We start from the raw sequence: 72089 nt of genomic DNA, 5'->3' as shown, positions 1-72089 counted from the left end.
ACAATTTTGAAAAAGAAATATACAGGAGAATGAACCACTCTACCTAATTTCAAGACATATTATATACTCTAATAATCAAGACTGTGCGGTACTGGTGAAGGGGTAGGCACAGATGGGAAACAACAGAGAGTCTAGAATAGAATGGCAAAACACAGAGCTACACAAATATACCTGATTTTTTTTTAAATAAAAGTGCAAAAGCAATTCAGAAGAGGAAGCTAGCATTTTCAACAAATGACACTTAGCAACTGAACCTCCACAGGCAAAAAAAAAAAATCTCAGCCTAAGTTTCTTAAACTTAACTCAAAATGGATTAAAAAAAAAAAAAAAAAACGGGTAGGGGATGTAGCTCTGTGGCTCAATAGCACAATTTCCTAGTTCAATCCTCAGCACTGCCAAAAAAAGTAAAACTATGAAACTTTAAAAAAAACATTTTTTGGATCTAGAGTAGCAAAGGGTCCTTAAGGTTTGTTGATGCCTAAAAGCATGAGCCACTCAAGGCAAAACTGTCAAGCCAGACTTCATTAAAATGAACTACTTTTCTCCTGCTAAAGACCTTATTAGGAGACTGAAAAGATAAGCTACAGACTAGAAGAAAATACCAGCACATCACAACTTAACAAAGGACTGGTATCGGAAACACAAGAAGTTTTTAAAACTCAACAGTAAAAAACCAAACCCTCCAACTAGAAAATGAACAAAAGACACAAAGAAATATTTCACCAAAGAGAATACACAGATGGCAAACAAATGGATGAAAAAATGTTTAACATCATTAGCCATCAGGGAAATGCAAATTAAAACCACTCTAAGATTTCATCATCACTCCAGTCAGAATGGCAGCTATTATGAAGACAAACAACAATAAGTGTTGGCGAGGATGTGGGAAAAAAGGTAAATTCATACACTGCTGGTGGGACTGCAAATTGGTGCAGCCAATATGGAAAGCAGTATGGAGATTTCTTGGAAAACTGGGAATGCAACCACCATTTGACCCAGCTATCCTTCTCCTCGGTCTATACCCAAAGGACTTAAAAAAGAGCATACTACAGGGACACAGCCACATCAATGTTTATAGCAGCACAATTCACAATAGCTAAACTGTGGAACCAACCTAGATGCCCTTCAATAGATGAATGGATTAAAAAAATGTGACATATATACACAATGTAATATTACTCAGCAATAAAAGAGAATAAAATCATGGCATTTGCAGGTAAATGGATGGAGTTAGAGAAGATAATGCTAAGTGAAGTTAGCCAATCCCCCCAAACCAAATGCCTAATGTTTTCTCTGACATAAGGAGGCTGATTCATAGTGGGATAGAGGTGGGAGCATGGGAGGAACAGACGAACTCTAGATAGGGCAGAGGGTGGGAGGGGGCAATGGGGTTAGAAATGATGGTGGAATGTGATGGTCATTATTATCCAAAGTACATGTATGAAGACATGAATTGATGTGAATATACTTTGTATACAACCAGAGATATGAAAAATTGTGCTCTATATGTGTAATAAGAATTGTAATGCATTCTGATGTCATATATAAATAAAAACACATTTCAATGATGCATGTTCTACACCTGTGAGAATGGGTGAAATAAAACATGAACTCCACTAAATGCTGGTAACGGAGGAGACTGGAACAACTCACACATTCTGGGTGATAACACAATGTGGTACAGTCATTCCAGAAAACAGTTTCGCTGTTTCTTAAGCAAAATATGCCACTACTACATGACCTCAAAATTGTACTGCTAGGCATTTATCTTAGAGCAGGAAAAGCTTGGATACAGCAGTTTTGGTTTTAAAAGCCCAAAACTAGAATGAAGCCAGGTGTATTCAGTATGTGAATGGTTAAACAAGTTATCCATGCCACAGAAGACTATTCCGCAATAAAAAGACTCAAAACTACTGGTACATGCAACCACCTAGCTCAGTCTCCAGAGAACTACTCAGAGTGAAAACAGCCATTCCCTAAAGGTTACACACTGTCTAATTCCACTCACACAACATCCTTGAAGTAATGAAACTATGGAAATATGATTTATATTAGTGGTTCCAGGGATTAAGGAAAGGGTAGGAGCAGGATGATAGATAGATGAGGCCAGTAAAAGGGCACATAAGTAGTGATGAAATGTTCTGTCTTGACCATCAGGGGTGATACATGTGCTATAGTCCTGTAACATGTCACCACCAGGAGACTGGGGCAGAGGGTAACCAGGAACTCTCTATACTTTTAACTGTACAATCTACACAATTACCCATAAAGAAAAGAGTATTTTTTAAGGTACTACATTAAAGAAAAGTAAATTTGACCTCAAACAATACATACAAATTGAATACTTCTTTATTAATGCAATACAAAAATGCTAGAATCTTTTATCTAAAAATGCAAAATAGGGGGAAGAACTTACAGTTTTTATTTCTTTGGGTGGTGAATTATTTCCAACACTTAATGGTGACACCGAGTTTCCTGAGGAGGAAAAACACGATTCCTAATAAAAGCCAAATATTATCTTTTATTTCTGATAATGTAAAATAGAATAATTAGGTGATATTCAAATAATAGGGCAACTGCATAATGGCCTTATAGTTACACCATAAATAAGCAACATCCCAATTTTCCTAATGGAAAAAGGAGTTGTCTCAAATTTTCTTGCCTATTCCTCTTGTCACTGTAGATTTCCCCCTATTCAGTAAGGCAGCCATTCTCAAACTTTTTGAACTCAGAACCCTTTTACCCTCATAAAAATTACTGACAACCCCAAAGAACTTTTGTTTACATGGCTTATGTCTATTAATACATACTATATTAAAAATTAAAACTAAATTTTGAAATACTCATTTAAAAATAAATGTATTACATGGTAACTTAATTTGTTTAAAAAAACTTTTCAGAACAGAAAAACGTTCTTCATCTCTCTTTAATGTTTGGCTTACAGAACACTGATGGATTCATGTATATGCTTTGGCATTCAGTCTATCATGAAATGCTGCTTTGCCAGTTATTTGAAGGGAATCTGGCCTCACATATAGAGGTAGTCGCAAGCAGGAAGAGCATTTAATGGCCTTCTCAAATAACTGTGAATGTTTTCCTTTAACATCACACCAAAGCTCAAGTGGTGGTCTAAGTGTCAGCTGTAACATGGAGTCTAAAACCACATCAGTGAACTTTTCATGCCACCACTAATTTAGCCTGCACTTTGCAGTCTTTACCGCTGGAAAATGCTGCCGAGTTATTCCCAGCTGTCAAATGTCAAAACATTCCATTACACAATATCAAAAATTGTGTGTTAATTGGGCATAGTGGCACACACCTGAAATTCCACCTGCCAGGGAGGACTGGGAGTTTGAGCCCAGCAACAAAGTGACACTGTCCCCCTCCCGGCAAAATGTGTAAATATCACCATGCATCTCACCAGAAATCTTTAAAGTACAGAGAAGCTCTTAAATCAGAGTAGCAGACACAAAAATCCTGAAATCCTAATTTGTCTGGAAGTTAGAATTTTATCTCTTGACAATAGAATATCACCAGCTGTTGTCCTTGAAGTGACAAGTTCACTTTGTTAATTTTTGAGAAAATGCTTGACAAATATTTAAGTCCAAACAAAGTTTGTCCTTCAAGTAGAAAGGATGTTCAAAGGAAAAAAAAATCTCCTTTTCAGCTCACAGCTCAGTTACATGCATACTTTTTCATACTTTAGAAGCTACGAGTAATTCTTATTTCATTACACAAAATGCTAAAAATACCTGTACACAACGGTCGAGATTTAATAAAATTAATATATATATATATTTTTTAATTATTTAATAAAATAATTTTTTCTGCTCCATGAAGGATATTTTTTAGTGATGCTGGCATTTTTGTTTAACTGCAAGAACATGACAATGAAAAATTCAATGACCACTAGCCCAGGGTGGGGCTAGAGGTTATGTAGAGCAATTCACCCATTCTTGCTTTTGCACTGTCAGTGTAAAATCAGCTTAGCAAAATGTTTAAGCACCTTCAGGAAGATCGTTTTGACCTCCTGAGGAACCCTAGGGGCCAAGGGTCACGTTGGTTCGGAGAATTACATCAACATAATGTTAAAAACTCACATCTCACACTCAAAGAGGTTTCATTTCGCTATGGCCTACTCTCCTTCAAAAGCAGGTTTTCAGAATTAGGAGCAAAGGAATGATAAAACAAATCACGTGAAACCGGTTACTATTATTTGTCTGCTATTATCTGCATAAAAATTACATGCTATTTTAAAAGTATGGCCAATCTTTAAAACATCCATAAAAAAATTCCAATGTGCTTCCTTTCTACATTCCTAGTACAGTTCTCTGATTGTAGGGTGGGGGTGGTCCTCTGAAGCCATTTTCTCTTGAGTAATTTTTTCTGTGATTAATCAAGCCAAAGGTAGCCACTTGGTACTTGTCTCTTTGAAACTGACAATTACATGCAAACTCTACAGTCATTTGGCGGTCCTGTTCCTAGCCCGCTGGTGGAGCTAAGCCTACCTGTGGAAACTCAGAGAAACCAACCCATCATCGTGCAGCCCGTGGTTTTTACTCACCTGCCGGCAACGTCTTCCGGTCTCCTTTGGATCCAACTTCTCCATTGATGCCATTAGGGTCTGAAGATACTGAATTGTCTTCCTGACTCACTAAATACTGTTTGGTTTGCTCACAAAGCAAAAAATTGTTCTTTTTATTTCCATTCTCTGGGCTTTTCAACCTGAAATTAGGATGGTTATGATGTGCTCCAGGCCTTCTTAAGGAATCGTGTGGTGGAAGCTTGCTTTCATTTTTTTCAAAACTAAATGATTCAGTCATTTTACAAGTCGATGCTTCCAAATTATTTCTTGACTTCATATTAGGTGATAACTTAACATTCATAGAAGTCTAAGGAATGAAATAAATATATTTAAGAGGCAACTTTTAATTGCAAAAGTAGAACTGCAGGCCCAGATGATTTTTTCAAATATTTAACAGATAATTCCCATAAATAATTCAAAAGCAGATTTCACCTTTACATCGAAACCTACATGGTATAAGAATAGTTCCTTATGGATGAATACAAACTCCAAGTTTAACAGAATTCAATAACAGACCAAAAAAAGATCAACTCAAGACATTAAAAAGAGTAACCTCAGAGTTCCACACCATTCCTTACTTTTAAAAGCTTTTGGAATATGGGGAATGGAAAAGGTCTTTCATGCTTTTAGAGAAATATTTCCAATATAAAGCCTACACCTTACTGGTATAATACCATAGATACTCTTATTTAAATCTGGTCATTACCTACTTTTCTACCTTCTCAGAACCCCTCTACCGTCTCCTACATTACGCTGCACCAAGTCCTCAAATGAGCTGACTGCTACCTAGAATGCCCTTGCTCACTCACCTTCCTACCATCCTGGCCATCCATCACAACCTGTCTCAGCTGAACCCTGTTCCTTCTAGTTTTCCCAAGCACCCTGCTTTGATAATCTCCAGCTGAACTTTCATACATTGTAAACTGTACCCTTCTCTAAAAATGTTAGAAACATTGCAAAATTTCCATTTCATTTGTCACAAAGTGCCTCAGAGAAATGATGTTGGTGTGTCATTTTCCTATTACTCTTAAAGATGCCAAGTGTCCTGTCCAGGGGAAGCACCTAAAGTAGAAAAGCAACTCTTCTTTTTGAAGTAGTAATCAGTTTTTTCTTTAACTGTAGGCAAATTTTTGTCTATTCTCCTAAAACTTTTCAGATTAAAAAAAAAGTTACAGATGACTGAAACCAATGATTAATACCTCAAATGCTGTCTGACATGGTTTTGAACAAAAAATAAATGAGAAGGGAAATACTCCCTCTTGGTGTTCTAAAACTTCCACCTCATGTTTTATAAATTAGGTCTATCCCAACCCAAAGACAACACATAATAGTGAAATTTATGAAAGAAATACACAGGTGCATTCAAAGGTGGCCTAGATCCTGGAAGATTCTCAAAAGAAGGATTCAAGGTGGGCAGCTATGGTGGGAGATGCTGCAGCTGCCAGAAAAAGTACACCTATACTAAAAAACTTCCTACACCAAAGGAAAAGACTGAGAACCTCAATATTGGATACAATAAGAAAAGGAGCAATATGTCAAATTATAAAAGGAAAATAATCTCCAAAGGAAACTGGATGGTGGTGGGGATATGAAAGCTTAGGCAACTTAAGCTATACAAGAAATATAAAGATGTGCATTATAGAGTAAAAACCAGTAGAAATAGAAGGCATAAGTTTAAAAATCAAAGAAAAACATGTTTAATCAAACAGGAAAATAATTCAAGCATGGTAAATAGAAAATATCAAATAATATGACAGAACCATGTTCAAGAAATGCAAGTATCAAAGGGTTAGTTTCAATTAGAAGAGAAAAGAGGTTCAGGGAGGAAAACATCCAGCCAGACATTATAAACAAAAGGCGCACACAAATAGAAATCCTACAGCAAGGCTGAGAATAAAAGGATTAAAAATGTGTTATGCAAATAACCAAAATAAAAGTAGAATGTTAACATTAATAGCAGATAAAACAGAATTCAACATAGAAATCATTTAGACAATGAAAGATATTTTAGTAAAAGAAACACACTGAAGAAACAGAGTAGCCAGGAATCACTGAGTCATAATAATCTCGCTATGAGATGAATCAGGCAAAAACTGACTGGAAGCTGGGCATGGCGACTATAATCCCCCCTACTAGGGAGTCTGAGGCAGAAGGATTGCAAGTTTGAGGCCAGCCTGGGCAACCTGGTAAGATTCCCTAAAAAATAAAAATGAAAAGGGCTGGGGATATAGCTTAGGGGTAGAGAAGCCCCGGGTTCAACTCCCAGTACAATTAAAAAAGAGAAAACAGACTGAAGGAGAAACTCAATCCATAATGGTAAGGAAACACTTCCCTTATACAACTACTATTCAAACATAGAAAACAAACAATGATAATGAATATTTTAGTAACAAGATAAACTTGATCAAATAGGGACAAATACAACCAACAATATCCACCTTTCCAACACTGAGCAAATTCTGGGCGACAAAGATCACATGAACTCCCAAAATCCCAGTGTCATTCCAGCCATATCCACTCTTCACGTGAACACAAACCTGGATGAAAGGCTTTTGCTTTTGCTGCTATTTAAAAGTGGTAAAATATCACAAACAAAATGATAGCAAATATGACTATGTGAACAATTAAAAACTTAAAAAAAATAAATAGGCCAGGAAATAAGTAACACCACAGAGACAGTAAGTTTGATACTTTTTCAAAAGTATTGATAAGTTTTAAAAATCCAGATACTGCCCAGCATGGTGGCCCATGCCTGTAATTTCCCAGCTGCACCAAAGGCTGAGGCAGGAGGATCTCAAGTTCAAAGCCAGTCTCAGCAACTTCATGAGACCCTATCTCAAAATAAAAAACAAATAAAGGGGATATGGCTTAGTGTTTAAGCATCTCTGGGTTCAATTCCTGGTATAAGAAAAAAAATCCAGATACTGTAAGCAGCGACTAATCCAAATGCCATTGTCAGTCTCTGTCCTGCCAGCTACAGTTAGTGACAACATCGGTAGTCAAAGTTCTCAAGTGGAGTTTCTGAGGAAGCTCTAAGCACACACTCAGGAGAGGATAGCATAAAATGTGAAGAGCCCGAGTCCTCGGTAGCATCCAAATCACCATACTGTAGCCCACAAATAAGCCTACGGGTTTTCTGTTATTTGCAGCTCATCAGTATACATGCCAATAAAATAAATGCACCAAAAGCATGAATGTCATGAAAAAAGGATTATTAGTTGATGGACATAAGGGGGAAACATTCAACCTCATCTGTACATTTTTAAATATTTCAAATTGATGTAACTGTTATTTTCTGCATAGAATGGCTACAGTAATATTTAAACCATATAGTTGAGATAGAGGCGGCATCTTGCCCAGTGGAACCACTTCAGTACACCGCACAGTGCTCCTGAGACAGCCTTTCATAACTTGCCCTTATTTATTAAGGTTGCCAGTTAATCACAGACAGGTCAATCTTCTAAGTTATTTTAAGTTGATTTGAGTGGAGGAACCATGTCTTTAAAAATCAAAAATCTTTTTATTTCACCACAGCACCCAGCAAGGTACTTTGTACAATAAGGCATTCTAAAGCTATTTGTATGATAAAAATTATTTTATGGGTACTACAATTTTCACGACAACCTGGACAAGGAGAATGAAATTCACTGATGAAATGATACCCAGCAATGTTAAATGGAGAATTAGATACTATGAGGTTTACTGAAATTTAATGGCAGAACTTCATGCCTCACACTTCCAAATCTAAGTTCTGTAAATATACTTGACTTTACTCACTGTAAACTTGTAGCAGCAAGTAGAGGATTTAAACTTAAAAGTAGGTCCACCTATCATGGAATATGTGGGTTTGAAGGGTACCTCACTGCTTCACCACATTCAGGAATTTTCCAGGACAAGCACACAGTACATTTCAAGATCAGAAGCTTCATACTATATTTGGGCACAGCCAAGGGTACTATATTCCTTTTTTTTTTTTTAATAAAATGGTTCTCAACTTACTCTGCTGCCTCTGACCCAACTTTCAAACATCTGAGACAGCCATGAATTTTCCTTTCTCCTAGGTCCTTCACTTGCTCATACAACACCTCTTAGCTTCCTCAACATTCTAAACTTTCTCTAGTTAATCAGACACCCTCATACAGCTGACTCTCATAGTTGAGCACAAGACTGCAGATGTATCCCGACAGCAGGTAAACGGGTGGTAAGTCCTGACATCCCTGTCTTTGAACACTTTTACTTCCATTCATGCATTAGCATTTGGAACAAATAGCCAGGACTGCTTTGAATTCAAATATAACCCTCCATCACCTAAAAACTTTTGGATTTTTAAAATACATGTATTTATCATACCATTAAGTTGATTTTTTCTTTTTGATTACAGTTCTATGAATTTTAACACATAGATTTTTGTTTAACTACCACAACTGGGACTCATCAGGCTTTTAAGGTTGAGTTTACATTAAAAAACACCCATAAGACTTTGCATATATACCTATTTAGCTTAATCCAGAGTCAACCACCGGTTATGTTTTAATCTTGAAACCGTATTGCATAAACTGTGACTTCCGACCTCTCCTGGCAGATTCCTGACAGCGCCCAGGGCTCAAGTCAACCCTTATTGTTTCTTTTAATAATAAAAGTGTATGCAGAGATACTTAGATGTAATGGTTTTCCTTTTTAAAGTTTGCTTTTATCTTCCTGGTAATCCCAAACATTCAAGGAGAGCCATTCTACTCAAAGGAAGCATTGTCTTAAAATTACAAAGCTCAGTGGGTGTAGCAGATAAAGAGTTTTTAAGTCAGATCCGAGTCCCAGCGTCCTCATTTAACTTTGCTGTCTTGGACAACATCACTTCATTTGTCTACTATTCATTCAGAGACTGTAAAGTGAGGAGAGCAGTAGTAACTTCCTCATAAATCCAAATCACGAAGATTAAAGGATACTGTACCGAAACTTGCCCCTGCGGTGGGGTGGTTGCTGCTCAAGAACTTCCTCCTCACGCTGGGGTTGGGACAGAGCCTGCACAGGCTAAGCAAGCGTTCTACAACTAAGCTACAACCCCAGCCCTCTGCTCTTATATCCCACTCCCACAAACAATTATCCTCCCATGAGGAACGAGTTTGCATGTTTAAGATGAAAATCTGAAGATTAACGTCTATTTGTTCCTCAAAAACGAGTAACGGGAAGTTGAGTAACTTGTCACCTCCCCATCCTCACCCCACCGTCCCTGGTCCAGCACCTTACCCAGTTGACACCCATAGCTGTGCAAATTTGCATGCAGTACCGTGGTGTCTCATCTAGGGAACTAAAAGCACCTGCTCTAACTCCGGAGGTCCAAGAGAAAACGTTATTTATAGCAGGGGCCTCAGAAAAGCGATTGGCACACAGCAGGCGCTACAAACACCTGTTAGGCAAACGAGCGCCGGCTCACTCACATCTCAGTGAATGTGGTGGTGCAACTTCCTCTCCTACAGAAGGTGTTAGGGGGGAAGAGTTAAGTAATTAATGTTTGCACTCCAGCTTTGAATTTAAGCAATGAAATCACAAATTTCTTTTGTAGCGAAGGGGAATGTTTACATCGTGGGGATTCATGCCTGCAAGTACTATTTCCAAACCAGCAGCAGGGCCCCTGCCGGCTGGCAACCCAATTCCTGGGTCCTTCCAACCAGCACGGAACCCGCCCACACCCAAACCTCCTAGACCTGCCCTTCTCAGCCAGAGTTCCAAGGTCTCCTCTACCCTTCCATCCTCTTTCCACTTCCAGGCCTTGTACCCGCTCAACGCCCAACCTCAACGTCCAGCGCCCAACGTCCGGCCTCCAACGACTGGAAGCCCCGCGGTTCCAGCGCGGCGCCTGCGCAGTCCGCGCCCACGTGCGCCCGCCACGCCCCACGTGCGCCCTCCCTGGGCCAGGAAGCCGCGCTCTGGCCCTTGGGCGCATTCTGTGGTCTTGAGCTTCAGGGGGTGGTCTGGGGCTGCGGGTGCCGAAGTTCTTCTGCCCAAACGTGGCCAAGTTGTTGTTCTGGTTTGTTTGTGAAAACCATTCGGATCCCTTTGGCCACTTGAAAGTCTTTTGAGGGGCCACTTCTGCCTGGTCATGGAGAGTAAATTCACCTGTTGTGGGTGTTTGTGTCTAATTAAGGGCATGTGATTCTATCTGTTGGTGTTGCTCAAACATTTTTTATCTTTATTTTTTTGGTATAAAACTTTTATGACATATTCAAAGGAATGGTATACCCCCAGTGCACTCTTCACCTAATTTCAACATTATCAATTCATGATCAGTTTTGGCAACATCTGCATTCCAATCACTCTTCCTACAACGTTTTAATACAAAAACCAGACTTGTATTTTTAAAAAATATATTGTACTTTTTTTTTTTTTAGAAAATGTGGAGACGTGTAGTATAAATAAGAAAGTTCAGAGTTCCCCTTATTATTAAATTATTATTATACATTTCTTACACTTGCGGAATCAATCTTGATATATTGTTAACTAAAGTCAGTGGTCTATTCAGGTTTCCTTATGTTCTCCCCCTACCTAAGCTACTTGTGCCTTTTTGGAATCAGGATCTCAACCAGGATACTACATTAATTTAGTTATGTCTCCTTAGGCTCTCTTTGTCTGTGGCTGTTTCTCAAATTTTTCTTTGATGACCAGGAGTCAGGCTTTTTGCAGGATGCTGGCCCCACTGTTGATATCCTTCTCATGATAGAAATGGAGTCATGGATTATTGGAATAAAGTGCTATTTTCATTGATCATATCAATTGTATACCCTTCAAACATTATTTCTATCTTAGTATTACTTTTTTTTCCTGGAAATATGGATTGAACTCAGAGGCTCTTTATAACTGAGCTACATCCCCAGCTCTTTTTTTATTTTGAGGTGGGGTCTTGCTAAATTGCTGAGGCTGACCTCACAGTTTCAATCCTCCTGCCTCAGCCTCCCAAGTTACTGGGATTACAGACCTGTGCCACCAAGTCTGCCCTGAACATGAATTAGGACATTTGATGTTGGACTTGATTATCTTGCTGAGATATGTTAGATTTTTCTACTCTTCGGACCCACCACACACACACTAAATACTTATGAAGGAAGCCATTATGTGAAGCCCACATCTGAGTAGCATAACCAACATTCCCTAAGCCTATCTTGTACATTTTTTTGCCCCAAATTTGGAATCAGACCTTGTAACTTTTTCAGTCCAGGTACATTTTAGTGGGAAATGATATTTAGAGATCATAGTCTGCAGAGTAGGGGTATGCATAAGGTTGGTCATTGTGTTAGGCCTTTTCTGTGAGATTTTTAGTTTTCTTTTTCTTCAGGGATAGGGTTTGAAGCCAGGGCTTGGCACGTTAGGCAAGTGTTTCACCACTGAGGTATATACCCAGCCCCAAACTTCTTAATAAAAAAATAAAATGCATTGAGTTCATTCTCATATTTCAAAATATTCAAATATAAGCATAATTTTATTGTTTCATTTTATTTCGTATTTCTATTTCTTTTATAGTGAAAAACGTGGTTCCCAAAGACACATCATATATGCTTTATACTACTTATAAGTTCAGAAATAAATTTCAGGAATAACAAATGCCAATGTCATTACTGACAATAAGAGTACCGAAACAGCTTAGGTTCTTTGATCCCCCCCCCAGCACTAAAAGGTTTGCCTGATTTATTATTTTAAATTCAAATAATTTCTTCATCACAAACATGCTATCTGCAAAGTGTGTTTTAATACGATTCCTTTGAGGAGGGAGGTGCCATTTCTTGTTGAAAAGGACAGAAGTTAGGCATCGCGATAATTTTTCAGCTAGTATGAAAAAAAAGTTTAACAGAACGGTAGTAAGTTTGTCTTCACCAAATCCCTGTAGTAAGATTCGTCTGAATTAATTACATTCACTCATGAGTTTTGCTTAAGAGGTCCTAAACCAAAGAACACAGCTTCACTGGAGAGAGGAGGTTTGCAAACTTCCGCAGACTAAAACCATTCACTTTACTTGTGTGGACCTTGCTTGGCAACAATGTTCCATACCCTTTTTGTGGCCCTGAAGCATGCTGGGACTCCAAGCCTGGAAAAGCTACTTCCAGCCCTAGAGGCGTTTAGTCCTTTTCAGGAGCCGAACGCGCCAACATTTTATTATCAAACAATGGCAGTAGTTGCCACTCTGAAAATCCGAATTCTGGTGTTATGGAAACCTCCCGGAGGTCTCTCCCAGGGTCAAATTGTCAAATGGGCAGGTAGGCTGCTACTGTGGTCTCCGCCTACCCATGTGAGGTGCAAAGTTTGAGCGTCAGAGCCGGGAAACCACTATTTCGAATTCTTTTATTGTTTTATGCCTCTGACTCACACGAGCACAGGCCAAAGGAGGAGACATACTACCCAACTAAGCGCTTCCCACCAAAAGAAGCCACCCCGTTGTGCCGGGGAGGGGTGAGCGGTCGGACAGGTCTAAGGACTGGAGAGCCGGCTCGCGGGGTTGGCTGGGACGTGGACGCCCGGCGAGGCTCAAAGCCGGGTGTGACTTCCCGGGGTCGCCAGGCAGGAGGCGGCGCGGTGCCGGCCCCGCCCACTGCAGACAGGTTACCTCGCACCTCAAGGTGAGTGGCGTCATGCCGCCTGCGCCGTGCTGATTGGCTCCTTCGGGAAGCCCCGCCCCCTCAGCTGTACCCGGTCCGGCTTCAGTGTCGCCGCCATCTTTGTTGATGTGTCAGCTCCGCGGGGGTTTGGGGAAGCGGCTGTGGAGAGAGTGAGGGGTGGGCCGCGATCCCCGCCGCTGTCTCCCCCGCCCACTTCTAGTCCGGCGGATCCCGCCATGGAGAGGTTGGCCCCTGAGCCGGAGCTCCAGCGGCCTAGTTAGGGTGCGGCCTGAGGCTTGGAGAAGTGGGGTGAGTGCCGAGGGGCGTCCGGGACCGACTGGGGCGGCGCGGCGGGGCTGCCAACCTCCCGGACGGTCCGGCGGCCCCGGGGCGGGGGCAGGCCGGCTGCCCGCCTCCGGATCTGGCTTCTCTCCTGAGGGAGGACAGAGGCGAGCGGTGGGCGCCGGGATTCGGAGCCCCTTCTCCCCGCCGCCTCCCTTGGGGAGCGGGGGCCCGGGGCCCGGGGAGCGGGCGGCGGGGACGGGGCGGCGGGGCCTCGGGCTGTGCCTCGAGAGCTGTGCCTCGAGAGCTGCCGAATTTGGGCGGATTGCCTGGGCTGCAAGTGGAAAGAAACTGCGGCCGAGCTCCACCTGCTCGGAGATCTTTCACAGTCATTCACCCATCTCGCTGTTGGGCTCCAAGTTTTGCGTTTACTGTTGTGGCGACTTTTCACCCCTCTCCAAACACTTCCATGACTGTGATTTTAAGTTATTTAGAAATGATTCTTTGATATCTTTGAGAGATGCGGTTCTTTGTTTTTATGTTGCCCCCTATGTGGGGACTGAACTCAGGGGCGCGGCACCACTGAGCTACATCCCCGGCTATTTTATTTTATTTTATTTTTTGTTTTCTAATTTTAATTCACGGCTCGCTAAGTTTCCCAGGTTGGCTTCCAATTTGCGATCCTCTTGCCTCACCCTTCCCTGTAGCTGGGATGACAGGCGTCTTACACCGCACCGGGATTATGTTGCTTTTTAAACAAGGACATCAGGCATTTCTTAAACCTTACTTGCTTAGGAAGGAATTCCAAATTTATGTCTCCATCATACATGTAAAGTAGCAAAACAAAACAAAAAATCTCTTGCATATGTCTCCCAAATAGCAATACTGGGTAGCAGTGCCTTGCAGGTGTAGTTATTGCTCAGCCGTTTAACAATTTAGCAACTTCAGCAAATATTTATATTTTGATTTTGTCCAGACTTAAGAGGCCCGGATATATAGTCAGAACATCTGTATTAGAATCCTGCTTCTTTCTCTTAATAGTCTTGCAACCTGTGGGAATCAGAATAGTATAGGAAAAATATGCTGTACTGTGCTTGGTACCTGGCAATTTTCTCTGCATATGTATCATGTTCTTTTGATGCCCAGCTTTTTTATTTATTCCAAAACAATAAATAGGGTATTTTTTCTAAGGAAAATGTGCAGAAAATTAGTGGAACAATGTTTCAAGATGGGTACTAGTAGTCATTAAAAGAAAAATCAGTGTTTAGTATGTAGGTTGTGGGTGTGGCCTTCTCAACTATTAACTACACCCTCCTATTTGGCAGAGTGATCTTTCAGAAAAGATTAAGGTTCTAGAGTCATTGAGAATGAAACTGAAGTATCTTTGTGTATAAAGTACACTGTTCTGTGTGCATTACTTTTCAGTTCTTTCTGAAATGAAAAACAGATGATAAATAAGCCTCCTTCTTTTTTTCCTTTTTGGTCTTTTTGTGTTATTTTAAATTAAACATATTCAGATAAGATATTGGGTAGTTCATAAATCTTGCAGGGTAGTAGGGAAAATGATTATTGAGGAGTCCCCCAGAAGATGCATGGATTATGTTTAATTTGGGGGGCCTTATCTAATTCAAAGTAGTTGTGTATAAACTTAATTAAAGTTTCTTTAAATGACAGGGATTCCATAGAAAGTAATTGACATTTTAGAGTCTTATTTTTTGCTGAGAGGAGTGTCTAATGTGCAATACAGTCACCACTCTAACCTTTTAGTTCCCTGATCCATAAACCAAAGAGTTGTCTTTTGATACTATACAGTAACAATATAGCTAATGATAATTGTCTAGTATATTCATTTTAAAAACATGTTTATAGTTACACACTAACATTTCAAAACAGTGCAGTATACTCAACTTTTTAGGGAGGGGATGATAGGTTGTAGCATGAAAGCAGCCTTATTTAGAGATTTAGAAAACCATCTTTTCCTTCAAAGTACTATTAATAAATCTTCCCTAGTTTCCCAAGCCCTCAAACAGTGTCAATTAAAGTAAGAATCCTTAACCTGAAGTTTTTTTTTTCTTTTAGTAAAACTTAGGTTTCTCATTTGTTTCTTATCTCTACTTTTAAATACTAGAACCAGTTCTTGAATTTCTTATAAACATGTTACTGGGTTTACAATGTTGTGAATGTTATACTTACTAATCATTTTAGAGGCAGCAGTGGGATCATAAACAATTGATCCTTTAATCTTAAATTGTTTCAAATAATCCTTTGAATTTTATTAGCTACTGAGGTTTAAAATTTTTATTTTGGTTAGTAAATAAAGAGAAACATTGGGGGTAATTAGGTCCAGCACAGTATTGAATGGATCTATTTATTAACATTTTTCTGTTATTAAAACACACATGAGCTCATCGTCTACTGTGGGATTATGTACTAAGCGCAAATGAATAATTAGTTTTATAAACTATACCATACCAAATTAACCAAATCTAGACCAAAGGTGGATTCAAAATTTAAATATTAGCCCAAACTCTTTAACATAAAGCAGACTTACAACTTGCAGTTATTATTTTTTTAACTATTAGCTTTCCCTTTTGTCCTTTTAGTTTTTGGATTTGGAAGAGAAATTAATTGAAAAAACTTTTCATATTTTCTTAAACTAATTAAAGTGCAAGTAGTGATGTCAATACAAATAGCTGCAAATTAAGGTTTCTGTATTAATAAACTTTCTGTTTTAATATTAAAAAAAATTATTAGAGGTATCTAAAATTGCATGACTCTAATATACCAAACTGATAATTTAACATATATAACTTCTGTGATATATGATGTGGTCACTGACCCTTTTTTTCTGGAATCATGATGGGTCATACTTTTTCTTGTTATCTTGTCATAGGATTTGGTACTATTTGGGGTGTCTTATCTTAATCCCTTTTAAAAACATCTTTGTGTGTGTGTTTGTACATGAACATGCAGGTGATAATAACTCATATAGCATAAAAATTCACCCTGCCCCAAGTCTTGGGTACAAAGCTGAAAGACCTCCATGGCAATAAATGACTTTGGCTTCATAATACAAATTTTTAAACTGGTGAGCTAAAAGAAACTTTTAAATTTTACAACTGTGTTTATTTTTAAGAAAACCCAATGTATTCAATTTTACCCAAAAGCTTAATTAAGATCTTAATTATTCCACTTTAAAAACTGTATCTTTCTGGTTGTGTGTGGTAGTGCATACCTGTAATCCCTATGACTTGGGAGGCTGAGGTAAGAGGATTGCGAGTTCAAGACTAGCCTGGGCAACTTAGTGAGACCCTGTCTCAAAATAAAAAATAAAAGGGCTGGGGGCATAGCTCAGTGGTAGAGTGCATACCTAGCATGTACTATGAGGCAGAGGACTCAATGCCCAGTACAGAAAAAAAATTTTTTTCTTCCTTTTTGCATAACGCATCTAGAGTTCTTTGAAACAGCAACTCAGTTTTTATGTTTTAAGAGCAGAATTGGATCTGTGTAAATTCATCTTAAATAAAACGTAAGCATTAGACAGTTTAATTCTGGAAAACAAGGTATTCATGTTTCTTATGTTCACTTTTTTACTGTTATTTTTAAAAACTTTATCCAGGAAAGTATGTCTTTTCAAGTTAATATATGTGAAAATCAATTGTTTGATGGTGTGAGCAGATGATATTGAACTATGTGAATGCTTTTTTCATTGATTTTTGCTTCTGAATTTAATTGCCATTTCAGAATCTTGCTAAAACTGATAGAAAGGTAAGTTTTGTTTATACTTCTTTCAAATGTATTTGGGGGGAATATGTTAAAAGAAAGAAAGAAAGAAACCAAAACCCTCTTGCTATACTTAAACTTTTACTATAAAGAACAGTAAAGCTTATGTTGAAAGGAGTTATCTCAAGGCTCAGTTTGCTTATCTTAATGTATATTATTTAATGATATTATTTGGGGCTTGAATGGTACAATTTATACTTTCAAAGTTTGTAGTTTGTTATAAAGTATTTAGGTTGAACCAAGGTTCTTCTGGATTTAAAATAGCTATGAATTTATATATATGTGTATATTCTGATGGAACACTGGCAGACATTAAAATGTTGTAATGTTAAAAGCTGTATGGTCTGTAATGCTTTTGTGTTTTTTAGCAACAAAACACAAGAATAAAAGACAGCATAGTCTTTATGTATTGGTCCACTACATCTCACCTCAGGCATGCACCTTGAGGGATGAGGAATGTCTGTTTTATTCCCTATAGTGTTCCCAACACCTAGAACATGTAGATTCTCAATATGTTTTTAACAAATGGATTAAATATCTACTCTGGAAATTATTTTCAACTTGGTACCTTTGTATGAGGCACATTTATTTGATAACCTGTTAACCAAACATCTATAGATTGGATGAATTTGTATTTGCAGTTTCTTGAGTAAGCTTAAGTTTTTATTGTTTATAATACTAATTAGTGGAAAAAACAGGAAAGAGAATCCAAAACTGTTAAAAGTGTTTTTATTTATATAACTTTGTAAATAATTTTTAAACACTCATTCCTTCATAAAGAAATAAAATTCAAGGTAGATCATGCTTTGCTTTAAGGCACGTAAAAACTGCTTCTTGACCAGTTGCCTACAGCTGATGAGCTCCAGCAAGAGCGAAACCAGTTCTCACCTACTGAAACAGTTTTGAAGTGTGAATTGGTCCTGTAGTACTGTGTCAGAAACACAAACAACTCTGGGAAAAATAAATGTTTGAATTAAGAGGAGTTTTGTTACTATAATGTTTTAAATATGGTATTTCCCCTAATAAGTGAAAGTTAATAAAGAGTTGAAATATCTTGTATTACTTTTAACATTGAAAAAGCAACCTATATTGTAATCTATAATTGTAATTACTGCATTTATTTAAGAATGTGAATTTGATTTGTACAGATTCTTCTTAAAATAATCTTGTCAATATCTAGTTTTGTATCCTCCCCATTTAATCTAGTACTAGGCTATTCTATCCTTAGTAGCTTTGGTGATAACTCCCCTCCCAAAACAAAAACTTGAAGAGCATCCAAATTGGTCTGCATCAGTATTGCCAACTGGAAAGGCCTGTGGGAGGACTCAGCTGACTAGTTTTTTCCCATAGTTGATTGTGGAGAAAATCAAAGGTTATTACATTTTTTGTTTGTTTTTGTCTATTACCATTCTTGTGCAGTTATTTAATCTTTGGTAATGGCTTTGGTAGTAGATCACATAGATCTTGATTAACCCTCTCCTTTCCTTTAATCCTCTCTTTTTTCTTTGTTATTCAGTCAATAATTATTTGATCATTAGAACACTAAGTTTGCAAGTTCTAAGTGATTACCAGATGTCGGCTTACATGATGACTTTTTCAGAGGCTATAGGCATATTACTGGGAGAATGTATAGAAAATACTGTTTTTTGAGATTAAATTTAGTCTTCCTTAATTTATACAATATGTAAAACTGATCCTAAGCTTAGGAAATTATAAAAACCGTTGATTATTTTGCCTCCTAGATGAATATGCAGCAGGATGTAAGGAAAATTTTTGTTGTTCTGCACTGTCTTACAGCTTGTTACCCACCCACTAAATGATGTGTGGATGCCAGATCATTGTGTAAACCCAGTGGGTTCCACCATTGTTGAGAACTTGCTACACAGCATTTGCAAAAATGAGCAATTAACGTAGAAAATAGATTTACCTATTTATTATTATACTGCTTGAGACTTAAGAACTTTGACTTGAGTTCAGAATGAGGTTCCTTTTTGCAGAAACAAATCTCATTTAAAAGGTGGAAGGATGCCTGCTCAAAAATGTCATAAGAAAGAAAGGCTTGAACTGCTTAATGAGCATAAATGCAGTGTGTTTTACTTTACATAGAAATTATTTTGTACTTGTGATGAGGGAAAATTTGGAGGAAGATTTAATATTAGAATCAGTCCTTTAAACATATTTTTAGTCTCTAGATAGACTGAAGGAAAGAACAATATGGATGAGAACAAAACCATGGAAATGTTAATGTGTGTGTTGTGGGAATCCTAGTAGACTGGTGAGACTTAGTATAGTGAAGCATTTATTTTAGGAATATGTTGAGAGAGAAGATTGGAAAAGTAATGTTACTGGTTTAGTGTGGAATCTCAACTATGGGAATAAATATTAAAAAGTTTGTTTATTTTACAGTGTTGGGACTCGGATTCAAGGCCATGATCACACATACTAGCAAACACCCTATCACTGAGCTGTCTCCTCAGCTCTTTTTTTTTTTTTTAAACGGGTCCCTATTTATACTGTGTAAAACACTCAGCCCTGCAACTTTCCTCTGAAGGGCAGTCCTTTAGTAAGGTCTTGGTCTGACATTATTGTCAATTTTGGTTATTCCAAAAATTAAGACAGACCCCAGTCATTTAAAAAACAACTACAACATTAAAATGAAATCACAAACTTATTCTCCCTGAAGAAAAGTTGAAGCTGTTTAGTTCCCAGGTGCTGTGATTGAAGAAGAAGAAGAGGTATAATCTGACTCCAAGACAGACTTCCTCTTCTTTCTTTACCTTAGCACCTTTGGAGTTGGGTGAAGAAACCAGCCAGTAGAGGCAGTTTTCATTACCTGAACCTCCGAAGAGAGAAGAGGTAGCCCTGGATGCACTCTGGTCCATCTGGCTGCATTGGACCAAGGTATCTGAGGAGGTGATGCATGTGGATGTTGTAGGGACAGTGTTGTAGATCCCTGGCCCCTTTTGCCACTAAGACCCACTTCAGAGAGTGGCTCCTATTCCTGTTTTCCAAGCCAGTGTACTACACTTCAGCCCTTTCTCTGGGATTGGATGACCTGTCTCTTGCCTTGATCCTGTGCCATCCCCGGGTTGTCCCAAGCACCTTGCCCTTCTGTTAACCTTGCTCCTTCATTTGGGAGTTTTAGGAAGAGGAGCTGGAGGGGAGAATGGAGTAAGTTTGAGAAACCAACAGTTAAGTGTTCCAGAGTAATCAGAGGCCTAGCTGGGTTGCAGGTAGGGGACAACGACAATCGAAATATAGGAGACCTAAAATTGTCAAAAAGAATATGAGGGCAAAGGAGAGGAAGAAGTCAGATGACTAGTAAAAATAATATCATTGACAGAAAAGATTAGCAGAGGGTACTCAATTATAGAAACTATAATTATGATTTTGAATTTGGTCATTTTGAGTTTGAGGTGGTAGAGAAACTTCCAGTGGAAATGCCTATATTCAGGTAGAGTATTAAATAAAGAGACAGAGGCAGTGAGGAAGAGTTGATAGATACTATGATATCTGTAACTCAAGTACAGGATTGAAAAATTATGTAGGCATCAGCTGTGAGTTGTGGCTTCAAGTTATCTAAGTAAATGAATTCTAGCAGAGGAGAAGACTTGGAGACTAAATTCTTGAAAACTACAAAAGCTGGTAAAAGGATAATAAACCAATTTTTGTTTAGTGTTTTTCTGTTGACAAATCAGGGCACATGGAGGAGAGCCATAAAGTTGTTGATAAATTGCTTCTCACTTGCTGAATGCTGAGGAGCATAGCATTTTTTATCTGCTACTTATATTATGTCTTCGTCGGCTTTGGGTTCAATTTCTGTTAGATTCATGATACTTTAAAAAGTTCACTTTTAGATTGACTTCTAAATTGTGAAGATTTTAAATTAAACAGTAACACATTCATAAGTTATTCTTAAAGTGAGTTACCTTGAGTGAGGTAATATAAGTGGCCAGTGCCCCTGTTGGAAAATAATTTCTCTTTGTTCTAGATTTTGGAATATAAAATACTTAATGAGGCTTTTCATTTACTTACTACACTATTTGCATTTTCTAAACCAAGTGTTTGACATCAGTGTGGGCTTTGGCTTGTTATCTAATATATACAGCAAGATAATGATGATTTCTGTTTGGTTGTTTGAAAGTAAATATTATACAGATAGATAGCTTAGAGTGCCAAAGTCAATGGCTATATTAGTTGCTAAAGTGTAAACAAAAAGGCAACATTTATTTAACAAAAGAAGCTGATGATCTTCTCTTTCCTTTTAATTGTTCCTCCAATTTTATGTATTCCTAAAATGAGGTTCACCAAATACTAGTCTTACTAGTTTTAGAATATCATTTTTGTGCTTATAGACTTTAATTCAACAAATACTTGAACCTATAGGAGTCTTGTAAATAAGTCTTGTGATTTATTACAATTTCTCCTTTTCCCCCTCCCCTCTCTACTAGGGATTGACCTAGGGGTGCTATGCTATATCCCCAGTTCTTTCTTATTTTATTTTTAATTTTGAGACAGAGTCTTGCTGAGTTGCTGAGCCTGGCCTTGAATTGCTATCCTTCTGCCTCAGCCTCCCGATGGGCCAGGATTATAGGTGTGTGCCACCATGCCTGGCTCCAGATTTGTCTTTATTAACAAAATTCACTCCTGCTTAGTTTTCTGAGGATTCTATCTTACTAGTCTTCTCTTATCCTATTTAGTCATCCTCTGTGCACCCCCTCCATTATACCTCATTTTGTTATTTAAAAAATTGACCTTTATTTTGTTTTCATCTGTTTTCAGATGAGTATAGCACTCATCTCTGTGAGAACATCACCTGCCTACTTTTTAATCTAACCATTTGGTAGCTCATCTGCTCTATATATGCTTTCTTGATACCTGACAAAAGAAGTTGACAATTCTTTTTCAATAAGATCACTGAGAGATTTTATATTTATCCATCTAGGCAATCTTTGAAGCTGAAGGATTTTTATAAAGTAGCCAGGATAGTAATCTTTTTAAATAATAGCAAAACGTATTCCAGCCATGTCAAATTAATTTTTAAATATTGCTTCTATTCACCTAGGTAGTGCATGTGGGCTCCACTTGGTTTGTTTGAAAATTGTTTTATTTTTGATGAAAATGTTTAAAAATCATCATGGTACTTCATGGATCACTGCCTCAGTAAAAAATTAATTTCTATCAGGGAATCCTTTATTTTCAGAGCTAGGTCTATAGGCTATAGGTCACCGTGACTTGTTATTATTTGGTTTCCTTCTAGGTAAATTTTTGGAGGGGGAGCGGGAGTAACCGGGATTGAACTCAGGGGCACTGGACACAGAGCCACATATCCAGCCCTGTTTTGTACTTTATTTAGAGACAGGATCTCACTGAGATGCTTAGTGCCTCGCTTTTGCTGAGGCTGGCTTTGAACTCGTGATCCTCCTGCCTCAGCCTCCTGAGCCACTCTCAGTAAATTTTTTTAACATTATTAATATGCATTATATTATTATCTTGGTTTGTGATTTCTAGTGTTTTCATTGTTGTCTTCCCTCTCCAGTATTTTCTTATAGATCTTGTAGTCTCTTCCCCTCAGAGCTGAAAGAAGTGTAAACATCTTTGGCACTAATTCTCCATTTATAAGTATTATTCCCTACCTAACATCTTCCGGGAATGATTGGAAAATGCTAAACAGCAACAAAGTAATTAGGGATGTTAGGTGACTAAATGGAAGGAGGAAAGACAATGAGACTTTGCAGTAGCTCTGCTGATTGTAGATAATTTGGATTGGCTATACTATTCTTTTTTCTCCAAGAGAGATTTTTAGTAAAGAAATTATTTTTGGGAAAAATCTATGGTCTTTGGTTATTGCATATCATGGAGTGTGAGCAAAGAGATATGAGGTCTTGGTTTAAATTCTTTTTTTTTTTTTTAATTTTGATGTTTTAATTTCTTAGATGTAAAACAAAGATCAGAAGCAAATTTGAAGAAATGCAAAGTGAATTGGTGCTTGTCAACATGTCAGAGACGGAGAATGAAGCCTTCATTTCCTCTGATAAAAATATTGGGATAATATCTGAATTAAAGGAAGATTCATGCAGCTCATTTTCTGGTGATGAAAGCAGCAGATTAGAAAATGAATCCAAACTATTGTCATTAAATTGTGACAAAATTTTATGTCTGCCTAATGAACACAATAGTCATGTTGAAGCACACAAAAATTATGTCCCAAATAATGATGGATGTGAGGATTCTTCTGCCAAAAAAGACATATGCCCAGAAGATTCCGAACAAATAACTAACTTACCTAGTGGAGATTTTGCAAAGCAAGTGTCTAAAACAAGTGAAACAGAACAGACAGTAACACAAATACTGGCAGAATTAAGGTCACCTACATTTACAGAAGCAGCTCATCAAAAGACTTACTCAGAAAGTCTCTATGATACAGACTGCACCAAGAAACTTATTTCAAAAATAAAAAATGTTTCAGCATCAGAGGATTTGTTGGAAGAAATAGAATCTGAGCTGTTGTCTACAGAGTTTGCAGAAGAACACCAAGTACCAAATGGCATGAATAAAGGAGAACATGCATTAGTTCTGTTTGAAAAGTGTGTGCAAGATAAATATTTGCAGCAAGAACATACTATAAAAAAGTAAGTTTTAAAATTCCTTTAAGTAATTTTTTTCTCTAGGACTACAGATATAATTCCTTTAAGTTATCATCTTGTTTACTAATAATTTCATAGTACAGCCATGATAAATAAAGGTGTATTTACTGAGTGCCAAGTTTTTCTAATTATTTAATACTCTAAAGTACTAAATATTATAGTAAATAGTGTAAGTTCATTGAAAAACTGAATTTTTTATAAAGACAAAACTTTTAAAAAAATTTTTTTGCTGGGTTAGGTATTGAACTTGGGGCCTTCAGTAGGGTGCTAATACTTGCAAGCATTCTACAACTCAGCTATATTTCCCCACCTAAGTTTTTCATTGTTGAAAGAATGTAGAAATATGTTAAAAATAAGAAAAATTTAAAAGGAAATTAAAAGTCATAAAATTCAACATTTTAAAAAAAATCTCCAATGTAAATACATTAGTTTGAAAATTAAAATCTAAAGGACATAGAATTAGTTGATTTTCCTTCAATAAATAAGAACATAAACTTTTTTCGTGGGAGTGGGTACCAGGTATTAAACTCTGGGGCACTCAACCACTAAGTGACATCCCCAGCCCTATTTTGTAATTTATTTAGAGACAGGGTCTCACTGAGTTGTTTAGTGCCTTGCTTTTGTTGAGGCTGGCTTTGAACTCATGATACTCCTTCCTCCACCTCCCCAGCCACTGGGATTATAGGCATGCCCCACCGTGCCCATCCAAGAACATAAAATTTTAATAATGATTTCATTTAGTTTTCCTAATATATTGTATTACCTTATATTTTTATTCTTGATTTATATAGCTAAGTGATGCATTATTTTAGGTACTCTTTTGTAACATATAAGAAAGTTAAATAAAGTATATTAGCCTTCACTAAAATATATAGTGATTTCTTTTAAATAGGATACTCAAAGTTTTTTTGTTTGTTTTTTTTAATCAAGAGAATGTGTATATAGAGAAAGAGAAGTAATCTACTTGACAGAGGAGGATAACAGAAGAAAATATACCATAATTCAAATGTTATTTGATATCAGTTTGCCTTTTCATGATCTCCTCCTTCTGGTTTTCAGTCTTTCAGAATATCCTATTCAGTGGATCAGTCTTGCCCAAATCACTAATCCTTCATTGGTTTACCCAATGAGCTTTAGTCTCTTATTATCTAGGCTTGTCCCTTTTGTATTTTTCTATTTTTGAGTTCATTTGTGATAAAATGCACAAAACATAAAACTTACCATCTTTGTACAACCAACCTGTAGAATTTTTTATCTTGCAAATCTGAAACTCTATATTCATTAAATAGCAAATCCCTATTGCCACCTCTCCCCAGTCCCTGTTGGAAGCCACCATTCTACTTTCTCTTTTTATGAGTATGATTACTCTTAATACTTCATGTAAGTAAAATCATTCAGTATTCTCTCTTTGTGATTAGCTTATTTCACTTCATATAAGGTCCTCAAGGTTTATCCATATTATAGAGTGTGTCAGAATTTCCATACTTTTTAAGGCTGAATATTTTCCATTCTATGTGTATATCATATTTTGTTTATTCTTTCATGGACATTTGAGTTCCTTCTCCATTTTGACTGTTGTGAATAGTTTCTTTGAGCTTACAAATTATCTTCAAGATTCTAACACTGTTCTTAGTGCTACCTTACAACTATTGCATTACTCCTATTTATATCCTTAATAGTGCTATTTTGTGAATAAACTGTATTCTCTATGTATTTGAATCATTGGAGCTTCTGCCACTTTTAATTTTTTTCAGGGTAACTTCCTCATTACTTTGCTCTCTGCACCTATCTTTTAGACCTTTCCATTTTTGCTTCTTTTCACTTTTCTTAGATGTGGACTCATTACTTTTGTACATCTCTTATAAATTGTAAGACATGTGCATTTAATGATAATTACAAAAAAAATGCTCTTAATAATGTGCACTATATATGTGTGAATACACACACATACACACATAAACTCATGGGATCTTCCTAACAACTCTAGTATATACTGTTATTATCCCAATTTTACAGATGAGGTACCTGAAACAGTAAGTAACTTGTTCAGGGTCACATGCAATCAACGTAAGGTTATAATCTAAGCCTTGTTAGTTTGGCTGCAGAGGTTTTATAAATGTGGTTATAGAAATTAACTAATTACAAATTGCTGAACTTATCTAAAAATAAAAAGTAAAAAGTTGAGTCTTCTTTTTTGCTTCATCCTGTCAGAGCAGTGGGGTAAGCACAATTCTGATCAGAAACCTGGAGTTGGAAGATTCCCATTGCTGTTTGCAAGTGTTACCTTAACTATATAAACCTCTTTTGAGTCAAATATTTTTCATCTCTATGAGGGGTACTTACCAGATGGGACTTTTGTGGGCATTAGGCATTGTACAAATGTCATATGTTACTTTAAAGTGAGGTTGATCATAAACATAATATTTTTAATTCCAAGTAAAAGCTTTGTTCATTCAGGTCAGCTCTTAAACAACTAAAATTTCTTTTCTTTTGTCTTCATTTTAATTTTTCATGAAGAAAACTACTTTTCATTTCCTTTGATTGAAATGTTCATAAATGCATTTGTTTTCAGATGTCTTTGTTTATATATCCATTCCTGTTTTCCTTTTCTCCCTAGCTTTATTGAAGTGTAATTGACAAAATTGTATATATTTAAGGTGTACCACATGATGATTTGATATGCATCGTTAACTGATTTCTATAATGAAGTTAGATAACATATCCATCACCTTACAAATATACTTTTGGGGGTATGTGTATGTGGTGTGGACCCTTAAGATCTATTCTTAGCAAATTTCAAGTATATTATATGGTATTGTTAATTATTGTTCCTCTGGTGTACATTAGATCCCCAGAACTTATTCATCTTATAACCCAAAGTATGTAACGTTTGACTAACATCTCCCCATTTCCTCTACCTCCTGACCTCCGGCAACCATCATTTCACTATTTTTTATTCTTCTGTTTTCTAATGTATCATTGTTGTTGTCCAAGGTCCCAACAAAATTCTTAATTAATTAAGAACAGTTATCTATTTGTATGAGTACTTGGCAAATAAGAATAACAATTTGGAACGGCTTTGTAGCTCAGTGGTAAAGCCTTTGCCAAGCACGTACCATCTTCAATACCACAAAAGGAGAAGGAGGAGAATTATAATGTTTGTTGTTCTTCACTCCCCAACTCCTCCTCTGTTTACTTGTGAAGTATATTTAGAATTGTCTCTCAAGTAGGTTTTTGTAACAAATGAGTGTGTGTGTGTGTGTGTGTGTGTTATGTAATCCAAGTTAAACTACTGTGCCATCAAAGGCTTGAATAAACCTACATGCTGCATTTGCCTCTTTCCAAAACAGTTGCATGCTTGCTTCCTCACTGCATTCCTGCGCTCAACTGTTTCTTCTCAGAAAGGTCAGCCTTATCACAGCTCAAGTCCTTTCTGTCCTCTTGCTTTAGTTAATGTTTCTTAATAGGACTAAATCACTATCTGAAATTTTGTTATAAAAACTTATCTCTTTTAAAAATGTGTCTATTTTTTTTTTCTCCCTTGATGATAGGGTAAGAAACATAGTAGGTACCCAGTAAGCATCAGTTAAGTAAATGAGTGATCTTCAGAGTAGTAGGTAGAAAGGCCTGGGCTTTGCAATGAGACCGGTATTTAAAACTCAGTTCAGCCACTTACTAGCTATACAACCTGGAATAAGTCCTGGGTTTCCATTGTGTCTTATTTTAACTTCATAAAACAGAAGTGATGATAATTTTACAGTTTTATTTTTAATATTAAATGAGATAATAACTTTTTTATCCCACTCTTCTAGGGATTGAACCTAGGGGTGCTCTATCACTGTGATATATCCCCAGCCCTTTTTATTTTTATTTTGAAACAGGGACTCATTAAGTTGCCCATGCTGGCCTCAAACTTGAGAGCCTTCTGCCTCAGCCTCCTAAATAGCTGGGATTACAAGAGTATGCCACCATCCCTCAGAAAATAATATATTTTTTCTTTTTTTTAAATTTTAACTTAGCAAATAGTGTGCAGTAAACTTATAGTTAGTAACATTAACAATCCTATAATAATAGTTGTTTACTTTCTTAGGTATCCTATAGTTCAGATTCCTTTGTGGGCAATTTTTAAGATTTTATTTCTGTCTTTGTAGGGGGACTTAAGATGAAATTTCTGCTTAAACTTTGTTTTACATTGACTACACTTATATAACTATTAGTATATCATTAAAATATTTCTAAAATGTAAAGCAAGGTACCTCAATCTCAGCCCTATTGCCATTTTGGCCCAGATAATTCTTTGTTAAAGGTACAGGTGTCTTTTGAATTTTAGAGTGCTTAGCAGCCTTTCTGACTTCCACCCATTCAACCACCAGTAGCAACCCCTGCCCTTATTGTGACAATCCAGAATGTCTCCAGATGCTTGAAGGGATAAAATTGCTCTTGATTACAAACCACTTATCCCAGGGGTTCCTAGGCTGAAAGAAAGTTGTTCATAGTTGAGATGGCCAAAGGCCTGTTTATAATAGGACATGATCTTCTTTTTTTGATTATATGTCACTTGATTTGAAATATCTAGGAAAAAATTAACCACCTGAAAAAAAAAAGAATGTTTTGCAGAATATCTGATACATAGATCAACAGTGTGAATATTTGATAACAAAGCTGAGTTGATCTTTATTTTTCTGAGCTGCTTTTTCTTATGTGGACAGGATTAGAAGCATTTGAGCCTTAAAAGGGCTGGGGATGTGGCTCAATGGTAGAGTGCTTGCTTGGCAGGCATGATGCCCTGGGTTCAATCCCCAGCATTGAAAAAAAAAAAAAAAAAAAAAGACAGTTCTGAGAAATGTATCATTAAGGAATTTTATCCTTGTGTAAACATGATACTTTATGATAAAAGATTACTTTGGAATGTTAACCCAATATAATCATAGATATCTACACCCTAATCTGCAAACACCCCACATTTCATTATGTATCCATTTTTAATTATGTTTTATCTATACTACCTTTTTATATTTAGGTTAATTAAAGAAAATAAGAAGCATCAGGAGCTCATCTTAGACATTTGTTCAGAAAAAGACAATTTAAGAGAAGAGTTAAAAAAAAGAACAGAAACAGAGAAGCAGCATGTGAACACAATTAAACAGGTAAAAAAGATAAAAAATTTTAAATACCATATTTATAAAATTTTAATTGATAATTTATAAAATAAACACATTCCTGAAAATTTATATATAAATTGAAATTCTGTAAATTAAATCATGTTTTAAATGCATAATTACTCATATTTAAAGCATTCTCTTATGAAGTGTAGGAATCATAGCTTGAATTATTTTATTTTATGTAAATATTTTATGATATGTGTGATTATTCTGCTAAATAGAATATATTACATTATGTTCAAAATAATAAAGACAATATGATTTGACAGTCACTAGACCATTTTTATCAATCAAGGTAAGAAGCTATACTATACATACTTAAAAGTTTATATCTGGCATTAGGATATTTTTATACTTAAAATCTAGTATGGTTCTATTTTCAGTATTTTTGTAAACTATGCTGTGAAGATTTGTTCTTATTACTTGTGATTGTGTATAATCACAGAGCTAACTGGCTCTCTTAGCCTGTTCTTTCCTTTCTTCTTTTTTAATGAACTCTCTAATCAACAAAGTAACCACTTAGACTTGATAACAAAACTGAGCTGCTCTTTATCTTTCTGAGCTGCATTTTCTTCTGTGGGCAGGATGAGAAGCATTCTAGTCATTAAAGTATAATAACTTAGCAATGAGGACGGTTCTGAGAAAATACATAATTAGGCAATTTTGTCACTGTGTGACCATCCATAGGGTCTATTTAAACTAAGATGGTTACAACATCACTAGGTGATATAACCATGTTGAATCATTTGTTATTCATCATTGACAGAAACATTATGTAGCACATGACTGTTATTTCCTTTCATTTCATCTTTTACAGAAAGCTGTATAATGAAAATAGCAGAAAATACTTGGTGACAATATAATGAAAAATTATACAGGTTTCACTTGTTTATGCTTTGGTATTCAATTAATGCATCTTTTCACAGTTGAAGGTGAATACATTTGTAAGATTTTATGTATGATATTTAATACTGATTTTTATGTGCTGTAGGACTACCATATGTAAACCAAACTTAAGAAGGTTAAAGTATAAAGGAGATTTAATAATAATAGTCTGGGTCCAATAGTCAGGTAACTGCTGATGACCAGAATCTTCAGACTGAACAGATGGGACAAAACCAGAGCTTCCTTTCCCAAGTATATTAAAGGTTGTACCTTTAAAAGAAAAAAAAGAATGTTGGATTCATCTTTCTTTTGCTAGCATTTAAAGAACTTTATACTTTTTAAATAGAAAACAAGTCTAGTACAATATTCTTTCTTAATTTTATCTCTAGATCTGCACTGTCCAGTATGGTAGCCACATTTGGCTTTTGAACACATGAAAGGTGATTAGTCCAAATTGAGAGGTGCTATAAGCATAATATACACAGCTAATTTAAAAGACTTAGTACAAAAAATTATAAAATAGCTCATTTTTTCATGTTTCTGTACATTGAAAAGGTATATTGAGTTTAAACTATTACACCTGTTTCATTTTGCTCTTTAAAGTGTAACTACTAGAAAATTTAAGTTATAGCCAAGTATGGTGGCACACACCTGTAATTCTAGTGACTTGGGAGGCTGAGGCAAGAGAGTACAAGTTCAAGGTCATCCTCACAACTTAGCAAGACCCTGTCTAAAAAAAATAAAAATGAGGTAGGGATGTAGTTCAGTGGAAAAGCATCTCTGGATTCAATTCCCCATACCAAAAAAATAAGTTAAAAAATTTAAGTTGCCCATATTGTTTTGACAATCAGCTTCTGTCTCTGTACCAAAATACCTGACATAAACAACTTAAAGGAGAAAGAGTCTATTTTGACTCAGAGTTTCAGAGGTTTCAGTTCATGGTCAGTTGTCTCTATTGCTTTGTGCCTAAGATGAGGCAGAACATCATAGTGGAAGAGCAAGATGGAGGAAAGCTTCTCATCTCATGGCAGCCAGGAAGCAAAGAAAGAGGAAGGAACTTGGGACAAGAAACACACCTCCAGTGACCTACTTCCTCCAACCTTGCCTCACCACCTGCAGTTTCCACCACTTGCATTTGTCCATTCAACTATCAGTAGATTAATCCACTAATGAAATCAAAGTCCTCGTTATCATTTATCTTCCCCTGAGCATTGCTGCATGGAGGATTGAGCCCAGGGCCTTGAGCATGTTGGACAAGCGCTCTACCACTGAGCTATATCCTCAGCCCTTTTATTTTATTTTGAAACAGAGTCTTGTTAAGTTGCGTGTTCTGACCTTGAACTTGTGATTCTCCTGCCTCGCCCTCCTAAGTAGCTGAGATTATTGGCATGTGCCATTACATCCATCTGTGGTTTGTATTTCTGTTGGTAGTGTCTCTAGATAGTTTTTTATAAGAAAAATCAGCACACATGTAATGTTTAGGTCTTTTAAAATAGTTTTTTGGGATAAAATTCGTATACCTCACAATCCACTCATTTCAAGTGTATGATTCAATGGTTATTAATTTGTGTGACCTTCACCATGGGTTTAGAAACCCCACCACTATTAGTTGTCACTCATTTGCCTCCAATACCACCCTCATCCCTAGACTTAGAGAACAACATATCTTGTCTTTATATATTGGCCTTTTCTGGAAACTTAATATAAATGGAATCATATATTAAGTAACAGTGTTTTCAGAGTTTCTTTCAAATTGAGGAATGCATCAGTACTTTGTTGTTTTAAATGATTGAATAATATTCCATTGTATGAATAAATATTTTATTCATCCTTTCATCAATTGATGCTCTGTGAGCATTCATACACAAGTTTTTATGTGGACATATTTTCATTTCTCTTGGGTATATACCTAGGAGTAAATAGAATGAATTGAAAGGAGTTTCTTTCTTTTCTTTTTTTTTTTTTTAAAGACAAGAATTTTAGAAGAATTGGTATTCTTTAAATGTTTGGTAGAATTTACCTGTTAGCCATCTGCACCTGAATTTTTCTTGGTGTGGATAGTTTTTTTTTTTTGGTTGCTGTTCTGGTTAAGAAATCACTTGTACAGGTCTATTGAAACTTTATGTTTCTTCTTGAGCTAGTTAGATAGTTGATTTTTTTTTCTGGGAATTTTCCATTTTTTCTAAGTTAAATATTTGTAATATTCATTCACAATTTTTTTTATTTCTCTAAGGTCAGTAGTAATGTCCATCTTTAAATTCTAGTAATTTGAGTCTTCTCTCAATTTAGCTAAAAGTTTGTCAATTTTGTCAACCTTTTCAAAGAATCAACTTCTAGTTTTGTTGTTTCTGTTTTTTAATTCTTTGTTTTATTAAGTTCCACTCTATATTATTTCTTCTTCCGTTTTTGGTTTAATTAGTTCTTCCATTGCCTTATACTAGAAATTTAGGTTATTAAATTGGAATCTTTTTTATTTTTTAATAAAGGTCACTATAGTTACAAATTTTCTTCTAAACATTGCTTTAAATGCACCAAATAAGTTTTGGTATGTTATGTGTTCATTTTTATTCACTAACTAGTTTCAGTTTCCTTTGTGATTTTTTCCCATTGGTTATTTATGATTATGTTGTTTAATTTTCACAAACTTGTGAATTTCCCAAATTTCTTTGTTCTGAGTTCTAATTTTAATTCTTTAGGGTTAGAGAACATATTTTGTATGATTTCCATCTTTTAAATTTATTGAGGTTTATTTGTAAAGCCAGCACACATTCTATCTTGGGGAACATTCCATGTGTACTTGAGTAGATGTATATTCTGCTGTTGCTGGGTAGAGTGTTGTATTACATCCAGTTGTTTTTTAGTTAGTTGAACTCTCTTGTTTCCTCAGTAATCTTCTGCCTAGTTGAGTCTATCTTTTGAAGTAGCATATTGAAGTTCTGACTTATTGATTTGTCTGTTTCTCCCTTCATTTCTGTTCAGTTGTTACTTCAAGTTTTTTGGTGCTATGTTATTAGATATGTGTTAGATCTTTTTGATTTTTCTCAATGGATTGATCCTTTTATCATTGTAAAATGTCCTTCTGGATCTCTTGTAACACTTTTTAAATTTTATTCAATTTCATCTGATATTCATATAATCGCTCCTACTTATGATTACTGTTTGCATTCTTTTCTTTTCAGTTTATCTTTGGACCTAAATTGTCTCCTGGAGGCAACATATAGTTGAATCCTGTTTTTTTTTTTTTTTTATTTCAATCTGTCAGTTTCTACCTTTTGATATGATTATATAATCCATTTTCATTTAATATGATATTTTACATTGATTCACGTCTACCATTTTGCTTTTCATTTTCTGTCTTATTTCTCCCCTCTTCTTCTCCTCTACTTTCTTTTCAACTAATTGAATATTTTCTAATGTAATATTTAAATTTCTTTCATAATATTTAACTATACTTCTTTGAGTTATTCCTGAGTGGATGCTCCAGGGTACCATATGTATACTTTAATGTATTACTCTCTTCAGATTTATGCTAACAATTCCAATGAGATATAGAAATATTGCTATTGATTCCAATGATTAAAATATATTCATTACATTCTTTGTACTATATACATACTATTTATTGAAGTATTAGTGGTCTGTTTGTTATAGCAATGAAAATGATCTGGGAATAATTTTCTTTACAGTTAGAATCAAGAATAGAGGAACTTAATAAAGAAGTTAAAGTTTCCAAAGATAAACTAGTAGCTCAAGACATTGCAGCTAAAAATGCAATTCAGCAATTACACAAAGAGATGGCCCAACGGATGGACCAGGTATTTTTCATGTTCCTAAATTATTAACTTTATAGTCTGGTGACTCCATTATTTACTAAAATAAACTAACTCTTTTAGGCTTTTTGACATCAATGGTGTGTTAAGAATATTAATTTTATTTATATAAAATCAGCCTTTCAAAAATACTAAAGCAGAATTATAAAAAAAAAAAAAAAATACTAAAGCAGAGCCATGCACAATGGCACATGACTATAATCCTAGTGGCTCAGGAGGCTGAGGCAGGAGAATTGTAAATTCAAAGCCAGCCTCAGCAATTTAGCAAGGCCCTAAGTAACTAAGTGAGACCCTGTCTCTAAATAAAAAATAAAAAGTGCTGGTGATGTGGCTAAGCACCTTGGGGTTCAATCCATGGCACCGAAAAAAAAAAAAAAACAACTAAAGCAGAGCTGGGCTGTAGCTCAGTGGTGGAATGCTTGTCTAGAATGCATAAGGCCCTATGTTCAATCCCTAGCATCTCAAAAAAAATAAATAAATAAACAAAGATACTAAAACAATACATAAATGCCTTCTAATTATTTAAAAGTAAGTCAAGGAAGTATACAGAATAAAAAATGAAAGTCCTCCTTTATAATTTTTCCCCCTGCCTTCAATTTGTTTATATCCCATTCGTTGTTCCATAGCTAATTATTGATATTTTGGTTAGTTTTCGTACCTCCTGTGCATGCACAAGTCACACATATTATGTATAGTCTGTTTTGTGTTGCTATTAAAAAAATACCCGAGTCTGGGTACTCCATAAAGAAAAGAAGCTTATTTAACTTACACTTCTGGAGCTCCAAAATCAGGGCAATCCAGAGAGAATAGTTGTATAGAGAGGCCACCTGACAGGAGTTAGTGTCTTCAGGCTACCTCTGGTGATTCTAGAGAAGTCAGACCTCACTCTGCCTTCATTGCTGAATGTTTGTTTAATGTCTCCTGCTGGCAGAACCCAAATGGAAGTTTGAGGGTAAGGGAACTTGTTGATGTGGTCTATGACAGTCATTTTTCTGGGCCACAGGATGGGACAGAAAAGGGTAGGATAGCAGGTCTGGGAGCATACATGGAAAATATCAGCCAAAGTAAAAGGAATTGGAAAGAATAATAGCAAATATTAGTATCGTATTGTTTTCTATAATTTTGAATTTTTCTTTTTATCTCAAAATTTTATGACACAAGAGCTTAGAATGTAATGCACGAATAAAAAATACATTGGTGATATAGGAAAACATTTATTTTAATATATTTTTATTTTAAAATCTTTTTATTAATGCTAGATAATATTTTTTTCAAAGGCCAACAAGAAATGTGAAGAGGCACGCCAAGAGAAAGAAGCAATGGTAATGAAGTATGTAAGAGGTGAGAAGGAATCTTTAGACCTTCGAAAGGAAAAAGAGATCCTTGAGAGGAAACTTAGAGACGCAAATAAGGAGTTTGAGAAAAACACTAACAAAATTAAGCAGCTTTCTCAGGAGAAAGGCCGGTTGCAGCAGCTATATGAAGCAAAGGTATGATTGTACCATTGTATCTTACTTGAAATTTATTCTTTGCTTTTCCAGTCAAATGATGATAGCATGGTTTAAACACTCAAAGTTATTGTTATTAACCTTCTAAGAACATGAGTGTTTAGAAATTATAATATCTCATTACTTGCCTGCAAAAAGGTTTTCTGGGAAAAGATGAGGTAATGATTGGCACATGTTTATTGGATATTTTTTTTGATCTTTTTAGATAAATTTTAGATAACTTTTTTTAATAGATCTTCTTTTTAAAATCCATATATTGGGTTAACTTGTGCCTCAAAGAAAACTGTTTTGGTAAAATATGTACATAGTTGTGTTACATGTGAATAGTTTTAGACAGAAACATATCTATTCAGACAGACTCTTAATGTAGCACTTATTCACTATAGAGTAGAACTTATGCTTTTCTTATAGAAAAACATATCCTTCCTAGATGCTATCCTAGGTTATTTACTTACTGAGTTAACTAAGTAATTAAATTAATGTCTTTTAATTCAGAAATATTGTTATCAATTCTCAGAAATTCTTGCAAAACCAATTTAATATTTAATGTCAACCAGTTAAGAAGAATCATATACATGTGCTTGTGCTCACAACACATCCAATTAGTTAAAATATAGGTATTAATCATCTTCATGTCTATTAATTAAATTTAGAATTTTACTGCCTTCTAATCAGTTTTGTGGCCTAAGGGCCATAGTGTATTAGCCCTTAAATTATAGTGATGTTGAACGGATTACTTTGAAGGGATATAAATGATAAACAAATGATTGATTGTTTAAGTGAAAAATATGACCTAGTGATATTATTTTAGGAAGGTGAAACAACTAGACTCATCAGAGAAATAGAAAAATTAAAGGAAGATATCAGCTCTCAAATCATTAAAGTAAAGTGGGCCCAAAATAAATTGAAAGCTGAAATGGATTCACACAAGGTGAGTACTGTAACACCATGAAATAGAAATTAGAATTAGGAGTGAATGCAATAGCAGTTAAGGAGACATGGAACTTGCTTTAGTGACTCCTACAGGATAGTTTGGACCTGAATATTTGGTGATTATGAAAAAGAGGTTTTCTTGCATGATTTACTTATGGGTTGAAATGTTAAATTTTATTATTTGTAGTTTACAACACCAAAATTTGCCTTATTGCATTTTTATTTTGTATGCAAAGTTGGGGGCCGGGTACGAGTATGTGTAAGTTATCAAAATCAAAAATAAACTCTGGAAATTTTTAGAAATATCAGTGATGCTATTTAAATAAAATAATAAACATAAGTTCTCTTAACTTTTTTGTTTTTATTTTTGTTTTCTTTTTTGGTGTTACTGGGGATTAAACCTAGGGCTTTATGCATGCTAGTCAAGTGCTCTTCCACTGAGCTACGTACCCCATCCTTTTTAAATTTTATTTTGAGACAGGGTCTTGCTAAATTATTCAGGCTGCCCTTGAACTTGTGATCCTCCTGCCTCTGCATCCCAATTTCTCTAGGATTACAGGCATATGCCACAATACCAAGCTGCAAATATCACTTTAATAAAAAATAAATATAATTAAAAATAATTATAAAAGTTGGTACCAGATGCCATAATTTTAAGCACTAAATGAGCTGATACTCAAAGTAATAAAAGTCTGTAGTTGATATTAAGTAAAAGAGCAACTCTGAAATGTGACTTGAATAGAAGAGTAATATAGAAATATATCAACTTTGAGGCTTTCAAAAATAAGCCTAATGATATCCTTTAAAACTATAATCCTGGATTACTATATTAAATAATTCCAAATCAGTATTTTTAATAGCCTTTGGGTATTCATATGTTAGTATCATCAGAGAAGACTGTAGGGAGAGTAGTCTACAATGGTCAAAGATAGGTTGCAGAACAGTAGACTCCCCTTAAGTCTGCACAGGTATATGAGGAAGCTACCAAGGCTAAGAAAGAAATGCCAGAAAGGAACAGGGTAGCAATCCCTAGAGGTCTCCAGGGCTGAGCCATTTATTATTTCCCTTCCTTTTGGTTTTCAGAATGAGGAATTAGAATTCCAAATCCACATGGACAATAATAGTTTTTAGCTGCCTGAATTGCTTTACGATATGAACATAATACTTGGACTAATATCTAATATTTGAGGAACCTTCCGTATTTTCATCTATTGTCAAAAGAGACAGGATCCTTAAACTTACTGGAACACTAGCATTGAGGAGTGAAAAACTTTACAAATATATGAGCTCTGTATATTTAGAGAATGGGTGATATCTGATTCTTTTTTTAAAAAAAAAGAGAGAAGAGAGAGAGAGGGGGGCGGGGAATTCCTTAATATTTATTTTTTAGTTTTCGGCGGACACACATCTTTGTTTGTATGTGGTGCTGAGGATCGAACCCAGGCCGCACGCATGCCAGGCGAGCGCGCTACCGCTTGAGCCACATCCCCAGCCCGATATCTGATTCTTAATGACAGCCTTGAGATAGATGGAACCAAATACTCTGTAAGTGCATTAGAAAAGTGGGTTAAGGCTGACATCTGTAAGGTAAAATGGTGTGGATGCTAGAAAGTGAAAATAACAACCATACTAGCCTGGTATGTGAAAATCAATATTTACCTGTTCTTTTAAAGTAAGGCTTTTCTTCCCAGCAAGCATTTAGTTCTGTACACAGTCATTGCTTTCAGAGAGGGTCTGGGATAGACCCCTGCTTACACCCTTGCTTACATATTTTATGTGTTACCTAATAGATGTGAGAGGGAATCTCTGGGTCAAAGCATACAGATCTCTAGGACATACTACCAGGTAGTCTCGACACCCAGATCATCAGATCAAATAGAAACTATTTTGTTCCCTTCCCTTAAGACTTCTTTGGGGTTTAGCTAAAATCATTTTTAATGCCTTACCTCTTAGAACAAAGCCTTTTATTTTGAGTGTAATGAATAAAGAAGGAAGACTTCCCCCAATGTATCTGATGTATTTGATCATCTACCTGGTGGCCTACCTTTTCACCAGCCTGGTCTCAGGATAAGATGTTTTCACCAAAGTATAGGTGTGGCTGGCAATAAATGTGTTCTTTGGCAACATGATTTGGCAGTTCTGGATACTTGCCAGACAATTATGCTTCAGAGAAAGCTAGAATAATGGAGTCTGGTATGGAGGCAGTACCCAGACCAACAGGATGCAGGAGATCTAATTTATTACCAGGATTGATATATTTTATGACATGTTCCTTCCACTAGGTCACCTAAAGCAAGACTTTGCCATTTAATGTGCTCTTCTCCCAAGGTGGTTGTGTTGTCTGTGATAGTCTCATTCCTAAATGGTTTGTTTTCTCATAAGGCCCACTAATGGAAGCTAGAGCTCACTTTAAATTAGCTTTGCCATTTCATGTCACCTACTAAGCTATATTCTATGTTCTGTTCTGTAATTTTTCTATACTATTACCTTATTTTGTTGACTATATTCTATTACATTATGGAATAAGCACGTTCAGATTTACCCTTCCATCTTCTAAAACTAAAAAAAAAAAAAAATGAAACAATATATGAAGTGAATGTTTTTAGATTTGAGACAATAAGCAGCATGAGACAGTGATCCTTGAATGAAGGGAAACAAATGACGTACAGTGCTAGGAGGTTTCCAGGCTGCGTTACAATGAAAGGAACCTAAATAGAGGCCAGCAGTCCCCCTGAAGAGAAGAGAGAGAGTTGAAAGTGTGGAGAACAGGGAGGACAGAGTTCCAGAGATCAGAAAGGAATATGGCCAGTAATTCCTAGAGTTACTCAGGGCTAGGAACTATTTGTTTCCTCTAGCCAAAGAGATAAGATCTCTTTACACACAGGGCAGCAAGTAGGCAGGCCCCAAACGGATATTGTTTTAGTTGTGGGGGACCAGTGGCCTTACACTACGTTTGTTATGGACCCACCTTATAAAGCTTTAAAAGCAATCTTATTTCAGGTAAATTAGCTATGCCTTAAAACAAAGTCCAAAAATATTTAATAAAAATCTTGACCTAAGAGCACAAAATTCACTGTTTAGCCAAAGGAAAACTACCAGCATGCAAGAAAGCAAGAAAATATAGCCCATAATGAGAATAAAGCAAGAATCAATCAATAGGAACAGATCTAGAAATGATACGAAATGTAGGATAAGACACAAGGATGTTAAAACAGCTATTATAAATATACTCTCATATGTTCAAGAATATAAATAAAAGCATGACTATGATAAGGAGAGATATGGAAGATAGAAAAAAGACCAAATTCACATAATACATTGAAAAATACATTGGATAGACTTCACAACAGATTAGCACTGCAGAAGACAAGATTAGTGTACCTGAAAACAGCAATAGAGAGCTGCATGCTGGTGACTACCAGATTCGTAACCTCTGCCCAGAACTCCAGATTCACATATTCAACTGACTACTTGACATTTGACACCTTCAATAACTTAGAGGCATCTTAAATTTAACACTTCTAAACCTGAACTGATAATGCGCCCTTCCCTCCATTGCTTGCCTATCTCAATAAATTGCAATTCATCCTTGCAGTTGCTCAGTCCAAAAACCTTGAATTTATCCTTGATTTCTCACAGTTACCATATCCAATTCCTCAGCAAATCCCCCCAATTCATGTCTTTCAAGTCTTTTCCTGTCAGCTTCTCAGTAAGCCCCTAACTACCCTATCTAAACTTTCAGTACCTCCCCCAAAATTTCTCATGTCCTTGCTTTATTTTTATTTCTTAGCACTTATACCTAATATATCATTTACGTATGTATTTTATTTTTTATTTAACTCTTAAATAAAAAGTTTTTGTAACTCTTAAAATAAAAAAAAATTAAAAAAGAGAGTAGGGATTTTTTTTCATTTTCTTGCACAACTATTTCCTCAGTGCATAGAACAGTAACTAGTACATAATAGGTGCTCACTCAGTTAATAATAAGTGAACAAATGAAACACAGTTGATACCTTAGCCTAAACACATTCACTGTGATTCTTTTCCTTTGTTCAAATATTTATTTAATAAATATTTGTTTGGCACATAGGAATATCTTAATTGCTATTTTTCAAGTAGATGAAGCGAGTATCTACCACATGTCAATGCTGCTTTAGTTGTTGTTGAATTAAAGACCAGCAACTCAGAAGTAGATGTGTTTCTTTAAAATGACATATAAAAAGCAGTGTGTGAAGCAGAAATGCAAGTTGAAGGATTCAAGAAATGATGGGAAAGGTATTCCAACTAGAATAGCAGGAAAAAAGGAAAAAAGAAAAGTGAGTATTTGCTGTGGGAAAACCAAACTGAGTAGAACAAAAGATCCATATTAGGAGTTCCTTCATTACTTCTATAAACATCAATTGAACAATTAATACATGATAAGTACTGAGTTAGTTGCTGTCCAGAAGCTTTATACTCAATTGGGTAAACATATAACCTTCAATACAGCATATCAGTTGTTAGAATCCAAGCCATCCCTGGGTTCCATCTGTGGGAAGGCAGAGTAGCAGCATCTACAACTTTGTGAACTGAAGCTACTAGACGAAGATACCTAAGCTCTCATTTAAAATTTTCACTGTAGCCCAAACTATGGCACTAAATCAGGTCTGTGCAGGAGATTACAAAAAGCTGCAGAGCAAGGGTTGTATATTTGAAAATCCCAAGAGTAGAAAGGAAAAGTGAAGAAAGAAGAAAAGGAGGAGAATATTGTCTTGTAATGGCCACAAAATTAGGATATTTAAAGAGTCAGGGGTGGTCAAGGAGCAGGTAAGAAAAGGATAAAAATGAGAAAAAGTACTTGAATTTGATGAGAATAGCCCAGAAAAATCTTTATAATTGCCATTTTAGGAGAACGGCAAGGAACAAAACCATATTGCAGCATCTATTAATTAAAATGCAGTTTTGAAATCTGAGGTTGTGGCTCAGTGGTAGAGCGCTCGCCTAGCACTTGCAAGGCCCTGGGTTTGATCCTCAGCACCACATAAAAAAAAGTAAACAAAATAAAGATACTGTGTACAACTATTAAAAAATAAAATATTTTTTAAAAATGCAGTTTTGAATAGATATCATGGCCATAAACCAAAATACTCTCTTTCATATAAGGGTATGCAAAGAACTATCTGACGCTTTGCTTTTCTTATCTGGTTAATAACTTCTGGTAATTTGCTGAAAACTAACTTTATTTAATGGCTATCAGTTCACTGTGTAGGCCATTTAACTTTCTATTAGAAACATAAAATATTATTGCAAGAATAGTATACCACCCCTTGGTACAGTAAGAACTTTCCCTACTCCATGGTTACTTTTTTACCATTCTTTGTGTCATTGTGGCCAACTTTGTCTTTCTTTGTCAATGCAGGAAACCAAAGATAAACTCAAAGACACAACAACAAAGTTAACACAAGCAAAGGAAGAAGCAGATCAGATACGACAAAACTGTCAGGATATGATAAAAACATATCAGGTATGTTTAGCTTTTCAAGTAGATTGGTAATAAATTGTGGGAAGCCATTCTCGCACGTGATTTGAGTTACCTCCCTGTCTGGGTGTGAGGCACTTAGACACACTGTGTGTAATAAATTATACGAAATGTCAGTATTCCGGTTTCATTAAATTTCTGTATTGGCAATATCTGAAGTATAGAATGGATTTGATAGAACAGTTAAACAAGTTGCAGGTTAATTCCTCTGTTAAACTACCTGCTGCTTTGGATCTTATTAGAGCAGTTTTAACCAAGTGAAATTTGTAGAGAATGTCAGAAGGACAAAAATGCAAGGAAATTTAAAACTTTAAAGAAGAAACTACTTTCTATTATGTTATATAATATGCTATTCTTATTCATGCAAAATTGACTTTTAAAATCTTTCAATGCATTGTTCAATTTTAGGTACATAGCTGTATGTTTCACAATTAGTAAACTCAGCTGCAAAACTTTCTTAGCTTTTCAAAATATAAAGCTTTAAAAATCATCATTTTTTCCCTGTTTTCCTTCCATTAGGAGTCTGAAGAAATTAAATCAAATGAGCTTGATGCAAAACTTAGAGTCACAAAAGGAGAACTTGAAAAACAAATGCAAGAAAAATCTGACCAGCTAGAGGTGAATACTTTTGCTCTTTGAATATCTTAGACTATGTAGTAAATACAGAAAGAGAGACAGAGTAGGTGTTGTTATCTACTTTTAAAGCCTTTTGGAACAAGTAGGCGATAAGTTTTAGATGTAGTTTAGTGCATTATGATTTGTGGTTTCTTTTAAAGATGCATCATGCCAAAATAAAGGAACTGGAAGATCTGAAGAGGACCTTTAAAGAGGGTATGGATGAACTGCGAACACTGAGGACAAAGGTAATCAAATCTTTAGTTATGACTCCAGAGGAAGAAGGGTAAATATCTTTAACTTTGGATTTACTCTGATTTTTGAAGGGGTGGGGAAAAGGTAGTTACATAGAAATTTTTTCAAAATAGCTGAGTGCAGTGGCCCACACCTATAATTCTAACTACTTGAGAGACTAGGCAAGAAGATTGCAAGTTCAAGGCTAGTATGGGCAACTTAGTGAGACCCTGTCTCAAAATAAAAAATAGAAAGGGCTAGGGGTGGAGCTCAGTGGTAGATAGATCACTCTTGGTTTCAATTCCCAGTATTGCAAGGAAGAAATGAAGGAAGGGAGGGGGGAAGGAGAAGTAGGAAGGAGAGAAAGAGAAAGGGAGATAAAAGAAATTTTACAAAATAAAAAAATAAATAAAAGAACTCAGAGGAGCACAATAGCAATTCTCTGGTAATATAATTGACTTTCATTGAAATGAAAGTATATTCCATGTTAATTTCTTTGAAGTATTTGCCAAACATTTGTATTCCATTCCATATTTGCTGTGATTATAACTTATCCTTGGGCCTTTGATCTAAAGATTGTTGTTTTAGCAAATCATTTGGAAAGATAGTTGAATCTAAGAACTATGAGTGCCAGAAAATAGTAAGAAAACTATCTGTTTCTCCTTGGGTATATTTAATTGTCTTAGATGGGTAAAGATTGCATTTCTAACAGCCTGTTAAATCTCTTCCACTGTTTGAAGTCTTTAATTGTCATGGTAATGTCCCTTACCTTTTAATATGATTATGAATAATATTATATATTATCACAGGTATCATAATAGGCCTTTCAGTTACCACTTTGAATCTGGAATCACCTAATAATTTTCAAAGAGTTTTTCATATACCTTCCTATTTGTTCTCCATGTCAGTTATTTGAAGTAGTTGGGGAAGATAGATCCTTTTTTTTTTTTCAGATGAATAAATGAAAATTAGTAAAAAATAAAGTGACATGCTTAAACTCTCATGACTGAATCACCAGAAATCTGCAATTGAAATCTAGGACATTAACTTCCTATTGTATTTTCTTCATATGAACTAATACTGCTTTAGAATTAAGCCTTGATTTCTAATATGTAACCACTATCTGAAATAGTTTATAAGGAATAAGAAAATATTATTTGTAGTTTAACTTGGTTACGATAATTTAATAGGCAAAATGTCTAGAAGATGAACGATTAAGAACAGAAGATGAATTGTCGAAATACAAGGAAATTATTAATCGCCAAAAAGCTGAAATTCAGAATTTATTGGATAAAGTGAAAATTGCAGATCAGATACAGGATCAGCTTCAAAGGTACAAAATTAACAACATCTCTGTGTTGATAAACAAGCTTTTTACTTCTATTTCAAGATTATATTTTTAAATGGAATTATTGCGTGAAGAACAATTTTTACAGTTTTACTAGCTACAATTCAAAATTTTTCTCTCTTCACTTGAACTTTTTTGGACTATATTTGAGCTCCCACAATGGATTATAAAAATCAAAGTTTATATTCCCTAATATAATTTGCAATAACAATTTATAAGACAGATTGGTTTTATTTAGTTTCTTCAACTTTGAAATTCCATTAACTATGTAGAATACTTTTTTCCTTCTAAAAGGTAAATCTTGAAGAGTATCAAAATCTAGATTTTTGAATGTGCATTGCTTTTAATGTAATGAGTTGACATTATTCCTTGTCTTCTTATAAAACTGTGTAACTAAGCTCCATTTCTGGCATTGCCTTGCAGAGCCTCAGTTGAGGTTGAATTCAAACAGTGTCTTCTTTTTTGCACCTTACACACACCCAAGGTGCTGAAGTAATTTCAACCATCATCCAGATTGACACCACAGAAGTTCATGGTCACTGACCTCAATTAGGAATATTTATGCATTTCTGTTCCTACTACATGTCTTTGATCGGAGCCTTCTACCCAATTCTCTTAGCATCTCTTCTAAACTTGATCACTTTCCTCACTTTTCAGGTTTCCCCTTTACCCCTCTACTCCTGGCAAATGATTGCTTCTTTATAGAAAAAAAATAGAAGTTGTCGGATGACAATATTCTCATCATCTTGCTATTAGTCCTTTGAACTGCCCATATCTGCATTCTTTCTTTCCTTTGCTTCTGTTATGGAAGAAATGTTCCTGCTCCTCTCTGACCTAATTTTTCTTTCTATTTCTGTTGTGGATCCATGTTCTTCTGCCTTCGCAAGGCCTTTCTTGATTATTCCTTTTTTATCCCACCCATATCTCTTATATATCTCTGCTGACTTTCCTTTTCTTTCTGTATTTAAATATGATCATACTTTTAAAAAATCAAAACTCTTTGGATCTTCCTCTACCAATGTATTTTTCTCCTTTTCACAAACTTTTGATAGAATTTGCTGTACTCATCAGCTGAAGGACATCTAGGTTGCTTCCACAGTTTAACTATTGTGAACTGTGCTGCTATAAACATTGATGTGGCTGTGTCCCTGTAGTGTGCTGTTTTTAAGTCCTTTGGGTATAGACTGAGGAGTGGAATAGCTAGGTCAAATGGTGGTTCCATTCCCAGTTTTCCAAGGAATCTCCATACTGCTTTCCATACTGGCTGGACTAATTTGCAGTCCCACCAGCAATGTACGAGTGTGCCTTTTTCCCCACATCCTCACTAACACTTATTGTTGTTTGTATTCTTAAGAGCTGCCATTCTGACAGAAGTGAGATGAAATCTTGATGTAGTTTTGATTTGCAGGTCTCTAATTGCTAGAAATATTGTACATTTTTTCATATATTTGTTGATTGATTGTATATCATCTTCTGAGAAGTGTCTGTTCAGTTCCTTAGCCCATTTATTGATTGGGTTATTTGGGGGTTTTGTTTGGTGTTTAGCTTTTCTTAAAAAAAAAAAAAAATTTTTTTAGTTGTAGTTAGACACAGTACCTTTATTTTATTGTTATGTGGTGCTGAGGATCAAACCCAGTGCCCGATGCATGCTAGGCAAGCGCTCTACTGCTGAGCCACAACCCCAGCCTGTCCTCATGGTGTTTAGCTTTTTGAGTTCTTTATATACCCTACAGATTAGTGCTCTATCTTATGTGCAAGTGGTAAAAATTTGCTCCCGAGATGATATAAGGAGCTGATTCATAGTGGGGTTGGAGAGGGAGTGTGGGAGGATTAGACAAACAATAGATAGGACAGAGGGGTAGGAGGGGAAGGGAGGGGGCATGGGGGTAGGAAAGATGGTGGAATGAGATGGACATCAATACTTAAGTACATGTATGAAGACACGAATGGTGTGACTCTGTACAACCAGAGATATGAAAAATTGTGTTCTATTTGTACAATATGAATTGTAATGCATTATGCTATCATATAAAACAAATTAGAATAAAAAATAAAGTAATTACTTTTTTAAAAAATTAGCTGTACTCATTCCCCAGTTCTTTACTTCCTTTGTTGGGTTTCTTTCTATTCTAACTTTGATCTCAGCATTCCATAAAATTTAATATCCCCTTAACTATGGTGGATATAGCTCAGACCCAGCTTTGCTTGAATTTTTAGGATCTTTTAACAGTGTTAAACTTACCTTTCTTGAAATGCTCTGTTCCTTTGGCTCTGTTTTTATCATGCGTTTTGGGTGTTCCTGCCTTCTGGGCCACGCTTTCTTAGTCTCTTTATCAGGCTTTTCTTTCTGTCAGAAAACCCTCTTGTGTTCAAATTTTGTCATTCCCTGAGTGATCCTAATTGTTCCTCTAATGTGCATCAGATTCTTTGAATCATTATTGTCAGCTCTTTTTGCTTAGCTTTAGGCACATAAGTACCAAAAACACCTTAAACTTTAATATATCCAAAATTGAGTCCTTTCTTCTGTCCACGAATATGCTTCTTCTTTCATGTTCTGGGATAAGTGATGAGTTTAGCACCCAAATGACTGTCTAACCCAGAAACCTGGGGGTCATGCTTGGCTCTTCCTTCCCTCCTCTCACATACCTAGCCAGTCCCAAAGTATTAGTGATGTGTCCAGTGTTTAATATCATTCAAGTCCGTTTACTTTTTTATATTCCCTCTCTTACCTCCATCATCCAAGCCATTGTCAGCTCCCATCTGGAAAACTGCCATAGCTCATAAACTGATTTTTCTGTTTACTTTTTCTCCAGGACATTTCCTACACTGTTATTAGCATAAACTTTTTAAAAAGAACATTTTCTCAAAACCTTTCAGTGATTTCCCATTGCCTCAAAGATTGCCTAGGAAGTTCAAATGCCTTAGCATGGCTTGTGAGATTAGTGACCTGTTCCTTGCTTCTTCGTGCCTTCCTCTTTTTCACTCTTATATTTCAGCTGTAGTTTGTTAACGGATTTTTAAGGCCTGTCAAGACCTTGTCAAGTGCTAAGGATGTAGTGAAGTCCTGATTATCATCAGTGCTGAATACCTATTGGTACCAACCAGAAACCCTTCTCCTTTTCCCTTTCCAGCTTTAGCACATATTCATTCCTCTTCCTAGAACTTATTTTGAATTTTTCCCACAAACTTCTGCTTTTCTTTTTTCCTTTTTCTTTTTGAAGGATAACAAATTATGGCCCATAAGCCAAATCTAGCCCACCACCTCTTTTTGTAAGTGCAGTTTTCTGGGCATCTAGCCACACTCATTTTTGTACATATTGTCTCTGGCTATTTTCATCTACAGTGGCAAAGTGGAACGATTGCAACAAAATCCATATGCCAAGATGCCCAGCTTATCTACTGACTGGACCTTTGCAGACAGTAAATGCTACTTTAAGTATTAGTTTGAGCATCACTTATATGAAGTTAGGCAACTTGCCGGGTTTTCATCAGAAACAGTTATCACACTCGTGTAATTTCCCTTCTTGATTAAAAGTTCTTTGAAAGCAGGAGCATGTAGGCCCTGCTCATTTATACTCTCAGTCCTTAGTTCCTATTATTTTATTCATTCATAAATATTTGGATGAATGAATAAAAGTCTCTTTATAAAGCATTGCATTTAAATTGAAAATTTTAATGAAATTTTAAAATTCCCCAAACCATTAGTTTAATGTCTCTTAATAGTCTCATATTTTCTGAAATATAAACTTTGTTTTTTAGAGGTAAGCAAGAAATTGAAAATTTGAAGGAAGAAATGGAAAGTCTTAATTCTTTGATTAATGACCTACAAAAAGACATCGAAGGAAGTAGGAAAAGAGAATCTGAGCTACTGCTGTTCACAGAAAAGCTCACTAGTAAGAATGCACAGCTTCAATCTGAGTGCAATTCCTTGCAGTCACAATATGATAAACTTTCCTGTAGTGAAAGTCAGTTGCAAAACCAATGTGAACAAATGAGACAGACAAATACTAATTTGGTAAGTATAAATATATGTATTTAACTCTTGAAACAACTAACAAGAAACACAGATTAAAATTTCCCCATAGCATAAAAATGTAGTAGTAGTTAATTTAAGCACTTTTCTATTGGCACTGACTTTCCGGTAATTTCAAATGCTTTAAAAAAAAAATGTTGCGGGCTGTAGCTGTAGCTCAGTGACAGAGCACTTGCCTAGCATCTGTGAGGCACTGGCTTTGATCTTCAGCACCACATAAAATAAAGGTATTGTGTCCATCTACAACTAAAAAAATATATATTTTAAAAAATGTTGGTTTTTTTCCTTTCAACTGACATGATTTGTAATAAATTTTCTCCCTAAAATAATAAAGAAGAATGTTTCACTTTTGAAAATAAGAAAGCCATGGTTTCTGTCATTCTTAACTAGAATCATTATATATTTTTTTAAAGGTAATACTTTACATTTATTTTAAAAAATAGTTTCAAAGTGGTTTAATATTTCCAAGTTATTAGAATGTCTTCAAATTACTCATAAAAATAGTTTGAGTTTGTGCTGGGATTGTGGCTCAGCAGTAAAGCGCCTGCCTAACATGCGCGAGGCCCTGGGTTCTATCCTCAACACCACATAAAAAAAAAATAAAAAATAAAGATATTGTGTCCACCTAAAAAAAAATAAATAATAAATATAAAAAAATAGTTTGAGTTTTTGAAATTGCAAAAATTCAAAGACCTGTGTCACAGGTAGTTTTGCATGTGAAGAACAACACACTCATTTAGTGTATCCCTTTGCCTCACTATATGAGAATTTGGAGGAGCTCAATAAATAAAACCTTGTAAGGAGGAGCTATAGAAGACTGTCTCTCAGGGACCATATATTTTTAAGGTTGTCATTTGAGCAATAATAGAAATAAATATATGATTTAAATTTTTTTTCATTTTATCTTACTTAATATTCAGGAAAGTAGATTGTTAAAAGAGGAAGAACTTCGAAAAGAGGAAGTCCAGACTCTGCAAGCTGACCTTATGTGTAAACAAACAGAAGTTAAAGCATTGAGTACCCAGGTAGAAGAATTGAAAGATGAGTTAGTAACTCAAAGACGTAAACATGCCTCTAATGTCAAGGATCTTACCAAGCAACTTCAGCAAGGTATAAAATTCTTCCTCATTTAGACCTTGAATATATTTGTTTCTTTTAATCATTAAAGATTTTGTAGAAAAAATATATTTCAGGTTCTACCACATTTACTGGAGCTATTTATTCCTTTTAACATACTAATTTTCATAGATAAATTGCTAACCTTGCAGTTCTATGAACTGCCTGTCTTCTATACTAAAGGATATTTATTCTCAGAGCCACAGAATGTAAGAATTGTGGTAGGTATTACCTTAGGGCAAGAGTGTCTAAACTTTTTTGATTACATACTTTTTTATCAGTAAAAAATATTTGGTTTTCTCCAATTTATGTGTTTATTTATGCATTTTAGATGTGTTAGATAAAAATAGAAATTTGAAAAGATTTATCTTTAAGCGTAAATAAAAATTGTAATATTTTCTACCTACATATGCCTATGAATTGATCTGTACTGCATTTAGGGTACCTGGATCTACATCTTGTCTCTAACTTAGAGATGGTTGAGACCTAGCTCTGCATCTGGGTCGCAGGAAACAGACCTGGAAAGGTTATAAATTACCTGAACACAACAATGATCAACTAGAATTAAAACCCAGATTTCTTTAATTTAAAATGCATAGAGGTTATTGGGTATCTGTACTGTGTGCTTGGACAAAGATGAATAAGACAAGTATTCCAACTAGCTATTCTCTTACCATTTTCCACAACTTTATTTATTTTCAAATAGGGTGAAATGTATGACTTAACATGAATATGTTCAGTTATTTGCTATAAGAATTCAGTTGTTTTTGTACTTATAATTGAAGGGAAATTTCTGGTAGGATCCTCTAAATCTGTCAGGACTTCTATCTATCTATCTATCTATCTATCTATCTATCTATCTATTTAAAGTTGTAGATGGACACAATACCTTTCTTTTATTTATTTATTTTTAATGTGGTGCTGAGGCTCTAACCCAGTGCCTCACACATGCTAGGAAAGTGCTCTGAACCACAATCTTAGCTTTTGTCAGGACTCTGAAAAGTTAAGTTCAGTACAAGTAAATGATGCCAGTGTCAGTTATCATAATGTCATTTTTGTATATTTTGTATTTGACCTGTACAATTCCAAATGTCATTTTATATGAATGACATCTACAGCTTTCTAAGGTAGGTATTCAAGAACTTTGTCTTATTATTATTATTATAGTCTATGCCATTTTTTACTAAGTGAATTTAGCAACTAAAATCAGGGATGGATGGGACGGTCATGATGATTATTGTAAGTAATCCACTTATTTTTCCTATAGCACGAAGAAAATTAGATCAGGTTGAGAATGGAAGCTACGATAAAGAAGTTAGCAGCATGGGGAGTCGTTCTAGTTCATCAGGTAAAAAAAAAAACAAAACAATGGTTTTAGTTGTTATTTAGTAATTGAATATAAAAATAAATAGCATTTGGGTCTTAAAAATATTGATATGCTTTGTTTCCTTTTGAAACAAAATATTGAAGTTTTATATAATTATTTTGTAATAAAATTTGGGATTCTCTCTCTGTCTCTCTATTATAACTTCTACATTATACTGTCTCCTAGGAATTGCACATTAGAGGGGCAAAATATTATCAGCTATTACAATAGTGGAAAAAATGTGTAGTAGAAAGAATGTGAATTTGAAATTATTGTTGCATGTTTATATCCCACCTCTGCCATTTTTTATTTATATTTTATTTATATTCTGTTCTATTCTCTCACTATGAAGTTGCTGAGGTTGACCTCAAACTTGCAATTCTCCTGTCTCAGCTTCCTGAGATGTTGAGATTACAGGCATGTGCTATCACACCCAGTTTCTGCAATGTATTATATAATTTTAGATAAGATACATTACTTAAATCTATACAGTGGGGTTGAGAAACAGATTTTTATAGGGTAAAGAGGACCAAAAATTCATTTCATTGGTATTGGTAAAAAGGAAGAGCTAACCATCGTGCTTACTATAATGCGCTGTTCTGAGTGCTTCACATATATTAACTCATCTAAATGAGATAAATATATTAATAATCTTATGAACGGTAAATAATATTACTAATGCCATTTTGACATGAAGTAGCCAAGGCACTGTGAGTTTTAAATAATTTGTCCAAAGTCACACAACTAATAATTGGAAAAGTAGGATTTGAACCTGGATAGATTGGCTCTGGAACATAATCCACTATATTCTGTCCTCCTTCTCCTCTCCTATATCCTACATTCTGCCCCCCACTGTTTTTTGTTGTTTTTTGTTTTCTGTTCTCTTTTACTTTAATTTTGGTCTGACTTATAATTGTTATTCTTTCTCTTAGATCTTTTGTTTCTCTGTTGCTACTTTCACACCCTGTTCTTGAGAGACATAATAGATGGACGCTTTGCTATTTTATTGCCAGTATACTCAGACACAAGAAGTTGGTTAGCCAATAACCTATGATATGTTCTACATCCAGCTATGTTAGGGTGAATATTTGAAAATGATACCAAAATAAACGATACATGAGATGAGAGTCTAGCATGCTAGACTACAAATAATATCTAAACTGATTTTTTTTTTTGTATGTGTGCATATCATTTAGGGTCCCTTAATGCTCGGAGCAGTGCAGAAGATCGATCTCCAGAAAACACTGGGTCATCAGTAGCTGTGGATAACTTTCCAGAATTGGACAAGGCCATGCTGATTGAGAGGATAGTTAGGTTGCAGAAAGCACATGCCCGGAAAAATGAAAAGATAGAATTTATGGAAGACCACATCAAACAATTGGTGGAAGAAATTAGGAAAAAAACAAAGTATGTATTATTATGGTAGCACTATCTGTTCCAAGTCTATACTTCTCATGGTAAAAGCACTCTTTTCAAAAATCAATCATATCAAGAATTCTGTCTTTCAAAAAATATTTATTTATTTAATTTGAGAAAGGGTCTCACATCTTGCTCAGGCTGGTCTCAAACTCCTGGGCTCAAGCATCCCTGCTTCTCAGCCTCTCAAGTAGTTGGTACTACAGGTATGTGCCACCATATCCAGCTTAATAATTCTTATAATCATTCGGTTCCAAATATTTTATGATCACCTACTGTATTCTAGGTTTGGGGAATACAAAAATGAAAGAAAACATAGATCTAGGGCTGAGAGTATTGCTCAGTGGTAGAGTGCTTGCCTAGCATGCATAAGACCCTTGAAGAAGACATAGAGTTCAGTAGTGTGCTACTTGGCTTTTTATTTTCATGTTAATGACTCTAAGAGACATATGAAGTTTTGGATATTTTTTTTTCCTGTTGAGCAAAATATAATTAGGTAATTCCTTGTACTATGCCTGTTAGCATTTATCTTACTGATTACCTACAGCCACTGAGTGAGAGTGAGTTCTCTGATTTTGTAGATAAGTTAACTGGGGCCTAGGTAAAATCACTCTTATCTGTCAGGATTATCCTCTTGTGAGGGACAGACATTGAGCTAGAGATTCAGACCCAGCTCTGACTGACTCCAGAGCCTGTCCTATGCCATATTCCTCTCACTGATACTGTACTCATTTAAATAAGAGATGTTGCTCTTATATTGCAGGTCTTTTCCTAAGCCATTTTAATTTTAATTTTAAATATGTTACTAAAAGTTTGCCTATTACTTTTTAAAAAAGTTTAAAAATAGGAAAACAATATTAATAGAAATCAGAGCAATAAAATAGTTGCTTAAATATTTTATGTAAATAAGGAAAGGAATTTAAAAAGCAGTGTATATATCATTAATCATGATAGAATAAAAGTAAAATAGCTGAAGAAACCATCTGAATAAGGAAAATTCTTTTCTAATTTATTAGGTTATTAGTTTAATAGGTATTTATTTTATGCTAGGCCTCTTTATGCTTCTGCTTAGCTGATTCTTACAAATTCCAGTATTTTTAATTCTTCAGGTACACAATTGATAGTGTCATTTTGTTTTGCAGAATAATTCAGAGTTACATTTTACGAGAAGAATCAGGCACACTTTCTTCAGAGGCTTCTGATTTTAACAAAGTCCATTTAAGTAGACGAGGTGGCATCATGGCATCTTTATATACATCTCATCCTGCTGATAGTGGATTAACACTGGAACTGTCTTTGGAAATCAACCGAAAATTGCAGGCTGTTTTGGAGGATACATTACTAAAAAATATTACTTTGAAGGTATTTGTGTTTCTCATTCACTTACCAATAAGTAAAATGGTGCCTCTTTCTTAGTCTCATCTGGCACTTAGACGGGCTAATTCTGATAGGTTTCTATTACTCAAGAGATAAAAATTTAATGTTTTTCTATTTTGAAAGTATAATTTTCAAACTAAGTCAGTTTAGTTATTGGGTAGTAGGATGAATTATATATTTTGCAATGGATGACCTTTGATATACATTGCTATTACAGGTCATTGTTGAAACACTTTTTAAGACTATGGAGTTTCTAATATATTTTCCAGCTTTCTTTTATTTTCTGCAGCTATTATCTATTTGTTGAACATGGGCCTTGATAGTTAGTAATGGGTTTTAAAAATAATTTTTAAATCTAATAATTAATCATTTTATGTATTGAATTGCTATAGCTATGATAAAAAGGTTAAATATGAGCTGAGTATAATGAAACCACCTATAATTCCAGCTCCTTGGGAAGTTGAGAGAGGAGGGTGTCATAAGTTCAAGGCCAGCCTGGGCAACTTAATGATACTCTGTCTCAAAATAAAATTTTAGAAAAGTGGGCTAGGGGATGTAGCTCAGGGATAGAGCACTTGCCTAGCATGTGCAAGGCCCTGGGTTTAATCCCCAATATCATAACTTTGAAAAGGACAGGTCTACTTTACTAAAAACATCTGTGTATCTAATTCAATTCACTAATTCACTTAGCATTTTTGGACTAATCACCACTCCTTCAGTTTCAAAATTTAGGCAAAAATAGTTCAAATTGAATCTTTTTATTTATTATACTTAGTAGTTTTGTTTTCTCTCTTTTCCCCTAACTATTAAAGGAAAATCTACAAACACTTGGAACAGAAATAGAACGTCTTATTAAACACCAGCATGAACTAGAGCAGAGGACAAAGAAAACCTAATACAAAGTTCTTGCCCAGTAAACAGATAAAAGCCACCCAGGAGCAGGTGCCACTGACCAGTGTTGTTGGAAACTTTTCCCTACTTTGTGTATAAGCCAGTCAAAATTTGTTTTGCTTCATCTGTATAAAAAAAGTGTCCTTTTAAAAATGGATGCATTGCTGTGCATACTGTAAGAGTGTAGGCTTTGATGAAATTTGTTTTATATGGTGCAATACAACAGCCTATCATTGAGTCTGAACAACTTAATTTGCTCATAGTCTTAAGTGCTGAACATTACTAAAAGGGCTTTAAAAAAAAACCCTTCTCCATATTTTTTCCCTTTAAAATATGTCAAAAATTATTCATCTTTAAAAATGATTCATGAAAAGACAAAGAAGTGTTACTCATTCATTGATTTACAATTTCCACAACACCAAGAAAAGTAAGGACATCATAAAAATATTTGTTTCAAGCTAGACACAGTGGTGTGTACCTATAGTCCCAGCTACTCAGGAGGCCAGGGGGAGGACCACTTGAAACCAGGAGTTTGAGGCCAATCTGTGCAACATAGCAAAACCCCATCTCAAAATACATTTTAAAAAAATGTTTTGACACTCCAGTATAATATTTGGTTGTCTTTTAAGGATGCATTTGAGTACTTAAATTTTTGTTTTAATGAAAACTGAACTTAATAGAAAAGCCAGCTGTTGGTAAATGGCAATAGTTGGACATTGAATATCTCTGTCAGGTTTCGTTGTCTATCGTAGGTCCATTTTTTTTCATATTTGGATTAATAGTTGAATTCTTAAAATCTTTAGTTACTTTAAATACGGTTTAGAATAACATGTTTATTGAAAAAATTTTCTGTGGACTTCAGTTATATTTTAAAATGTGAAGTGGATCCAGTCATTAGAACAGCGAAATGAATAATTCTTAGACATGGAAATACTTTAATTTTACTAACATTGTATAAAGATAAAATGTACTAGTATTTTAAGGTACTTACTAAGAACCAGTTTCCCAAGAGAAAGCAGCATATGGCTTTGTTAACCATTTGAGCACCATTCTTCACTACTGAAACAATTAAATATATATCAAATTGGAGTGATCATGAAGTTCCCCCAAATGTGATGTTTTAGTATATTTATTTAAAACACAAAATAATTATATATCTAAAAACCAAAGGAATTTTTAAGCCAAATTATTGTATTTTGTTGGATTTTTAGATATTTTTCGATATTTTGTTGGATTTTTACAATATTTATTTTAGATGTAGATTTAAATGTTGTAGTCATATCAATATTTGTCATCAGATTTTTTCTTACCTCCTTTTATTTCTCACCTATTATAATTTCTTTGACTTTGCATTATGTTTGGATTCTTTGTATAATAGGACACCTTAGCTCATCTGCAGGTTTGTTACCACAAACCTCATTTTTGTTTTAGATTTTGGCATCCTTCCTACTCCACCCACCCCCATCCCTGTGCACCAAAAAGAAAGTGAGCCTTGGGGGTGACAGATTAAAAGCCTTCAAAGAACTGTATGGGCTTTTGAAGTTGGACTTGTGGCAATGTCCTTTTAATGGGTTTTAACTTTTTTTTTAAAATCAACTTAACATTATTTAAAAGGTAATTTAGTAAAGATCAGGTCATTTATTGTAGTGTCTTAATTTTTGTGCATGTCAAGTTATACATTGTCATCCAAAAGCAAATATCCTTTTTATTTCAGAATGAAAATGCACATTTAAAGATGTTTTATTTTTAAAATAATTATAAAAAGTATTAGTTTTAATGTGTCTTGCTTTTTATCAATAATAATTTATCAAATTAAAAAAAAAGAGGGTAAGTGCAATAAAATCAATTATTTTCCCATTTGTTTCTAGACATATGGTTGACACTCCAAAAGTCTACTTACAATAGGCAACATATCTAATTTTTTCCTGGTTTCTCATGTGCTATAGATTCATAAACTATAAGATTAAAGTTTTTTCCCTCTAGGGTACAAAATGTATAATGGAGGCCAAATAGTGATCAGATTCATCGTATTCTATGCCTATACACTTTCAAATATATATACATATATATTTGATATAGTTACCATATTTCAAATATATATATACACATACATACATTAGACAAAAATGAAGCATTCAGTATTAATATTTGTGCCACCATTTTAGAGGAAAATTATTAAAAGCCATATTTTGACGGTATTGTTGCCATTTTTCCTGATAAACTTAAGAAACTATGGAAAATTTTTGAAGGAAATAATTTGTTTTCTTTTTGTTCTTCAGTATCTACTGCTTCCTTTTATACATGGATCAGGAATGAGCAAAGTACTGTATAAAAATATGCATGTATTAGCGATACCCATTTCTGTCCTGATTTTCGAACAGCTCCTAATGTAAGGATTTGGAGGGCCTTCCACCAGTTTACTATATTGAATAGAGAAAGAGAAGAATGGGGTGTCTGGAGAATAATAAACCTGAGACCTACAGGGAATTTGTTTTATGTTTGATATTGTACACATCAATAGCTCTTTAGGTTAGCAATATTTTGGTATCTTTGAGCAGGAAATTTTTAGTGTGTGTAGGTACACCTCATAGGTTTTGATTTGAAAGTGAATACTTGCTGTGACTCCCATTCTCTCATCCCATATACACTTTAATCTGTTATAAGGATCAAAAATTGGACAGAAGAATTAATTTCAACTTTGGTGGTTTTTGTGTTTTTTTGGTTTTGTTTTTAATTATCATTTAAAGTGATTCAGGTTATAAACATGTTATTTATTCACTTAATAAACACATTGTAAACCTACCTTATAGGTATTATGTTGCAATTAAACATTCTCATAGAGAACTTATGGTCTAAAAAAAAAATAGCTGGGAGGCAGTAGGAACTGGCCTTTGGGCCTCTTAGCTTATGCCAGCCCTACTTGGCTGAGAAGAGGCTTACTTTACTTGGGCGTGAAGGTGGCTGAGAAATTTCACTTTGCCATGAAACTTGGAAAACTGAATCCTTGCAAAGGTATACTGAGAGCAAATTGCTGTTTTCATGGTGGTTCTACACATTTCCTGACTTTTGTCACAGTTTAATGTTTAATTAGTCTCTAAGAAAAAGGAAAAAAATCTGAGCACCATAAAATGACATTAGGTTTTTACGATTGTACTAAATTATTAATGCCTATTTGATGTTCATAAAGATGAATCTAATTGTTGTCACGCATTTTTCCAAGCTTTGTTTTGTGGTATACTATTTTTTTCTAAGGATTTTTTTCACTTTCTACATACAAACTTAGACCAAGATTTACCTACCAGTGAAAGAAGAGGGCGGGGAAATAAGAAGATTAGTAACCATTAATTTTATAAATGTTATATATGCTACCCTGGTGAAAATATTTTTATAAATCATGTTGTCATTCATATTTCATGAATTTTGACTCTAGGAGCCTATTTTTCAGTTAAGATTTTTTTTTTAAACAAAATGTTATTTTTTAACACTGAGATTATTAATTTTAAACTAACACCAGTTGGTGGCACTAGAAACCTGAAATTTTTCAAGGCTGAACAAGAGAAACAATTGAAAAAAGTATCCAAACATGAATTTTCAGAAAAACAAAAATATAATTGAATATTAAAAATGTATTTTTCTTCTGAAATGGAATTCTTTTTTTAAATGCATATGGCTGTCCATTTTGACTGTGATGATGAAAATCCTTTATCTTCCAGAAGACATATGTGTGTGCATTGTATAGATCTTTAATTAATTACACTGTTCATTTTGTAAATGTTTCTGTATAAAATGAAGCTTTTTAAGATTACTCTGTATATATATTATACCAATTAAATAGGTAATGCCTGGTTACCAAGTTGTATTTTAATGGCATCTTTAATTGTTTTCATGCATCACTCACTAAACAGACTGATTCTCCAGACTATGTGGCAAAATTGATTCAGATTGCTTGAATTTTCTTTTTTTAACTAGACTGGGAATTTTCACTTTCTAGAAAAACTTGATCCTTCCAATAGGATTAGGTCATGATTAGAGTGGGTGAACAATACTAGTAAAGGAATTAAGTTGAATGCCAGATTGTAGTTTAAATTTTTGTTCATTGATAACAAAATTCAGCATTTTAAAAGAATCTGGGCCTGCAGGCATGTGAACTTTTCTTATTGAACCTAATTACTTGATATATTCAGATTTTCCACAAACTGTGGAACTTACTTGCCCATGATGTCTGATTTTAATAATAAAGAACTAATTATGTGCTAAAATGGCATTAATTTAATCAAGTTAATATGTGTGATGGTGTGTGATGTATTTTTCACATCACAAGGTGTTAGTTTCTATCTCTAACAGCTCAGGTACCCTTTAATTATGCTAATGAGGTCATTCTTAGAAAGAGTCCCCTGAAGTCAGAATCTGTAGAATATGGGCAGTTAACGGAGTGGAGAAGGCTTTCCTGACATTCTGGTTCTGGAGCCTGTGGTTGCAAGAGAAAGGAATACCCAGGCAAGGAGCATCAGTTGAGAAAAGCGCTATTGGCCTGTGGTTCTTAATTTAAGTCACAGAGCAGGAGGAAACTTGAATTGGAGGTATAGTGAAGGAAGGAGGCTTTTGTCGCTTTTGTCCCAGAGGCTTAAAGACTCAGACCTTTTGTCCCCACATTGGGCGCCAATTGCCAGGTTTCTGTTCGAGACTAAAACACTCAGGAGTCACTCCAGGGGAACTGGTCTAATTGGGCTGTGCGAAATAACCACACAAGAGACAGAAATACCTTTTTCTTTGGGGTCGCTGTGACGGCTCCTCTGACCTTAAGGGTCCGCAGGGAGACTGAGTGAGCACACGCTGACCCCTTTTATTGAGGAGAAGCTATTCAAATGAGGCAAGGGGTCAGGTTTCAGGAGGCTGAGTCTATCTTCATGATGTCCACTGTCAGCAGGTTGACTGACATCTAGGTAGGCCACACCCAAGGGCACGGTAAGAGAAGGGGACACACAAAAGGTGTTTCCATGGAACATTCTATCCCAGACAGGGCAAGGGGTGATATCACAAAGGAACAGGTGAGCATAGCTCCACCCATGGGGCTATAGCAAGAGACACCCATGCACAAACACTGCCCCTGGAACCCAAGAAGGGTGGGGAAAGTCTAGCAAAATGCTGCCTGACACCTCGGCACCCAGCCAGGAATGTGACTCAGTCATGTGCAAGGTTGGTCTCCCACAGGCTTTATCAATGCCTCTCCTTTCTGCTAACTATTTGAGTCCCATTGATTAGACTGCAGAAGCTAAAGTCAGGCAATTGGAAGCTCACTCGGATGAACTTCTTATATCCAAGTTGGGTTTTTCTTAATGGAATCACCTTAAATTAATACAGAATGAGACCTGCTGCTTTAGGGCAGGCAGCTCAGGAGGACTGCTCTGGCTGACTGCTCATGGTTGAATTTTAGTGATTCTGAGGACAATGCCCCCATAGATGATGTTTCTGTCCCTGCAGAGGTGCTCTATTAATTGCTTATTTGAGAAACTAGATTCATATTTTTTTCCAAAACTGGAGGTGGAGGGAAGAATACATTTAAGAAATATTCTATTTCTGAACAATTTCAGGGCTTTTTCTTTTTCCTCATTGCCTTAGGGCCATGTTTTTTGCAAGGCTACTGCCCCTAGTTGTACTCCAGTAAACTACTGGATGCTATATTCAAGAGACAGAATCTCTACTATCTAAAGGTGCGAAAGTAGCTCTATTGGAAGTCTAGGATCCACTGAAATAACAAATTTACTTGTTGATAGTCATTTGCTAGGATGTTAATTTCTAGGCAGAGTAACTCAGTATATTAAATATTAGGCTGGCTTTCCATATTTATTTCACTGTAGTTTTTGTCTTTAGTAAAAAGTTCAAGGGCAAAAAGTGGGCTATGTGCTTATCCCAAGAAATAAACATTCTTTAAACCTGCCATGCTACTTAGTGTTGTTTCCTCTTCTTGGTATGAACACCACCAAATGCCCCCTGCTGCCCTTGATGCTGTTCTGGAACTGTACTGTTGGCTACCTCCAGCAGAGAGCCTGATCAGCATCTATTTGGCTCCCAGTGGAACCCTAGAGGTAAATCCCTTCTCTTCCCCAGAAGCCAAGTCTCCAGGGTCCATGCCCAAGGAGGGTGCATCTCTGGGTCTCAATTACTTTGTTCCTGGTTTTTGTGCTTTGTGTTAATTCCGTTGAGGGTGCAGAGAATTGTAGGGAGAGCTTGTGGGTGGAACAAGCTGTTGGAAAGGTCCGTTCCTAGTGTCTCTAGTTGAAATTCAGAGCTCACAGAAATAGCATTATATATAGTGGCTGCTTTCTTAAGAATTAGTTGCAGTTTGTGGATAAAAGCAGCTTTGCCAGGGATTGGAGATGCTGCTTAGTGGTGGAGGGCTTTCCTGGCATGCATGAGGCCCTGAGTTTGATTTCTGGCACTGCAGAGTGCACACACACACACATACACATACACACACGAAGCTTTGTGTGCTTGCTTGAAAACATTTATTACCTTTTTTTCTTTTATATAATTACATGACTTCTAAGCTCCACGCAGGGCACCAACTTTCAAACACAAAAGTTGAGGGGCTGGAGCTGTAGCTTAGTAGTAAAGTGCTTGCCTAGCACATGTGAGACACTGGGTTTGATCCTTAGCACCACATAAAAATAAAAGATATTATGACCATCTACAACTAAAATATTTTTTTAAAAAGTTGAAACAGAAGTTCCAGGTGCCTTTCACGAAACTGAATGACCCAGTGTCAAAGCTGTTCCTCAGGTTTAAGTGGTGAGTACCAGGAACTTGTATGGCTGCAAAGCACAAGTGTGCTGGTGGTTCTTAATGCGCGAGGTATGGAATAGGAAGAAATGATTTCCTTTTGACCCACCTAACCGCGCCCCTGCAATAGACTTAATGCCCAAAGGAACAACAGAACATTTCAACTGTCCGGAGCAGGTGTGGCTGTAATGGTCCCTTCCTTCCTCATCCCATTTGGATGGGCTTTTACCAGGTCAGACAATTGAGGAAGAGATGAAATAGAAAAGGGACAAAACTTGACCAAAATCCTCATTGATCAAATTCACATTTGTCAAATTCCAGGTTAGATGGTGACAACGCTCCAACTCATGCTGCATGCCCCCACCTGAGGCAGGGCTGGCAGCTGACAGAGCTGGGAGTGCTCCATAGAGGATGTAGGTGACTCCAGTTTCCTTCTGTACCTTCATATAGTTAAACTAGAGAAATAGCAGTTTAATGCTTACATATATAAAAGCTTTTTAAAAGGAGAGGGTTGCTGTGCTGAAGTCCTTGCAGTGGTCATCTTGGTGTGTGGTGGAAGAGTGTTGGGTAGAAGGGGTAGGAGAGACAGGGCTTTTTATGGAATGGCTGCTGTAATTTTTTTTAGTATATTCACATATTATGTAATTTAAAGTTGACTTTTGAAAGTTAAAAAAAAAAAAAAGCCAATCCGTTTTAGGAACCCATTACTTAAGAGTATACTGAGATTTTTTTTTTCCAGATAAATCTCAGTTGTCAGATACTCGTTAACAGATAATACATATCAGAGTATCATAGTTTCTGGAAATGGGAAGCAGAGACCTTACCTGTTTTGGTTTTGTTCTGGGGGGTAGGTAGGCTAAGGGCAAAGTTCAAATGCAGGGGAGGTCTGGAGAGCCATGATCCTCACTTCTAATAAAGCTGTCTACCTGATTCCATCCCCCAATGAAGTTCAAAAGCGCTTGAGTAATTCTGAGTACTTGCTCTCAGCATAAATAAAGTAGCTACATCTGTGGTCATCTATGTGCTTGGAGATGCTGTTATGTGTTTTATAAATTTGCTCAATGCTATATTTATTTAGAAAGCAAAGTAGATTTTAGGAGCTATTCTGGTCAAAAATTAAAAATAGCAAGGCTATTGCTTTGGTATTTTAAAAATGTTCATTTCCTTTTGAGATGCTAAAGAGCACAAGTAAATTAAAAAGATAAACCTATTAAGAGGGAGGGGGGACTCCTAATTAACTGTTTTGAGGCTCAGACCACCCCATGTCTAAAACTGATAAAGCTCAGTTGTTCTCCCAGATCTTATAGCTAGGGATTTGTTGAGCTGGAATTTGAAATTGGTTTTAGTTTCCATTGTCCCAAAATAAAAAGTTCTAATATCTCAGTAAGTGGGTTAAAAACATATTTAGATTTCTTTGCAATAATATGGTTTTAAGAAAAAGCCCAAATAATACATCCATTTAAAGAAGATGTGCACCCATGAGTGTGTGATATGAGTGATCTCTTTACAGGAGGCTTGGTACCTCTCTTCCTCCTGACTGCCTGACTTCCCTCTTCCTCTAACTGACTTCAGAGAAGAGAAATAAAACCAACCAGTAAATGATTGGAGGGGAATCAGTTAACGGTCCACATTATAATTTTCTTAAGAGTCTGGGCAATGAATTGGTGTTCCTTTAGCTTCTGGAGTACAAGTGGGTACACTTGCCATGCTCCACTCTGTTGATGACTCCCAGAGACTCCTGGTCCTGCCCGCTCCATCCAAGGCAGCCAGAGAACACAGAGGGCTCTGAAGTGTTCTGGACTTGGAAGACCCTGCCTTACCACTATTGTGACACCTGACACAGTCACTTCTTTGAGCTTTAGTTTTCCGTTCTGTAGATGCATGATAGAACCTACCTTGCAGAGCACTTCTGTGTACCACATGGGATAACGCATGGGCAAGAACTTTGAAACTGCAAAACTCTGAATTATGAATAGCTTATTAAGCTAAATAAAGGAATAATTTATTTCTGTAAATACAACTAGGTATTTACGTAGGTAAATATGACTAGGGGTATACCTCACTGGTGGAGTATCTAGCATGTGCAAGGCCCTGGATTCAATCCCCGGTATTGCAAATAAAAAAAAAAAAGATTATTCAAAATGTAGGGTGCACATGCACTGTAAAAATTGTTGCTTTAATAGCATGGACTTTATGACAAAGTGAAAAATACCATTTGTGTGTGTGTGTGTGTGTGTGTGTGTCTACATTTTGTGGGGTGGGGTATTAAGGATTTAACCCAGAGACACATTACCACTTAGCTACATCCCCAGTCCTTCTTATATCATATTTTGAAACAGGGTCTCACTAAATTGCTGAGGCTGGCCTCTAACTTGCAATCCTCCTGCTTCAACAGAAGGATTACAGGTGTGTGCCACCTTGCCCAGCTCTTTGTGAATATATAAAGTTCTGAATGGATACATGCCAGATACTCCAGTGCTTTCCCCCCGGAGAGTACTGGACTTTCACACTTTATGTTCTTCAGTGAGTAGGTATTTTTGTTGTAGTTAACTTTGAAAGTTTTGTTCTAAGAATCATGTCCTGTGCCTGGCACTATAGGAGTGCATAATAAAAGGAAGGGGGAGGGGAGAGAATGTATTGTGTATACATTTGTCCTCTGAAAAGATCCCATTCGATTATCTGATTCCCTTGGAAGAGATGGAGTCTGGAAAGTAGAAGATGCTGCTGCACCTTGCTGAAAGGGAGCAGCACTCCTTTAAACAGAATCCTCGGAAAAGACTAGAGTCCAATTCTAGCTATTTCATTTTCCAATCTAAAGACATCTGCAGCCTAATCCCATTTCTGCAGTGGATTGGTGGGGATATCAGTTGGGTCCTGAGAATGTTCTAGATGAATGAAAGCACCCTGCATGCACTTACCACTCATTTCCAACCCCACCCCATCCTCTGCACAGCCGTGAGTGTCAGGAGGACACATGTTCAGATGGCTGGAGCTCTTCCCTTAATAATGTTCGATGTTCTCACACAGCTGTGTCCTCAGGGCCTGGGTCACTTGCAAACAGACTGGGGGTGGTTTACCCCGTTGTAGGAATGGAGCAGAAAGCGGAGAAAAGGCACTGTAGGAATTAGGATTCTTGCTAATTCTAGTAAAAGTGCAGCATGAGTTGCATCCTACCAGTGCCCTTGGCAAGGAGGTCTGGGTGTTGACTCTCCAGCCCCCACTTTCAGCACACAGTGCTGGTGAGAGAAAGGCATAAACCATGGGGCTGAGCCTGGGGCTCAGAGGTAGAGTGCTCGCCTAGCATGCGTGAGACACTGGGTTCGATCCTCAGCAACATATAAAAATAAAATATTGTGACCACCTATATCAAACAAACAAACAAATAAATATAAGAGGGCAAACACGAACTGATGTCTCTGCTGTGTATACTGGCTTCTGTTCTCCTACATTTAATAAAGCTTCAACAACAATATTTTTTTTTGCATAGGCTACATTGCTTTCAAAGCAATATAGACAAGCACTGCTTCTACCTCAATTTTTGTTTTGATAGAATTTAGAGTCATTGCTGCCACTAAAATTCGATCATAATGCTAAGCAAGATACACAGGTAAGATAATTTTTCCATCTTTTTTTCTAGATTTTTGTGTGTTTGGATTATTTCATATAATTGGATTTTATTTCCACTATGGCTCATGAGCTGTGCCTCTTTTGAATATGCTTTAGTGATTGTCCTAGAGTTTACGAAATGTCTTCAAAATATGAACTGCCTCATGCATATGAGCCAACACAGGAAAGGGCCATGCTAGTCTGTGACAGACCCAAATTTACTTCATTCTAGATTTTCTGCCTATTTTCTTGCTGGATTACAAGAAGCAAAAACTGCATGAGCCCTCTAGAGGGAGTACACAGTTGCAGTGACCAGACTTTCAGGTTCCACAGACTAAGAAAATTCAGAAAACAAAATTCTGACCTTGCTTTTATTTTTTCAAAAGCTTTAAGAAATGAATTCCCACTTATCACCATAACCTCATAAAAGACAGGATGTTTTAACACTATGGAGGAAAAAGATTGAGAGATTCATTTTTAAATTGAGTTTAGCTCTAGGAAATACTATATTTTTCTCACTTCACTGTGACCTGATAATTGAAAACCACTGACCTTGTCCAGCCCTTAGAAGAGGAGGCAAAAAACCTATAGGAAGAAGCTATCTGCCTGAGGTCACACCTAGCCAGTCTTTTCCTGGCTCTGTAGACACCGATGACCCTGATAGTATCTATAATACTATCAGGAATACTCTTCCTTGGAACTGAGTGGATTAAAGACTCTGAAGATGGAAGACGTGTTGGTTATGGATTTATTGCCTCCCAGCTCCAAATGCACTCTTCAGGATCTGCCCTGGGATAAGAGAGCTCCTGTAAGCATTTCTCTCATTAAATTGAGCTTGATGTTCAGCTTTCTCAGCAGAAGACAATGGAGGCACATGACAGGTTGAAGAGGCTTCCAAAATTTCTGTAGGGACTAGATGTCAGCCTTGTACATGAGGACATCCAGTGGAGCCGGCCCAGCCATGACCCAGAACACTCACCCTACGCAACCTCACAGACCTCTCAGCCTCTACTTGGCAATAACCATGCAAACCAAAGCCCCCAACACACAGCTACCTGCTCCAGAGGGTCACTACTCTCTGCAAGTTCCCAAGTAGCCCATGCTCCAAAAGCCTCTGCCCAATGGTGGTGTCCAGACTCCCTCCCATGTCCACACTGATGATGGCTGCCCTGCTCTGGATGATGGCCTGTGCTTATTTAGCAATTCAGTCCAACTCAGCACCTCTACTTGTCCAGTGGGCTGGACTCTTTCCAAGTTGTGCCTCCTTGGGTACTGTATAGAACATCCTGGCATCTGATAGACACTCCCTTATCACAGTTCACAATTCTTCATATTAAACTTCTCTTCAACCTCCTATGTAGTTTTTTTCTCCTGACTGGACCCAAATTGCTTGCTGCTGGAGTTCTGTGTGAAGAGCATTTTGCAGCCTTCTGAAAAGAGGTTACTGTTTGACACTCAAAAGCTTAGTGTTTAAAAATCGTAGAGATAATTTCTTCACGTTCTCTTTTTTCTTAATATTTATTTTCTAGTTGTAGTTGGACACAATACCTTTATTTATTTATTCTTATGTGGTGCTGAGGATAGAACCCAGGTCCTCGAATGTGCTAAGTGAGAGCTCTACCGCTGAGCCACAACCCCTGCCCCACATTCTATTATAACAAGTTCATCCAGCAACATTATGTGCAAGGCACCATGGGAGGTAATCCATAACTTGGAAGAAGGTGGGACGAGAACTACATGCTAAGATAGTTACCGAGGTGGTAACATGGAACTATAGTAGTGCTCTGTTTAGGTAGAACTTCACCTGGATCATGTACTTGCCACAAAAAGACATGTCTCTTCTTCCATTGCCAACCTTGAGCATCTTCAGTAAACAGTAAGACATGTATAAACGAAGGGAACTTCAGAAGTTAACTAATTAGGGCCAGAGGTGTAGCTCAATGGTAGAGTGCTTGTCCAGCATGTATGAGGCCCTGGGTTCAATCCCCACTACTATTTAAAAAAAAAAAAAATCAACCAACTGGCTGTGAATAGCCTTGAATGTTGCATACAATAAACTGTGCTGGATTTTCCAGAAAAGCTGTTTCAATAGAAGCCATAGATGAGGGTCTCATCTACACCAGTGAATTGACAATCCAGTCATTATATCAATGATTAACTTGGGGTTAAGAAAACTTCAAAATGGCTTGAGAAGTCATTTTGAAATGACTTTCCCCAAAGAGAGGAATGTGTTTCTGGATTGAGTTGACAAACTAATTGTCATCCAGGTCAAGATGAGTGCTCCTGTGAGTTACCTTCAGTTGCTATCAAATATACAGAGAAATGCTGAGCTCTAAATGCCCCATGTATTACATAAAGTAAGTGGCACATATCTGGGAGTGGGAATGAGAAAAAATGAGCACAAAATGTAAGTAAGGTATCAGACAAGGTAACCACAAAGTAACCCAGGCCTCAGCTCCCAGGACCTACCTAGTGTGAGAGACTCAAGAGGGCTGGTTAGTACAACTCGACTCCTCTGACCATCTGCCATGAAGCATCCTTTAGTCTCACAGTTTTCTCCAGGACCATGAGGAGAATGATGAAAGGTCCCTAATTACAGACAGCAAGTGAGCTAAATGGAGACCTGGTGAGATAAATGGTAGGGGTCGGCAACTGCAGTGTCTCAAAGGAATGGCAGAAGGGGGTGTCAGAACAAGGGCACCTTTGGCCAATTTTAGTAAACATCTATCAGCAATCAAAAGATGGCCAATTCAAGGAGTACACTATAACAGGGCCGTGGGGTGCACTCAGAGGCTCATGTGGATCAAGATTTCAGTAGTATTGATCATGGCCCTGAAAAAGGAAATTTTCTAAAAATCAGAAAGTATGAAAACCCTAGCAAACAATCACCCCCACAGCCCACCACTGACAGAGGACTATGAGCGATTCCATACTTACCTGTCTCCTTTAATGACTGACAAGGGCAGAGGTCATGCCCCTTGCTCAGCTGTGTTAACCCACAGCAATAAAAATGGCAGGTGCCAACTGTAAGTTGGGCACTATTTTAGATGACTCGTGTTAACTCACTTGATTCTTGCAAACAAAAATTCATTTTAGAGATGAACACTCTAAGCAAGTCACCCAGCAGTCACCCAGCTAATAAACAGCTAGTTTACTAGTTGAAGTTTTAGAATTTGAACCTAGGCCACCTGACTCTAGGGCTTAAACTCTGAGCCACATCACCAAATTCTTAGTTGCCAGGAACTTCAATCCCAACCCTGTGCCAGGCATAACTAAGAGAATGGACAGTCATCATTTATTAAGTTATAAACTATTCAGTGTTCTCTAAGCAGTTGTCTAAGTGTCTAAGCAGTTGCAAGACCAAATTACACAGTGCCAAAAAAAAATTTAATACATGCATATAGGCAGTGTCACAATAGATTGTATCGATCACATTTTCCCTGGGTAGTTCAGATTAATTTTGCAGCCCAAGATACAATTTACTCTACAGGTCACTGAAAAAAAATTCCATGTTTGGATTATTGTAATGTACAAAAATGTCGTGTGTTTCTTGCCAGTGTGTTCCTCTCTGGAAAAGCTTTGTTCTTCGCCAGCTTTTTAACAAGCAGAATAAGGGAGTAGACATTGGCCTCAGCTTCAGCAAAACAAAGACTCTCCTGGCAGTGGGCTGCCCTTTGATATTGGGCCACATTTTAACTGAAAGGAAGCAGAGCTTAAACATTGCACTGACTGCTTCGAATTATATATTTAAATGTATTTACAAACATATTTTTATATTTTTAGAAATTTTGTGGCCTGAACTAACAAGTTCCCTTGGCAGAAATTTTGTTTAAAATCCAATGACATGTAAGAGATTTTTGTAGTTAACAACTGATGAGCCGAGAGCCAGTGGAATAGCTCCCCCAGCCTCAGTGTCTATTGGGGTGAAAGGATTATAGTTTATCATTTTAAAATCCTATTACACATTATAAAATAAAGATATTGCCCATACAGATCCAAGATTTCAAGGCCAAGTACAATTGACTTATTGACATTTCTTATTCTAATCCCATTAATTGACCTGGATCAAATGCCTATGAAAGAGGCATATATACATAAGATACAAAGAGATATTCAAGTAGGGATCTGTAGAATTAATCATTATGAGTTTAACCAAAAACCGCCTTTTACGTAACCATTAAAAACAAATTGAGGGCTGGGGTTGTGGCTCAGTGGTACGGCACTTGCCTCTCAGTGCGAGGCACTGGTTCAATTCTCAGCACCACATATAAATAAATGAATAAAATAAGGCCCATCAACAACTAAAAAACAAAAACAAATTGAACGGCTGGGGTTGTAGGTTAGTGGAGGAGCTAGAACGTGTGAGGCCCTGGGTTCGGTTCTCAGCACCACAGATAAATAAATAAAAATAAAGGTCCATTGACAACCAAAAAATATTTTAAAAAACAAATTAAAAAAAAAAACTTTAAACAACCTCAAGTGACATAAGATTTACTGGAGCATGATCCCATTAGCGCTATTGATTTTGACCTTTTCATGGTCCATTTCTTAGCAGAGTGAATTTTTTTTCTAAATGCAAACTAATGTCAAATGATTTAAGGAGCACCCTGGGATGACAGATGACAGAATATGTTAGCAACACTTACCATAAAAACCTCAAATATCTTAAAAAAAATAAACAGAAGCCACAAAACTGCGTTCGTGTTAAGTCATTTAAAGACCATTCTTTGCTCCCTTGGAAATGTGTAAATAGGAGCATTCTTTCTGTGCTGTCACACTTTGCTTAAGATTTTTAAGTTTTCATGTCTAATTTCTATTTGGGAGGGGTTGTCAAAAAATATTTTTCAATTGTTTACTAATTGGTTTGATTGCCTACAAGGGGCTCAGCGCCGGACTCCGGACCTGGGCTCATTTCCACTTGTTACGCCATCTACCGCTGACAAGTTCTTTTTCTGGCATAGTTCTGGGAAATCTTAACCAGGATTTTGCTAGTTGAAATGTGCTGCAGGTCCCAGGTGGCACTCACTTCCAGGCCTCTGCTTTTTTGCTGAGAAGTCCTTGACACTGTGTAACAATGCAGCCTGCAAAGGACAGCCACCCCCCTTCCTGGAATAAGGCCAGGTGGGCTTTGTCTGTTTACTTATGAGTTCTATGCTGGGAGACCTGACGTATTTTTATGTGTGGTGAACAGCTTAAACTGTTAGTCAAGCAATTTGATCACCTGAAAAATTAGAGAGGAGATGTTTCAGATCATCAAAAATTCCACTGGTGAGGGTACCATAGCAACCTGAAGGAAGCTGGGGCAAAATGGTTACGAGTGATATTCTGGAAGCAGAATGCCTGAATTTGAGCCCTGGCACCATCGTCACTTGATCAAATTGCTTGACCTTATTTTCCTCATATGCTAAATAGTAGGTGATAGTAGGTACCTTCCTCATAGTATTGTGAAGTTCAAGTGAGAGAATGAGCATAAAGCACCATATACGCCCCCATCACATAGTGGGAGCCCTCAGTGTTAGGTACTGCAATAGCAGAGCAAGGCTTAAAAACAGCTCAAGGTCACAGGCACTAGACAGAGACTAGTGGTGCAAAATGCATGATGTAATTAAAGACCTGGCCTCTTCCTTATAAAAAAGAAATTTCAAAAACAGCATAAATAGTAAACACACAGGCGTAGCGTTATTGTGGAACTCTTTGTCTCCAGTACTGTAAATGGTAAGGATGATTTCTACTTGTTTGTGTGTGTGTGTTTTGTGCAGTGGATCACATTTGTATGAAGGAGCAAATTGTCACCTGCCACAAACCATCAGGCAACATGTCCTAGATAAAGCAGCTTCCTATCATTGCCCAACATGGCAGTGACTCAAAGTCAGTTCTCATTGAAATGCTTCTTTCTGATAAGACTCATGATGTATTTAAAAAAAATGTTTGAATGAAAAAGATAATTTCTAAATCTTGGAGATTGATCCTCCCCTACAAAGGAGCTCCTAGAAACTTCTGTGGGATTTAAGTTCAGTTTCTAATTGCCACTAGATGGCAGAGGAATGTTATTAAACCAACTAGTCATCTCACCCGAGCACTGGGAAATGGCCCTTTTCATTGTTACCATCCTGCCTACTGGCCAGCAGGATCCTGAGAGATTTTCCTGTGACTAGAGCTTGTGCCCTTATCTTTCCAGTGCCAGGAGAAAGGCACACACTCTGTTCCCAGAAGAGTCTGACCCTAGCTACAGGAACTAACAAAAAACAGCATGTCACAATGTGATTTCCCTGTCGCCCAAATCCTTAACCCAGAAAACATCAAGAGCTTCCCAGCCTTTGAAGTGCTTCAGAGTGAAACTGACCAAATTATATTGTTATATTGTGTACATGTGTGAATATATAACAACAAATCTCATCATTATGTACATCTAAAATGCAACGATTTTAAAAAGTGGATTATTATTATTTTATTTTATTTTATTTTTGGTACCAGGGGTTGAACCCAGGGGTGCTTAACCACTGAGCAATACTCCCAACTCCTATTTTATATTTTATCTAGAGATAGTGTCTCACTATGTTGCTAAGTGCCTTGCTAAATTGCTGAGGCTGGCTTTGAACTTGTAATCCTCCTGCTTCCAAATCCCGAGTGGCTGAGATTACAGGTGTGCGCCACGGCACCCAGTGTGAAAAATTGTTTTAAAAAAACGAAATTTAATCAGTCATCTTTCCATTCTGTCTATAGAATAAATTCCTCAAACATTATCATATGAAGAAGTAATTGAAGAGTTTGCTTCTAAAAGCAAATGTAGGGGAAAATTTATCAAAAAATCCTGAAAATAACTTATTAATGAAAATCTTAGGTTCCTTTAGGAGATGTTGTGATGTTTTGAGGTGTTTGTCATTAAATATTTGACATTTCTTGCGGAAAAAAAATCATTTTTTGACATTTAGTGTATTTGCTGGCACTCCAAAATTTGGGATGCTAGTTTGCATTGATCTTGAGTGATCTTCTCAAACAAAGCTGCTTATTGTTCTTTTTTTTTTTTTTTTTTTTAAGGCAAGGTTCTGAGTCTGAACTGGAAGCTGCTATTTTCATTTCTGAGCTGTTTCCTATGTGGAGAGAATTCAGGATAGGATTGATCAAGCAGTATAGTAAACAGATAGGAAGTGTCTGTCCCCCTGGAAAAAGAGCTGCTTTGATGTCATGTTACCACCACATGAAGGTTTGCTTTAGGATTCAGAATTTTATCATATTTAACATGTGTCTAAGTATGACAAAACTCTTCCTCTCTTCCCCATAATTTATAACCATCCAATTAATAGTTCTGATTTCTCCAGAAAAAAACAAGGTAGCCAATGCTGGGACCCTTAGTGGAGGAACTAAATCCCCTCTATCCCTGTGAGTGACAGATGCTGACTGAAGACTGCAGCAGGGCCAACTGTGACCACAGGACTTGTGACCTTGAAAACAGTCCAGGAGCCAGGATAAGGACAGCACACCTATGATAACCTAGGGAGGTACTGTCCTGTCTGGGATTCCCTCCTGCCATCTGGGCCCTAAGCCACTGTCAATTAACAGCCCTCCAGGTCAGGGAGCTGTTCAGGGTCTCC

General features: G+C 36.2%; 1 protein-coding gene and 1 long non-coding RNA gene across 4 annotated transcripts; one reads left to right on the top strand and one right to left on the bottom strand.

The window, feature by feature from the left end:
* Window positions 1-13260: 13260 nt before the first annotated feature.
* On the top strand, window positions 13261-57960 carry Ccdc186 (coiled-coil domain containing 186). 3 transcript variants are annotated; one of them, XM_048807371.1, is made up of 17 exons: window positions 13261-13476; window positions 20015-20133; window positions 23169-23864; window positions 28900-29026; window positions 33613-33741; window positions 35034-35246; window positions 36076-36195; window positions 41596-41700; window positions 42235-42333; window positions 42492-42578; window positions 43755-43897; window positions 47672-47927; window positions 48866-49055; window positions 50329-50409; window positions 51624-51834; window positions 52986-53205; window positions 54033-57960. In XM_048807371.1, the coding sequence occupies exons 2-17, from the start codon at window positions 20099-20101 to the stop codon at window positions 54114-54116; spliced, it is 2796 nt and encodes a 931-aa protein (XP_048663328.1). In that variant the 5' UTR covers window positions 13261-13476; window positions 20015-20098; the 3' UTR covers window positions 54117-57960. The 3 variants fall into 3 exon arrangements, with proteins under 3 accessions (XP_048663328.1, XP_015350308.1, XP_048663329.1); XM_015494822.2 differs by lacking the exon at window positions 20015-20133; XM_048807372.1 differs by lacking the exons at window positions 13261-13476; window positions 20015-20133 and adding an exon at window positions 18157-18604.
* On the bottom strand, window positions 36624-53549 carry LOC125618001. Its single transcript, XR_007349208.1, has 3 exons — window positions 53414-53549; window positions 43914-43917; window positions 36624-36634 (listed from the first exon to the last, which is right to left on the bottom strand). It is a non-coding gene; the product is annotated as an uncharacterized LOC125618001 (long non-coding RNA).
* Window positions 57961-72089: the final 14129 nt, after the last annotated feature.

The sequence above is a fragment of the Marmota marmota genome, unplaced genomic scaffold (genome assembly GCF_001458135.2).
Source record: "Marmota marmota marmota unplaced genomic scaffold, marMar, whole genome shotgun sequence".
Classification (NCBI taxonomy): Eukaryota; Metazoa; Chordata; class Mammalia; order Rodentia; family Sciuridae; genus Marmota; species Marmota marmota.
This window is presented reverse-complemented; position numbering and strand designations above follow the sequence as displayed.

Bases quoted from the DNA above. Each gene is read 5' to 3' on its own strand.
- Ccdc186 (XM_048807371.1), top strand. From the start codon at position 20,099: ATGCACTCTGGTCCATCTGGCTGCATTGGACCAAG. The intron at 29,027-33,612 runs GTAAAAAAGATA...TTTTCTTTACAG, and splicing joins ATGTGAACACAATTAAACAG to TTAGAATCAAGAATAGAGGA. The intron at 50,410-51,623 runs GTAAAAAAAAAA...CATATCATTTAG, and splicing joins GAGTCGTTCTAGTTCATCAG to GGTCCCTTAATGCTCGGAGC.